Below are 72,089 nucleotides of genomic sequence, written 5' to 3'. Positions count from 1 at the left end.
GAGAGCCAGCCCTTTAGCTAGCTCTCCAATTTCACCAAGAGGTGCAGTGGTTAGCGTGTCCATCCAGCAAGCCGAAGGTCGGCAGTTCGAATCCACCCCTGGGCAAGCCCTGGGTTGCTGCAATTGCCACCAACACAACGCCGTTACATTGATGCCGTGCCCCGGATGCCCAGTGGGTGTGGAGTGAGTTTAGTGGGGTGAGTGTACCCGAAGTGAATCAGCTCCGATTCCTCGTGAGTCCGGTCAGGTAGCGAGTAGGTTGGTTAAACTCACTCCCCCAGTATAAAGGCACGTTAAGCGTCTGGCATACTCTTCGCGCACGCGCTGGAGGCGGGGCTCCGCGGAGGGCGCGCACACTCTGCGCGGGCCAAAACAGAATATAGTCAGTGCGCTCACTGCGATAATAATTTGGCATGAAGTTGATTCAATGTGGGGGAAAAAGTAGCTTACCTCCAAATCGAAGTTGCTGTCCGTCATGCGATGTTTGACAAAACTGGAAAGCCATTCCAGTTCCACTAGGATGAGTGGCACAGGTTTCAGCCCACCAGGATCCCCACTTTTTTTCTGTTGCGCTTTCTTTGCTATAACAAAGCGATCCCTGCAATTCTTCCATTTCTTCCTGCACACTGCTTCCTCAGCTCCGAGTGTGCTGGCGATTTCTCGCCAGGAATTGGTGGACTTCTGCTGGTCCTTGTGGTCTCTCCGTGTTGTGTCATAGAGATGCGGGTAGAGGCGGACTTGTTCTGACAGTCTTCCCTCAAAAGCGTCCATGTTGACAATGTGCCAAACCCCGACGCGCTGCTAGAAAAATCTCCATGTACACGCCGCGCCGCGCTCAGGCCTCGCCCCCTGACACGCCCCGTGCGATGACGTCAAAATCGCTGCGCGCCCTATGCGCTTGGCTGGGCGCGAAGACTATGCCAAAGGCTTTAATCAGCTCCGCCAAGGGAGCTAGCTCTCTTGGTGCAGTGGTTAGCGTGTCCGTCCAGCAAGCCGAAGATCGGCAGTTCAAATCCACCCCTGGGCAAGCCCTTAACATGGGTTGCTGCAAGCGCTTTAGAGGACTATTGAGAGGCAAAGTGAACGTCACTTCCTGCTTCAGCACTGTACCAGAGATTTTCTTCCTCAATTTATTTTGCCATAGACATTTCGTAAAATGCCTATAAAAATAGTTTTACTTCGTCAAACCAAATGGCTCAGCTATATTTAGAATCGGGAGAGACCATAGAACAACCTAAATAAACAACATTGAAAAAAAAAATCTTTAAAGTCGAACTGAACCCGTTCGTCACGTGTGTCGCAGTCCGTTTCAGACTTAAAACATAATTTGTCTGAGATGACAGGTTGAGAGGTGGGTCATAGTATCATGTCGATGATTTGATTTGACAATTCTGTTGACTGGCTTTGGCATTGGTCAATCATGGCGTGTTCCACCCCCAAATCGAGTGGGATTCAGCGTGTTGTCGTGCTACGTGAGTGGGATCTGCGGAGTACCAGACAGCCAGCTGCTTCGTGCGGAGCGAGCGGACAATCCGATGCATGGGTGCTGCCCGCCCGCCTGGAATCTCCGAGGGGAGACCCCTGACAGCCACGCTCTCAAGCGCGCGCCTTTTACGCTATTTCTGTAAATACCTTTATTTTTTTATTTTTTTGCCTTTATTTATACAGGGAAGCACTTGAGAGCGAGCTCTCATTTCCAAGAGCGCCCTGTTACAAAAGAACATATACAGGAGTTACAGACAGACAAGCTTACAAAATTCACAATCAAGCAGCTAGGGATGGGTAATTAAGTACAATAATATATAACACAAGCAAATACAATAAAAAGTCCCTGCTGAGAGAACGTTAGGTAAAACACGAGCATTCCTCCTGTAGGGTGCTCTGTGAGAGCGCTTTGAAGGCTTCAAAGGAGACAAAGTGGTCCAATTTCAATGTATTTTGAAGATTGTTCCATTTGTCTGGGGCATAATAAGAAAAGGCAGTCTTGCCTTGCTCCGACCTCACACGCGGAGTAAACAGTCTGATGTGAGAACGTGAGCGTGTTTGATGACTTATGTTGATATGGGTGAGGAGTGAGGACAGGTACAAGGGGAGCTTTCCGGTTAGAGCTTTATAGATGAACAATAAGCAGTGTTGCTCTCTTCAAACCGTCAGGGAGGGCCAACCCACCTTATTATATAAAGTGCAATGATGTGTACGATAGCCGTCACCTGTGATGAAACGCAGAGCACTGTGGTATACTGCGTCCAGCGGCTTCAAAATGGAGGGTGAGGTGTGCATATATAAAATGTCTCCATAATCGAAAACCGACATTATTAGTGAGTGAACTAAAGATTTTCTGGTAGAAAGTGAGAAACAGGATTTGTTCCTATACAGAAAACCTATTTTTATCCTCAGCTTTTTTGTAAGGTATTCTACATGAGTGTGAAAAAAGAGTTTGGAGTCCAGCCAGATGCCGAGGTATTTATAGGAATTAACTTGATCTATCTGTTCGCCCTGAATTGTACGGATATAAATATTGTTGCTGGGAGTAGGGGATCTTGAGAATAACATCCATTTTGTCTTCTTTGAATTTAAGACTAGTTTGAGATCAAGCAGAGACCGTTGGAAGGTGTCAAAAGCAGTCTGTAGACTTGCAGCGGCCTGTGCAGGAGTGGGCCCGAAGCAATATAGAATTGTATCGTCAGCGTAATAGTCGACAAAACTGTGACCGGAGGGGGAGTAAATATTATTTATGTATAGGGTGAACAGGATTGGGCCGGAAATAGATCCTTGCGGGACGCCATTGTCAATTAAGAGAGGACTGGATTTATTGTTACCGACAACAACAGCCTGCTTTCTCCCAGAGAGGTAGCTGGAGAACCACCTGATGGAAAGATCGTCCAGGCCGATGGAGGACAGTTTATTTAATAAAATTCCATGATTCACAGTATCAAAGGCTTTGGAGAGGTCGATGAATAGGGCAGCGCAATGCTGGCGGCTGTCGAGGCAATTCAGAATGTTGTTTATAACTAACAATGTGGCGGTAATGGTGCTATGACCGGGTCTAAACCCTGATTGATGGGGATGAAGGATGTTATATGTGTCTAAGAAGTCCCAAAGTTGTTGATTCGCCAAGGTTTCCAGAACCTTGGCTAAGCAGCACAGCCTAGAAATGGGACGATATATACAGGTCGCTGGGGTCACCTCCTTTAAGCAGGGGTGTGACCTGAGCAGTTTTCCAAATAGATGGAATTTCACCGGAAGTGAATGTCAAATTGAAGATGTGGGCAAGCGGAGCAGAGATCAACTGAGCACTAAGGCGTAGGAGAGATGGGGCTATGTCATCCTCGCCTTTAGATTTCTTGATGTTCAGATGTGAGAGGGTTTTGAGGACTTCATGGTTATCTAATTGTCTAAATGAGAAACTATCAATGAGGGTGGAGGGGGGTGGTGTGATCGCGTGCATTCGCGTTTGGTCATGGGTATGAGCCACGGGAGCAGAACTGGCAGATCACGATATTCCTGGAATGCGCGTTTAACGAGCCACTGCCAGTTACATTTCTTTGCATTCTTAGAGATTATAGTTTTTGTTTTTTGTTCATGTTTCTAACAATTGGCCAAGTTAGTAGTTAGTTTATGGGATAGGAATTCTGCCAGATGACAGGGCATTAGGTGCCATTTTCTACTTCATTTGGAAGAGAAAATTATCCTGAAATGAAGATTTGATTGACAGCTGCCATGTCGTGATATGATAGGTTGGAATGGGGTAGAAATTTGATAGTACTAGGTGACGTCAGCAAACTGGAGATTTCTGTTATCAATGAAATCTTGAAAAATGAACTTTTGATGTGAAAAAGTGTGAAAAACTAAAGAATTTAGATTTTTGTGATTTTTTTGCATACATTATTAAATAGGTGCACTGCATACCCAGGTATTTGAACTAAAAGAAAAGAAAAGTCATTTTTGGGTTCAGCTCGACTTTAAACCTGATTTTTCTTTAACATTTTGGTCTGAGTGAAATGTTATGCGGTCTCTCCTGTTTCTAAATATATCTGTACCGTTTGATTTGAACAAGTAAAACTATTTCTATAAGCATTTTACGAAATGTCCATGGGAAAAAAAATAGCGGATGAAAATCTCTGGTACAGTGCTGAAGCAGGAAGTAACGTTCCACTTTGGCTCTCTATTGATCTATTGATTTGGAATCAGACCTGCGAGCCCGTCTGGTCGTACACAGAGGTGTCGGAGCAACTCCTGTTTCACTCTCTGATTTCTCGGCCAAGGGTTATTATCTACATGACCCCGGCAGTCACACAGCACACACGGTTATGCCATACCCCTCCCTACACATGGGCGCTCTCACTCTCTTGCTCTCTCTCTCTCTCTCTCTCTCTCTCTCTCTCTCACACACACACACACACACACACACACACACACACACACACACACACACACACACACACACACACACACAGTAGGCTATACACATACGAAACACACACACACACACACACACAGACACGAATGGAAAGTGATATTCAGAGCAAAGCAGATGGAAGGCTGAGTTCGGTGTGCCAAATCGAGGGCTGAATGGGGAACATTTTCACCTGGACGCACCTGGAGGCACGCTGACTGTTGCCATGCCAGTTCATTTCATTGGGAAGCCTCTCACGTCCTCAAAGGCCAAAGCAAATACACTCACATCAGCTGTTATGTGCTCGAGCATATGCTATGCACGCATGTATACAAAAACACACACAAGACCCAGACCACATCCTGCCTATAGCCACTCAGCCCAAGCCCACCACCCCCAATTTAAGTTAATTTGGGGTAGGGGGGAACTCATGCTGGCCCAAAATGGAGATTGTTTTGCTCACTGATTCCCTTTGAAATGATAAACCAGAGCGGAGCTGGTTCAAAGATATCAAGTGCATGTGCCTTGGAGACACACTGCGCTTCACCAATAGATCAATTAACCAGTGAGTCAGTCACAGAATCCATGATGTCTTATCAGCCTAAAGCAGGCCTCATTTTATGAGTCATGTAGTCATTGTTTCATAAATCCACATGCTAACCCATCCGTAAAACACTGAGACTTGTTGCTTACACACACACACACACACACACACACACACACACACACACACACACACACACACACACACACACACACACACACACACACACACACACTCTCTCTCTCTCTCTCTCTTTCTCTCTCTCTCTCTCTCACTCACTCACTCTCTCTCTCACACACACACACACACACACACACACACACACACCTACACACACACACACACACACACACACACACACACACACTCTCTCTCTCTCTCTCTCTCTCTCACTCACTCACTCTCTCTCTCACACACACACACACACACCCATTTATGCATCACAAATTACCTGTCTTCTCGTCAAGCGTGATATGTGTGCGGCAGTATCTCTGGTGAGAGCAGACAGTGTGCTGTTAGAAGAGAAAAGGTCACCAGGTCACCAGCTGCCACCCAGCATCAGCCTCAGACATCGTGACAGCATCTCAAAGCAGACTGACACATCCAATAGGCAGGCAGGAGAGGGCCTATAGCAATTTGATATAGTTATTAGCTTATTAGTTATAATTAGTTATTATTATTAGTTATTGTGATGGTTCAAAAAGCTACACCAAACCTCGAAGGCTAGAGTGAATAACAGACATGTTATTCAGACTGAAAATTAGTAATTAGTTACAGTTACTTGTCTAAAAAAGTAATTTAATTACTTTACAAATTACTGCATAATAAAAGTAATTAGTTATAGGGTAGCGAAAGTAAATTGCATTACTTTTAAGTCTGCTTCTTATTTGTCTTATTATACAATTTTAGTGTTGCTGTGGCAGAGTGAGGGACAAGACATAGGTCAGATTTGATATATCATTGTACCTGCATGGGCTACTAGGCTCTGGCTGCAGCTTCGCTGTTTGGAGCATTTTTGCTCAGAAGTTATCAGATATTTTCACATCCTAAAGTAACTAGTAACTATAGCCCAGTACAATTTCAGTAGTTGTAATTGAATTACTAAATTTGAAAAAGTAATTAGTTAGATTACTAGTTACTGCAAAAAGTAATTTGTTACAGTATACTCCCGTAACATCATTTCAACATCCAATGATTTTGAGACGCCCAAGAGGAATGTCCCTGTTTGTGCAATAATATTGCCAACATTTTTTGTTTGTCTATTTGTAGACTTCAGTCCACTTGGATTTCCCAGCCAATCAAAGCGAGGCTTGTTATGCGTTCATTTTGTTTCACTCTTCCTTGTCTCCTGAAGCTGTTGATGAAAATTCCCTCCATCAATTCAGAGCTCCAGCCTACATGCTGTCTAGCCAGTGGTCTCACTGAACCTCCGGGGAGGCATTGTCAACAACAGTTCCTTCACGGCAATGAACACATCTCCAGAAACCCAGAGGAGGCGGAGGGGAGGGGATGCTTCTCACCATCAAAGATGAATAACCTTCTTCTATTCTCCCCACGAAAACCTGTGACTCACAAGGAAATTGTATAGACATTACATCCTTCGTCTGTTGCTCTTTTTTATATAATTTGTTTAATTAATTCAAGAAGCATCATTTTTCACTGACATTGGCATGGAACAGTAAATATGGGGTTGCCGTGGACCGGAAACGAGAAACATAATTTAATTTGGACAATTTTCACATTTTCACAGCTGCACATGTTTCCAATATAGTGGGAGAGACAATTCCTCTGTGGCCAACAGCTTGAGGCTTGAAGACATTAGACTTTATTCTCCTCTCTCTCTCTCTTTCTCTCTCTCTCCCTCTCTCTCTCCCTCTCTCCCTCTCTCTCTCTTTCTCTCTCTCTTGCACTCACTCTTTCCCTCTCTCCCTCTCTCTCTCTTTCTCTCTCTCATGCACTCACTCTTTCCATCCTGTAACACACCTTAAGACAGGGTGCCTATTCATCGCTATAACTTCCCCCATGAGGAGATACATTCAACATGCATGCTGTGTTTTACAGGCAACATAAACTCCTACATATATAGGCATAATTAACTGTATCTGGAGCCACTTACAATGCATGTCAAATCATTTAAACTGACCGAATTGAACCCAAAGAAGCACTCAAGGATCTTAAAAATTATTTATTTCTCACAAAACGATCACCAGCAGCTTTTTTTTTTTTTTACAAGTTCCCATTATACAGTATAATAACAAACAACCCCACTGTGTGCCTGTTAGAATAGTCCACATCTGAAAACATGTGAGTTTAAAGTTAAGCTACTGAAAATGTGAGTTTAAAGTGAAGCTACTGAAAATGTGAGTTTAAATGAAGCTATACTGCCACTGCTCATCCAATGTGCAGGCTGAAAAGTGACTTGACAGTGTTGCTAGCTGCTGTATGCTACTGAGGAGTGAACTGAGGAGTAATTACTGTTATTGTGAAAGGCTGAGTGACGTGTTTGGATCAGGAGGCGTAAACAGGCGCAGTGTGTTTAAGAAGCAGCTTCGTCACAGACAAATGAACTGCATCATGTGGCATTTCTTCAAGATATGGAAATGAAATCACAAATTTTTCATTTGTTGTCAACAGAGGTTTGACAAGTTTGCCTCACTGTTCTCATTCTCTCTCACACACACACACACACACACACACACACACACACACACACACACACACACACACAAACGCATGCACAGATGCACACACAAGCAGACACACGCACACAAACGCACGTACAAACGCATGCACACGCACACAAGCAGACACACACCCTCACACACACTCACACACACACACACTCACACACACACACACACACACACACACACACACACACACACACACACACACTCACACACACTTTGGCAGCAGTTACAGTGCAGGCATAAGTGGAAAATGGCCTTCATAATACTCCACTCTGGACGGGGGTGGGGGTGGGGGTGGTGGTTTCTGGGGGAGGCCCCTCAGATGTCTGACATGTTTCTGCAGGACCGCAGGCCGCTGGCTGGCGCACAGCGCAGGCTTGTGGTGGGCTGTTTGTCTGCGTGAAGCTGGCCCGTCTTCCCGTTCCCCCGCTGCATCTGTTCCCCATTAGCAGAGCCCAGAGTATAAAGCAGGGAGCTGACAGGGGCCGGGACCACTGCCGTTGCTGCCTGGATCATGGGGCTTACTGTCTGGCTGTGCGTGCTCTGCCTGCAGGCCAGCCTGCTGTCACACGCCCTCGACTGCTCGGGAGCGACCCAGGGGGAGCGCTGTGTCAGCGGACCGCTCGCAGACGGACAGGTAAGAGGCCTTGTGATTGGTTGTGGTGGTGGTTCTAGTGGTGGTAGTGAGGGACAGTGGTAGTAACCAAACGTGGTCATATTATGCCACCAATCCATCATCTGCCCTGTTTTGAGCAGAAGCCAATTCTTATTTTGAATGTAGCCTAATGTAGCCATATTGTTACATAACCTCTCTCAATCAAAACTAAAGGCTGCCACATTACTGCTCTTGGCAAAGGTGATTATTATGTTTGATGACGATGATGATGAAAAGTGGACACTTTTGGACACTGTGAACACTTTTTTATATTTATTCCATCTTATTCTATTTTAATACTTTATTACTTCTACATTATTACCTTTCTTATTTGCCTTAATTGCCCTTTCCATACACTGTTTACACTGTTTGCCCTATTTGTTGTTTGCTGTGATTTTGTATGTACCAACCTTATTTACCTACTGCACCTTGTCTGTAATGCCCACAGCATAAGAATTTCACACGTGCGTACTCCTACAACGGAGTGACAATAAAAACCTAGAATCTTGAGTGATGATTAGATGATTATTATTTGAATTGTCAACAAGCTTCAGAATACAACAAGCACATTCTGTAATGTAAGCTGGTGATATGACTGATATGACTTTGCTGTCTTCCATTTGGCACAGTAGTGCTGATCATTTTAATAATGATAATAATTGATAATGATAATAATGATGATGAAAAATGATAATAATTTTCATTTTAAGGAAATAGTATGTTTGATCTGTTTGATCATAAACCTTTTAACTGAATGTACAAAATATTAGGAACATCTTCCTGATATTCAGTTGGGTCTATTTTGCACAATCCACATCTCAGTCATCTCAAAGTTTAAAGTCCTTCTCTAACTTGCCTGCTTCTCTCTTTCTTCACCTCCTCCTTGTGATTGGTATAGATTTAATAAGATAAATCAATAAGGAATCATGGCCTTTACGTGGATTTAATGAACAGTTAACCCAAAAATGAAAATTCTGTCATCTACTCACCCTCATGGCAGTTGAAACACAGGTGACGTTTCACAGGGAGGTTGCCATCACAACTTGAGATCACCATTGTCTACAGTTGTGGTGACTGGTTCTAAGTAGATGATGACAGCTTTAGCTTGACATTTTTTCCATTTTTGGCATGAACTATTCCTTTAACTTCCCATCAGTTTTAGAACACTGATGGGACCACTGAGATGTCCCTCATATTTTGTGGGACACCTCAGTGAGTATTACAAGTAGCATACTCATAGTTCATCATAGTTCATATAGCTCAAACAATGTGGTTCATGTTTATACAGTAGCCCAAGCAGGGGAAGTCAGTAAGTCACATGGAATGTAAGAGTGTTGTGACTCCTTCCACAGAGGGCGCTGTGACGATAACAGTGGGCAGATGTGTCTTAGGACGTATGTAGTAAGTTTTCCTTGACCTTTAGACCTGGAGACGTGTCATTTGAGTCTGACAAACAAAGTCTCATTGTAATGGGTTTTGCAGCCATAACGCCACCACACCAAAAATATACCCTCTGTGGAACGAAATCCTTCAGCTGCCTTTTGGCTCTTCATGTGGCTACCGGCTGTTATACTTTAAACTTGTGGTCAACATTTTTCTGTGGACAGTCCTCATGTTCTGTCCAAAGTAATCATCTTCATCTGGACAACGGATTCAACAGCTGCAGGAGTCCAGAGGAGGATTTTCACTCACACATGAAAGAGTTTTTGGTTGAGAATTCTGTTCCATCTGAGGTAGTTTAAATTGGGAGGCTACATTCGTGCCACATTATGTGTTTTCCTGCTACAGTTATTTGTAACATAATTACAGCATGCGCAATTATAAACTTCAGATGTGGTCGGGGAGCTAACTTTGCAGTGTCCTCATTTGCTGCATTTGGGTTTAATTCAATTCTTATTTGTATGTGCGTTTTTCCACCAAGGTCGCTTGCTTTATAATGGTGCAGAATAATCCTACATTATGTGAGTAATTTATGGGACTCGTCAACACATAATGCCTGCAACAGCAGAAAAACTCAATGGACTGTGGCGGGTTTTGATGAGAGCTGTATTTAGCATAATAGCCTTATGAGGAAGAAAAAACATAACTCAATATAATGAGGAAATCAGGACTCCAAAAAAGCACAGCTAGTTTATGCCCACAATGTTGCCATGTTGGCGACCTCAGTGCAGCCTGAGGAAATATATTTTTCCAATAGAGAGCCAAAGTGGAACGTCACTTCCTGCTTCAGCACTGTACCAGAGATTTTCATCCGCCATTTATTTTCCCATAGACATTTCGTAAAATGCTTATAAGAATAGTTTTACTCTCGTCAAACCAAACTGTTCAGCTATATTTAGAATCGGGAGAGACCATAGAACATTTCACTCGGACCAAAACTTTAAAAAACAACATCGAAAAAATATTTTCTTTAAACCCACATTTTTTTTACGTTCTGGTCTGAGTGAAATGTTATGCAATCTCTCCTGTTTCTAAATATATCTGAACCGTTTGGTTTGACCAAGTGAAACTATTTTTATAAGCATTTTACGAAATGTCTGGGGGGGAATAAATGGCGGATGAAAATCTCTGGTACAGTGCTGATTGCTGAAGCAGGAAGTGACGTTCACTTTGGCCCTCTATAGTCACAACAGTAGGCCATACATCACTCATTGTGGCATTTTGTTAGAGGGGACAAATTATGGCCAGATTTGTCTCGGCCAATGGAATATGGATACAATGTAGCACTTTAAAGCAGTATTTTCACACTGCTCAATGAAAACCGAAGTAAAACTAAGTACACTCTACTGAGTGGACTGCAGTGGACCTGTGCAGTATCAAGCCAGCACAGTGCTGCAGCTGCAGCAAAGTACTGGGCAGTTTTTCCACTGTACTGTAGTCTAAATCCACTTGTACTGAGACATTTCCGGCATCATCCTTGACTCTTTGGCCCTCTCCTCCTCCTCTCTGCAGTACGATGATGTGAAGCAGCAGAGGGCGCTGCCCTTAGCCGACGCCGCCAGGAAACAAACACCGGTATGTAGCCCCACTCAACCCCTCGCTCTCCACAAGGACATGCTCCAGCCTGCACCAGGCTCATCTCTCAGAGACATCCTCCAGCCTGCACCAGGCTCGTCTCTCAGAGACATCCTCCAGCCTGCACCAGGCTCGTCTCTCAGAGACATCCTCCAGCCTGCACCAGGCTCATCTCTCAGAGACATCCTCCAGCCTGCACCAGGCTCATCTCTCAGAGACATCCTCCAGCCTGCACCAGGCTCGTCTCTCAGAGACATCCTCCAGCCTGCACCAGGCTCACCTCTCAGAGGGGGTTTGGTACCATTGATCACACATAAACGTGTGGTCAGAGCTCCACAGGATGCATGATGAGAAGAGTGAGCAGACAAGTCAAAAGAGGAGGCAGGGTGGGGACCAGGGAGAGGAGACAGGGGGGAAATGACATGGTGCAGAATGGCGGGTGGGTAGTTCAGAGAGATCGATCTTTCTTTCTGATATAACAAACAACATAATTATGTTAATCCATACTAACTGAATGACTAAATAATTAAATCAGTGTGACAAGACCATCTGTCAGCAGAACTAGCCACAGAAAGCATCTGGTAGGTTTTGAAGTGGCTATATGAGATGACATTGACACCAGTGTAGGACGATAAACACAATGATACAGTATACTCAATATACACACAATATACAATGTCCATTATATCGGACCAAAGCTGCATCTTTAAATTGAAACCTGCAAACCTATAGAGAGCCAAAGTGGAACGTCACTTCCTGCTTCAGCACTGTACCAGAGATTTTCATCCGCCATTTATTTTCCCATAGACATTTCGTAAAATGCTTATAAAAATAGTTTTACTTGTTCAAACCAAACGGTTCAGATATATTTAGAAACAGGAGAGATTGCATAACATTTCACTCAGACCAAAACGTTAAAAAAAATGCGGGTTTAAAGAAAATATTTTTCAGTGTTTTTGTTTTGTTTTGGTCCGAGTGAAATGTTCTATGGTCCCTCCCGAGTCTAAATATAGCTGAACCATTTGGTTTGACCAAGTAAAACTATTTTTATAAGCATTTTACGAAATGTCTATGGGAAACTAAATTGCGGAAGAAAATCTCTGGTACAGTGCTGAAGCAGGAAGTGACGTTCACTTTGGCTCTGTATTGCTGACTAAACGTTATATTCAGAAGTGAGAGACATGTGAGAAAAGTGTCGAACTTGTCCCTCAACCCCAAATGGTATGACTATTTTGCCACAGCCAATTCTAAAATACATATTAACAACAGACATCCTACAACAATGCTGTGGATTGAAAATGTTCTTCAAAATGTAGGACAATAGCAACCAAAGTACTTCAAATGGCATCACAAACAAGTCTAAAGGAGTTCTGTTGTAGTCAGTGTTGTTCTCTTTGCTTTTACACAGAACAAAGGTCTCTACATTATGAAAGTATATGAAAGTTTAGTTTCTCAGGTAGGCCTACATAACCTCGGGAAAAAAGCATTGATGGACTCAAGGCCCCTAGAGTAGCATTATAAATTGACCACAATATCCTAATTGGGAATCTGAAGCCCATTCTTACTCCAAGTGACAGTGCATTCATTAGGAGAAGATCAATAACAATCCTCCCTTTCTGTCGAGATCGATGATAAAATGCAGGAAATGGCTTGGCCACCAACAATAACAGCTTTGCGGTTTCCTCTTCCTATAATGCGTCTGTTGCCAAAAGGAACACAAAAACACTGCCAAAAGAACAAATGAGAGCCGAGGAGAAGAGGAGAGGGGAGGAGAGGAGAGGAGAGGAGAGGAGAGGGGAGGAGAGGAGAGGAGAGGAGAGGAGAGGGGAGAAGAGAAGAGAAGAGGAGATGAGAGGAGAGGAGAGGAGAGAAGAGGAGAGGAGAGGAGATGAGATGAGATGAGAGGAGAGAAGAGGAGAGGAGAGGAGAGGAGAGGAGAGGAGAGGAGAGAAGAGAAGAGGCGAGGAGAGGAGAGGAGAAGAGGAGAGGTGAGGAGGAGAGGAGATGAGAGGAGAGGAGAGGGGAGGGGAGAAGAGAAGAGGAGCGGAGAGGAGAGGAGAGAAGAGGCGAGGAGAGGAGAGGAGAGGAGGAGAGAAGAGGAGAGGAGAGGAGGAGAGGAGAGGAGGGGAGAGGAGGAGAGGAGAAGAGGAGAGGAGAGGAGAGAAGAGGAGAGGAGGAGAGGAGAGGAGAGGAGGAGAGAGGAGGAGAGGAGAAGAGAAGAGGAGAGGAGGAGAGGAGAGGAGAGGAGAGCAGGAGAGAAGAGGAGAGGAGAGGAGAGGAGGAGAGGAGAGGAGAGGAGAAGAGGAGAAGAGGAGAAGAGGAGAGGAGAGGAGGAGAGGAGAGGAGAGGAGAGGAGGAGAGGAGAAGAGGAGAGGAGAGGAGAGGAGAGAAGAGGAGGAGAGGAGAGGAGAGGAGGAGAGGAGGAGAGGAGAGGAGAGGAGAGGAGAGGAGAGGAGAGGAGAGGAGAGGAGAGGAGAGGAGAGGAGAGGAGAGGAGAGGAGAGGAGAGGAGAGGAGAGGAGAGGAGAGGAGAGAATGTGTCTCACCTCAGTATTCACTTTTGTTTGGGGGTGGGGAAAGTGGGACGAACACTTGGAAAACAAAACAAACTGTTGAAGAAGCAAAGTGTCCAGGGCGAAGAGGCTGGAATGATGCATAGATGACTTATTGATCATGGCATGCAGGAGTTAGTACAGTCATTCCGTTTGGTTGCACGTTGTCTCATTGTGTGGTTGTGACTGTGTCATCCTGCAGCTTATGGTCAGACGTAAGAGACAGTTAGAGCGGAGGGGACCCACCCACCTGAGTTACCCCGGCATGCCTGGGGCGGTGTCTGTCAAGGGCTTCCCTAACACTCTCATCCAGGTAAACAAAAATACACACACACACACGAGGGGAGGGGAGGGGAGGGGAGGGGAGGGGAGGGGAGGGGAGGGGAGGGGAGGGGAGGGGAGGGGAGGGGAGGGGAGGGGAGCACATCACCCATAGGTACTGGGCTGAAGGGAAATCCAGGAACAACCCATACTCTATACACTCACATGGTACCTTTTGTTAGATTTGACCAGTGTTGGGCAAGTTACTTTCAAAATATAATATACTACATATTACTAGTTACTTTCATTTGAAAGTAATAAGTTACTTTACAATATTACTGTCTGTGTAGAGTAACTTGTTACTTATTACACTACTTTTGCATTACTTTCACCAAAATAACAGCAGTAGCAAAATGACAACGCCGCGCTGGAACCATCCCGAAAAATAATTTCCTTTGTTATTGTATTGTATTTGTATAAAAACACACAATTTGATTAGGACATCATTGTATCTTTATTTAAATATGTGCTTTGATTTGAAAAATAATAATAACTCAATTTGTAACTTGTGTTACTTGACAAAGTAACTGGTATAATATTACTGGAATCCTATTGGTAATAAGTTATATTACTGAGTTACTGCTGAAAGTAATATATTACATGTAATATGTTACTTTTGTAATGAGTTACCCCCAACACTGGATTTGACAAAGACAAAGTATGGCTGAAACATGATCCTGTTAATTGAAATGAATGCGAGTGCTATGTATCATTACCACCTTGCATCGATCCCAGATTATTTAGAATACACGATTTTGCAAACAATTCCGCAGTGCAGCAAGCATGCACAAAATCTATGATGGTGATGTATAGAAACGTGAAAAGAGGGAGACAGACTAAAAAGTGGGCACGAGCAGTCGCAAACAGAAACCAATGGCGGGGAAACAGATATATAGTGGAAAAATCATAGCCTAATAAAAAAAAAAAAGCATATGGGAATAAGGTGTTAGCACATGATCGCAGCGAACCTTGATGCAGAAACTTTCATGACTGCTCGGGGTGTGTGTTTTGTAAATTCAGATTTAATTTAGTGGATTCAAAGCTGTTGTATGTATCCAACATGTGTCCACTCTCACGCACGTGTGTGTGTGTGTGTGTGTGTGTGTGTGTGTGTGTGTGTGTGTGTGTGTGTGTGTGTGTGTGTGGTCTTGCAGCAGGCGGACAGGGCCAGAAGGCACCTGGCTCAAGTTGGGAATAAGAGAAAGAACAAGCGTAAATCCCGCGTCGGCTCCTTCTCCCTCCTTAGCAACAACACCCCATCCGCCCCCCTAAAGGTGAGTCTCCATGGCAACCCCCAGAGCAGAGGAGCAGCTGGGGCACTAGCAGAGTTATAAGGCCACCTCACCTGGTTTTATTTGATCAGTTTGGTGCACTTACAGGCACAATCTGTTAGGAAGCAAGTGTTTGCTGTGCCCACTCAATGGTTTTCTTCTGACGGAAAATATTCGTCATAGTCTCTTTAAAGGGACAGTTCACCCAAAAATCAAAAATAGATATTTGTTTACTCTTACCTGTAGTGCTATTTCTCCATCGAGATCGTTTTGGTGTGAGTTGTTGAATCTGGGACATATCGGGCTTAGAGATGACTGCCTTCTCTCGTTTACAATTGAATTGGATGGCACTCGGCTTGTGGTGCTCAAGAAAAGACCATGACATGCTTACTCAAGATAATCCACAGACCTTTGTTGTGAGTCGTTTCATGTAGAACTGTTTTCCTTTTGACCGAACTACACCCCGCTAGCTGCTAGCTAGTTCCTACATGAGACTGCAAAAGAAAATAGTTCCTACATGAAACTGCTCACAACAAAGTCTGTGCATTATCTTGAGTAACCGGGTCATGATTTCTGGAAAGAGACAATGCGGTTGAGTTTTTCAAATGTATTTTTTTGGTGCTTCGAGCACTACAAGCTGAGTGCCATCCAGTTGACAGATGTCAAGTGGAATATTCTGCTAAATAACGCTACTGTATGTGCATTCACTTCCAGGTGACCAGAGCACGGAGACAGGTGAAGAACGAGCCAGCCAAAAGGGGGAAGGCCGGGGCATACTCTGTTCTGGTGAGGCACCATGAAGTTCCTCCAATGATTTGAAGTCAAATGTAGCCATTGTTTGTTACCCTGCATTCAAACTTCTTCATCAAAAGACAGTTTTTTGCCACATACAGTATGACAACAACAATTTGTTGAAACAAAAGACGCCGAGAGGTGTAATAGACCCTTTTCACGGGGGGCATTTTGTGTCGAAAAGGCAGAATAAACACAGGTGCAAGCAAAACACTAATGAGGGTTTCCAAATTCCAATCCTGTGAGAAGGGTCTATTCACAAATGGTGGGGGCCAGGCTCTTCTCCTTGGGAAGAGCCTGGTGACGCGAGGTTAGTTCCAGCCTATAAAGTCTTCGGACCCTCAGTGTCAGGCATTATTTTGTTTCATATTTAAGTGACATGTTGAATATATCCACAGAGTGATCCGGACCCACCGAGCGAGGGGCAGAACAGACCCAAGAGGAGCGCACAGAAGAAAAGAGCTGCGAGGAGAAATGTGTGTTCATAATAACATTCTGTTTGACTTTGGCAAAGCCTCATGAGGATTGATGTACAGAACAAGATTGTGTCCAGATTTGACCAAAATGAGACCAGATCGGTGTGAAAATGTCACATTTGGAACGGCAATTTTGGTGTTTATTTGAAGAAAGCTTGCTGTGTGGCCACCTTTTACTGTTTCAACTGTAAGCTAGCTGTTTTTTTTAAGTCAGTCTGGAAACGTATTGACATTTTTTTAATGTACTATTTCAATTTTCTAATATATATACCTGCATGTTATGAAAACACATTGCAAAAGATCCCACATCTTGGGGTCGGCCATTTTGTCGTAAGCTATTTAATCAGAGATTCTTTTTCCTCTTTTATGGTTTCATGATTGAAGATTGTGGCTATATTTTTTCAGAAATGTTTCTTTTATAAGGTGTTTTTATATCAGATTTCAATAAAGTGTGAGTTGAGACAAATGTTAGAAATGTCTTTGCTTCAGTCTTGAAACAGTAAAGCACTTTTACACTGTCTTTCCCGCACGTTCCATAATATTGGACGATGACGTTTTTACACTCTGAGCGCCATTAACACATTGAAGAACCGTTTTTGTAGCAGCTCAGTCTTTCCCCCCTCTCTCTTTCCCAGAATAACACGTTACATTTCCCATGCGAGGGGCTGTTAACCTGCCAACACTTGATTCAGAAAAGTATTAAGGGTGGAAACAGTGTTGAGTCCCCAATTACCGATGGCAATAAGTGTTGAAGGTACAGTACAGCCTAGTGAGTTCCCAGCACCTGGCTGGCAAACAGGGCCTGAGGAGAAGCCAGCAGGAACCTCTTTCAACAGTGAGGACCCACTAATCCATTTACCCCAAGGACACGTATAGCTGGTGGGAGAGAAAAAAACAATCATCAGAATGCCGTCCAGACCATCTGGTTCAGGAGTCAAACTTTGTCTATTTAAATATATCTTCTGTCACTTTGGATTAATTTAGCCAGAACTGGAAACTCGCAGTCTGGTCTGCGGGGCGGCAGGAGGCTTGTTTGAGTACTTCTGCAGGGCGCTGATGTCAACTCTTTTTACAAAATCAAGTCTTTGTGGGCAGAGAGAGAGAGGAGTTAGGAGACACTTTCTGCTGAGCGCACGCGGCGACCTCTACCTATAGCTTCTACTTAGAGTCGGCTAATTCCTAGTAAGGCTCTGGGTGAAGTCGTGCTGTGTGAATGCTGATGGATTTGGGGTAAAAAAAAAAACATGTGCTAGCTAGATTCTAAATCATATCTACAATATTCAAACTTCAAAGTCCAACCGCACTGAAGCCAACAGGAAAGCTGGTGGATGAGAGCATCCTCTGAGGGGAATGATGCCTGTGTAGAAAGTGCATGGCAATCTGAATAGGATGATATGACTCATCTACCCATTCAGTGCTCAAAGTCTTCCGCTCGTGACGTTTGCCATTTCTATGGCTTTACACACACACACATGTGGAAATAGCACAATGACATGTTATATATATACATACACACAAACACACACACACACACACACACACACACACACACACACACACACATACACACGTGTGTGTTTGTGGGTAATACACATACACACGTGTGTGTGTGTGTGTGTGTGTGTGTGTGTGTGTGTGTGCGTGTGTGTGTGTGGGTAAAAAAACAAAATAACATCGTTAAAATATTTTCTTTAAACCCGCATTTTTTTACGTTTTGGTCTGAGGGAAGTGTTATGCGATCCATCCTGTTTCTAAATATATTTGTAGCATTTGGTTTGAACAAGTAAAACAATTTTATGCACATTTTACGAAATGTCTATGGGAAAATAAATGGCGGGTGAAAATCTCTGGTACAGTGCTGAAGCAGGAAGTGACGTTCACTTTGGCTCTCTATGTGAAATGAAGCTGGGGAGTCTTGAAACAATCTGGACATCTGGCACTTGCACTGTATGGTCAAGATGAAGGGAACACTTATAGACTTCTTCCAGTGATTGCGGCTGGCTCAAGCACTATTTCTGGGACGCTTTCGGTTCACTCATCCCCTCGAGAGCAGAAGTTGACGCTAATCACTACTAACAAAATGATTTTGAAACCCTCCGTCTATGATTGTGGTAGGAAACGATGTGTGCGATGAATCTGAATTGGCTTTGGCCGCTTCTCTTCATCTCCTGCCGTGTCCTCTCCTCCCATGAGATACATCTAAGAGAAGACCGAGGAAGAGACAGGAAGAAAGAACACATGCAGTGGCGTAGGCGCACGCACGCACGCACGCACGCACACACACACACACACACACACACACACACACACACACACACACACACACACACACACACACACACACACACACACACACACACACACACAGACACACACACACACACACACACCATTAGGCATAGGCTATATAGGCCTATATATTTTATTGGATTTACAGTTGAATTAGTTTTTTAGGCTATTGTATGGGGGAAATAGAGAGGTCATATCAGAACTATGGACAGCGCTCTGACACCCGGTAAAATACAGTCAAGATATTTAAATGTGAAAACAAGCATCAGCACCTGAGAGCAGAGGACCTGTAGGTTATTCAATGTGGTTCTGAAATGACCACTGACTTTAACATGTTTATGAATGTTGATTTTATGTTGAATAAATCATTTTGTTATAGGTTGCGACTGACTCTTTTAGAAAAAAGAAAACCACGAGAGAGATGGCTTTGCCCTTTCGAGGGCATATATAGCAAATGGTGCCACTTTAGATCTAATGTGTCTTCTTATTTGAACACAGGCGTAGTTCCAGGGTGGCAATTTGAGTCATTTGCAACGGTCCATTCTCTGCCCAGTACGTTGTTGTTGGAGAGCCTGCTCTCTCCACGGGCCCCTCTACCCCAGGGGCCTCCAGTGCAACCTGCACTGTGTATATTTACGCCCCTGAGCACATGCCTGGATGCACAGGCGTGTGATGCGGGTACCTCCTCAGCGACGATGCTGCAGCACATGCCTGGATGCACACGCGTGTGATGCGGGCAGGCCCGTATCTAGGGTGAGGTTACTGGGTGGGCAATTGAAAATTTGGGGGGGGGGGCAATGAAAATAGTCATACCAAAAAACAACTCTGTTGCATTATATTCTAACACTAAACTGTTCCACTAGGTGTCCACATTGTGCTGTGGGTAACCTAAGTATGAACTTTCACTCAGGGGACAGGCCAATATTTACAAAACTCCTATTATTAAAACTATTTGCAAACTAACTATGTACATACAAACTAACTAACAAACTAACTATTTACACAACTGTTATTATATTCACAAGGCTTTTAGTCTTAAAAGTGAAAAGAAACCAACTTTGAAAGCAGATTGATACCATTGTTACCATAAAACTTAAAAACATCCTTCATCCATAATTTCAATAATCAACTCCATAACAGTTATTTTCATTGGATGACCTTATTTCTCCACTGCTCTGGCTCTGTGCTATTCCTCTGCAGAGTATGCATGCCCTGTCTGGGAGAGATCAACCCATGCCAAGAAACTTGACCCAGCATTGAACAACACCTGCCGTTTGATCACTGGTTGCTTGAAACCCACCAATACAAACCACCTGCACCTCCTCACTGGCATTGCCCCCGCTGACACCAGATGGGAAGTTACCAGCAGAGTTGAGATGACAAAAGCCACTAGTGATGAACGCCACCTCCTCTACGGACGTCAAGCCCCGGCCCAACGACTGAAGTCAAGAAGAAGCTTTCTCAGCCATGTCCAGCCACTAATAACATCCCGAGAAGAAACCAGACTCCGGCTCTGGACAGAAAAGCTAGAGAATAACCCCCCTCCAACTGACATGGGAATCCCCCCCACTGAAAACCTCCCTCCTGGCTCAGATGCACCTTGGTCTCAGTGGAAGACACTCAACCGCCTAAGAACAAGAACGGGACGATCTAAAGCTGCTCTGGCCAGATGGGGCTACATGACTGGCCCAACCACCTGTGAATGTGGAGAAGCAGACCACTATGGAGCACTGCCTTGTCTGCCCTCTGCTGCCCAACCCTTGCAGCTCAGAAGACCTTGGGGCAGCTCAGAAGACCAAACACGCAAAGAACTGTGTAAAGAAATGGGAAACTGTCATATAACACCATGCTTCAAAGAAACGAAAAGAAGAAGACCTTATTTCTCAAATCAAATTAAAGACTAGTGCAGTGAGACTTAACCATAGCTAAAAACTATTTGCCATTTAGCCTTCAAACCTATATTTACAAGACTTTTAGTCTTATTCAAACTCAAACTGAAATTAAAACTTTGAAAGCAGATTTGAAAGCAGACTTTTTTACCCTAACAAATAAATAACAATCCTTCATCCATAGTTTAAAATAATCATCTCCATAATATTCTTTGCATTGGATGAGCTTATTTCTCAAATCAAATTAAAGCTATAACTACTGTTAGGTGCCCTAAACTAACTAACCCAGTGGTCTCCAACCTTCGGGTCACGACCCTAAGTGCGGTCGCCTGGAATTCAAAAAGGGAGATAAAAATAAAAAATAAATGTTTTTTTTTTTTGTTTGTTTTTGGGTGGGCAAGATTAATTCATAGCCCACCCCTGCCCCCCCCTAGAATCGGCCCTGGATGCGGGTACTGGATGCACACACGTGTGATGCGGTGTGTACCTGAGCACATGCCTGGATGCACATGCGTGTGATGATGTGGGTACCTCCTCAGCGACGATGCTGCGATGTGAGTGCAATAGATCAGCCTGCTGACCTTTCAACGTCTCTGATGGAGAGAGGCTTATTTATAGGCTTCACAGAAGCCATTGGCTTTTCTTGCCACTGTCAGACTCTTATTATAAATAAAGGCTTGGCGTGCACACGTCCTGTGACAGTCTGCCACCTGCAACACCTCCATTTTGTCACTGGTGACAAAAGTCTAATAATGTCATAAATCTGTAGCCATATTTCAGCAATAGCCTCATCGAAAAAACCTGCTATAACAAAAATATAATCAGCATGAAACACACTCACACTCGCTCATGGTGTCTCGAGCTTATTGCGCACGTGTTGATGATATCGTCTATAGTGCCTCATACTTAAGATCGCATACATATTCACCTTATGTTCCAACACAGGGGTCAGCCAGTTACTTCCTATTGTGTTGACACTTCCTGTGACAGTACAGTACTAGTGACCAGGTAAAACAGACAGTGTTTTGAAGAGGAAGTTATAACACAACTGGGTCAAGTGGGCGGGGCTACATAAGGTGAATACTCTAGATCGGTGGTTCTCAACATGTGGTCCGGGGACCACCGGGGTCCTTGAGGGGGTTCCAGTGGGCCCCTCAGCAAACTGATGAATTGTTAAAGTTCTGCATTATTTAATTTACAAGAAGATAACACAATTAGAGAATGTATAGAAGAATGACTGTTTTGATCATTCACTGTTACCTACAATACAAGCATGGACTTCTGGGGCTGAGAGACCAAATCTGGTCTCAAATGGGGGGGTCAAATGTCTCTAATGTGAACTAAATTAGGGGTCCTTAATATGAAAAAGGTTGAGAATCACTGCTGTAGATTATTCACCTTCCAACACAGGGGTCAGCCAGTTACTTCCTATTGTGTTTACACTTCCTGTGACAGTACAGTGAGCAGGTAAAACAGATGGGGTTTTGAACAGGAAATCATAACACAACTGGGTCAAGTGGGCGGGGCTACATAAGGTGACTAGGCTGCTATGATGTTGCCAGTTGTTGGATGAAAGCCAACAATGATCTCCAAAATGTCAATTTGTCAGTTCAGCTAAACTACCGTGCATATAATTGTAGTGTATCCAATGGGGTTTGAAAGGGTTCCACAAGCCCACGGGTCCTCGAATTTTCTCAACCCCTAGTGGAAGCTAAAACAAGTAGCCTACTGTATATTAGCAAAATTGCAGGGTTTTCACCATGCCAACAGTAAAATATTAGGTGCCACTAGGAGTCTGCATAATAACCTTCAATATGAGTCTTGTAATTCCACAGCTATAAACGCTAAAGCTGCTTGAAGAAGTGAAATGCAGAATATTACCGCAAACATTTGGGAAGACTGACGTAAACGCCAAGACGAGCACGGCTAACCTGGCAGATACAGACGAGCATGGCTAACCTGGCAGATACAGCCTTCGATCAATTCCATCTCTGTAGAATTCATCTTCCTGGCTTCTCCTTGAAGATGACGGATGCCTGCTGAGTCACTCCTATGGGCCAATCTCTGCCCTGCTCAGTACATTAAAGCAGAAAATACTGCTGAGTTTGACCTGCTGCCCACTTATATGGGCCCACAGAAAACTGATTTATTAATAAGGGAATACTCCCAGACAGTGTGAATCAATTTCATAGCCGTATAAGATGGCTGAGAGAATTGATGGAGAATTGAGAGAGCAGGCGTTTCGTGAAAAATATATCTCAGAAAGAAAGAGCCACGCCATCACATAAGACGGCCGACGAATCGTAGGCACATACTGTATTGTGGTATTACAGTCAGAATTCAAAGGCAGAGGAAAATCACTATTTACTTTTGCATGGAAGCCTATCGGGTAAACAGGGAGAAAGATTGGGAAATAGAGAAACAGAGAGAGAGAGAGAGATGGATACAGACGTAGAGAGAGGGAAACCATCAGAGAGAGAGAGAGAGTAGGCTACTGCTCAGGCCCGAGCCAAGAGTGATGGCATGCAATGTTCCCCCCCGCTTTGTTCTTCAGTCTCTTTGCTGTGACGCCAAGGTCGCGGTGGGCTGTGAAGTGGACAGGGCCTGTCAGAGAGAGAGCAGAGAGAGAGAGAGAGAGCAGAGAGAGAGAGCAGAGAGAGAGAGCAGAGAGAGAGAGAGAGAGCAGAGAGAGAGAGCAGAGAGAGAGCAGAGAGAGAGAGAGAGAGAGCAGAGAGAGAGAGCAGAGAGAGAGAGAGCAGAGATAGAGAGAGAACAGAGAGACAGAGCAGAGAGAGAGAGAGCAGAGAGAGAGAGCAGAGAGAGAGAGAGCAGAGAGAGAGAGAGAGCAGAGAGGGCAGCGCAGGGAGCCGAGCAGCAGGGGAGGAATCCTAATCAGCCCAGGGCTTTAGAGAGCTGCACGGCTCCTCAGACCATGGGGAAGGTAATGTGGGCTTGGGTGGTATAAAAGTGTTGGCTGGAAATGCCCAAACTTCCTGCCTCCTCCACCCCCCCCTCCTCATTAGCTTTGTAGAGCTTGTGAAAATGGAACTGTAAAGGCGTTATACGGGGCGCAATTAGGTTGAAACAAGGGTGGGAAGAAACATAAAGTTCCTGAATTACAATCTTCTCAGGCAGCAAAGGTAATGGAATCTTCGAGAAGCAGCATGACTACAAAAACACAAACTTAAAGGCATTGTTGCAAAAAGAAACAACCAGCCTTTTAGCTTACATTGTGGGACCTGCGTGCACTTTCCTAGATGGACACAAAAGTAGAAGTCATTTTGGGAGATTAAGAACAAGCAAAGAATTACTTCTGATTTAAGGCGACGATTAGGTGTTTGAAGTCTGTTAACAGAAGTTCTCCGTCTCGTTTTCATTCTCTCTCTATCCCCCCCTTTACAGAAAAACCACATGAGCTTCACATCTGCAAAATTACATGTGATCACGTGCAAAATCACGTGTTCACATGTGATTTTGCACATGTGCAATTTCACATGTGATCACATGTGAAAACATGTGGAACACATGTGAAACATGTGTGCTTTGCCCATGGGAAGCGTGTGGTTTTGGAATGTGAAATGTGTGAAACCCATGTCAATTCCCATGTGATTACATGTGAAACCTATGTGATTAAATGTGAACCCCATGTAAATGTTGTCTTCCACATATGCTCCACATGTGGAAAACATGTTGCTATACAACATGTGGTAAAACATGTTATCACATGTATGTTTTCCACATGTGAAAATGTTCCAAAACCACACGCTTTCCATGGGTTTCACATGTGTTCCACATGTTTTCACATGTGAAATTTAACATGTGTCCACATGTGAACCTCATGTGTTTTTACTGTAAGAGCCTGTCTGTGCCTGCCTCCATATCTCCATCACTTCACAACCTAACCCTCCTGTCCTGTTATCTGCGCACACCACTGTCACAGGGTTTGCATAGTGAGTGCGTCACAATAAACGTCACTGAGCATCATTGATGTGAGATGAAGAACAAGATGTTCGGTGGATGGAAACAGATAGGGGGGGGGGCAGAGAGAGAAAGAACCAGGTTATAAGGAAGGAAAGTTTGAACAGAAGAAAACTACTTTTTATGGCTCAGTGCCCGTACACAGAGCCCTTTCTCAAGTTCAGCTACAAGGTCTAACAGGTGGCAGCCATGGTGGAAACACATTAATGTTTCAGTGAAGGCTAAATCTCTGACTGGACATTATGGAGAGACAAGGCGTAGGGGGGGGGCAGGGAGTGTGGGCTCACATTGAATTTTGAAGTCATAAATTAGCTTTTTCCAAACTGCAGAGCAGGTGGTGCTTTAGGCGTCCAGAGAGGACAATAAATCATCAGGTCACACAAACTGTAGCTGCACCTGATCTATGGCTGAAGATTGAAGAATGAAGTGAGTGAGAGAGAGGGAGAGAGAGAGAGAGAGAGAGAGAGACAGATAGAGAGAGAAGGTGCATGATCCATCATAACCTGGTTGACATGTCGACAGCTCCGTGTTCTTTTCTAAGCTAGAGACCTGGGACTTTACAAAACTTTGGTTTTTGTTGTGAGAAACTCTGTCAGAATTCTAAACCAAGTTAGGAAAGTTTTACCATATGTCTCTGTCCACACAACAATTTGTTTCAATCATTCTTTTTTGCCTCTTTGGTCAGACAGAAACTACCATGCCTGGAGTGAGAAAGCCTACATCAAAGACATATACATTGATGGTCACTTTGCATCCTTTGATCTACTGAAGAGGACGTTTAGAATTGCCTGGCACGCACGCACTGGTTCAGATACCTGCAAATCAGAGATTATGTTCAATCCAAGATTCATACCTTTGCAGCACTCCCAAATTAACACCCTTTTTTCGATGTTTTGCTGATCCCTCCTCACTCTAAGCATCTTATCTCCAGATTTGTATGCCTGTTTGACAACTGCACCATGGCCTCTACTGAGAGGACATGTCGACAGCTCTGTGAACAGGATTAATGAGTTTGGACTTACTGAACCAACTGGTTGTTAGCATCTAAATGACAAATAAACAGTCAAACTCCATTACTCCAGCTGAGTACAAAGTGAAACAAATTGTCTTACCAGAGCAGTTGAACAAGCTAGCCTTGTTAGGCCATGTTCACATTACAGGCAAATCCGATTTGCTGATAAAGTCATTAATCATCATTATCTTGATTGGTTTCCCAAATCTGATTTGGGAGTGTGTCCGCACTGCCACAAATCTGATTTTCAAGTCGGATCTGTGTGTCCAGACCTAAACAGCCCATCTGCATGGGTTTCTATGGTAACGACATGGGCATCAGTAAATATGTATGTTGGTGACGTGGTTTTCCTGCGCAGAAGCATTTGATGACGAGTTGCGAGTGACGTTCAAATCAGTTTTGGTGGATCTGTGCGTCCGCACTGAAGACACATCAGTCAAAAGCACATTTGAAGCAGATTGGAAACTACCTCCATGTGGTTTGGGACAAGTGACACAAATCAGACTTGGAGCGTCCAGACTCATAAAACCAATCTGGATAAAGTCATTACAGTAATAGGTCACTAAAGTTCACAAATCGGATTTGGCCTCCTAGTCTGAACATGGCCTTGTGAAGGAAAGCAATACTGCATCTACACTTTGCCAATATCAAGATTTCCTCTGTCTCTGTCTCTGTCCTCTCCCAGTGTTTTTGCTCTAACCACCCACAGGAAACTATTACCCCCAAAATGTCATGAATATAAAATTATTCATGACTTGAAACTCATTGCAGCTCGCCTTTAACAGTGGCACATCCCCACACCAAACTCTCCCTGGTGACATTGAACTACATTGCTGCCTAAAAGCAGTGTCTACTGATGGTTGAGGGAAATGTTAAGATTTGAGTGTGTATGTGCATGTTTATTTTTAGGTTACTTTTGGTCAAGAAATACATTTTGTTTTCATCTTTTTGTAAACAAACTCAGTTTTCAATATATTTTCCATTAGGTATTTCTCGCATCTGAATCCTCACTTTAAATTTGTAAAAAAAAAAAATACAGTATGCAGTGTCTATTTAATATTATAAAACATACCTGTACATAGACAATATATTTGCGTCCTTTCAACAACTTTCTGCAAAACACTCACTTCCTAATCACCATCATTTCAGATACTTACAAATCCGTTGCTTTGTCCGTGACATTAATCTCACATTTCCCAATCTTCCAGAGGTTACACCTGCAGACTCTTTTTTGACCCCACGGCCATTCATGAAGGGTATGATATCTTTTATGTATAATCTTATTCATTCTCTGCGTCCTACCTCCATTCAGAAGATTAAAAATCAATGGGAGGAGGATTTGGGGGAGGAGATCCCGGAGGAGCTGTGGAGCGACATCTTACATCTTGTTCATACTTCATCTATCTGTGCGAGGCATGGGCTAATTCAGTGTAAAATTCTTCACCGGGTGCATTTGACCAAAGTCCGACTGGCTAGGATCTATGATGACATCGACCCTACTTGTGACAGATGTCACTCGGCCCCTGCCACATACATTCATATGTTTTGGTTATGCCCCTCTTTGCACAAGTACTGGACAGAAATCTTTAATACTATCTCAGAAAGTGTTGGAGTGACACTTGAGCCTACCGCTCTAACAGCTCTTTTCGGAGTCCCTCCCCCCACAGTATCATTATCAAAATACCAAGCAGGCTTTGTGGCCTATACAACGCTTTTAGCAAGGCGCCTAATTCTATTAAAATGGAATCCGTTAGCTCACCTTCTCATTCCTTATGGATCAGAGATATTCTTTATTTTATTAAATTGGAAAGAATTCGGTGTACGATGAGAGGCTCGTCAACTAGATTTTTGAAAACATGGGGACTATTTTTTAGGGTGGTGAAGGGTTTGCAGTTTCCTGAGATCCCAAAGGACTGATTTCTGTTTCTCTGTGATGTGTTGGGCCTGATGATGTCTGTCTGTTGTGCTGTCTTCTCTTCTTTTCTCTTGTGTGGGTGGGCTGTGTAGATTATGGATATTTGATCATGTACTTGTGCACTGTGTTTCTGATGGGTGATCGGATCGGACTATGTCAATTATTGTTTTACTTTTGTTTTGTTTTTGTTTTTGTTAATAAGAAAAAGGAAGTATCTCAGGGTGAGAATATTACTTGTGTACTGTTGCTGTTAGGGAGGGTATGGTATAGGTATTTGTTTTTCCTCCTCTTTTCCAGTGAACCTGTTTTCCTACGACCGTATACACATATCTTTACTTTTTTTTTCTTGTCTTTCCAGTCCTATAACAGGCAGTGAAATTTAAATACTGATGTGCTGTATCATTTATGCCCTGAAAACTTCAATAAACAGAAATGTGAAAAAAAAAAAAAAATATTATAAAACATTATTGAACTATCTTATGAGCAGAAATGGGACTATACTTACAACAGCGGTTCTATTTAAAAGCGGGGTCTGACGGGCCCCCAGGGGTCCTTGAAGGGGTTCCAGGGGGTCCCCAGCAAAAAGGAGAATACTTTATTTTCACTAGAATTCCAACCATAAACAACATAACAGAATGTGACTATTTTGGTCATGGGTTTCATACACGTTCTGTAATAGAACATCTAAAAGTGTGACGACCCTTCCACTCTCCGCCCTATCTTGCAGGAGCCTGGTGTTGGGGTCATTAGGCTGATTGGGTGCACCTCGGCCCAGTGCAACCATTCAGTCTCTCTCACTCCTCACCGATGCACATTTTGTTCTATTCATTTGTTTTTGTGTTGTCTAGTTATTTTCCCTTATAAATTATTGTTTTAACTTTTACTTTGGTGTATGCCTCGCCTCATATGTGACAACCACAGATTGGATAAATATATGGACATAGCACATTACAACCTGGCTCAAGCAAGTAGTAAATAAGGGGAGTCATACACAAAAGTAAAAGTTAGAAGAAGAATTTGTTAACTAAAACTAAGGGAAAATAACTAGACAACACAAACACATTAAACAAAAGAATAGAACAAAAATGTGCATTGTGAGGACGGAGACAGACTGAATGGTCTGAAGGTCTTAAGCCCAATGAGTACACCAGGCCGAGGTGCACACAATCAGCCTAACGACCCCAACCACCAGGCTCCTGCAAGACAGGGCCATGAGAGTGGGAGGTTCATCACAAAAGCTCAAATCTGATCAGATGGGGGACTCTGGGACAAACTCTTATGAAATGGGGGTCTGTGGTCCAATTTGTGTCCGTTTAGGGGTCCTTATTCTCGCTTGCCAGACTATTTCCGTTTTGCACTGTACCAGTGCAGGAGAGAGTCTGGCTCCTCTTACTCTCACTCTGGTAGGCTATAGCATGGGGGGATGGGGGGGGGGGGTTCCGTTATCTTTACAACCATCCACTGAAAAAATGCTTGACATGAAAACGTTTGAGAACCACTGCTTTACAAATAATACATGGCTTTGTCTTTGACATGGCTCCTGATGTTACAGATTCCTGTTCTGTAGAGCCCTTTGATATTCATTCAGCAGTAAAACCTGACTGACATCACCCTCTTGTGGTTATAATGTATCTCACATCTCAGATCTGCCGCTATTCCCAACACAGTGAAAGCTTCACCATCAAAGCATCGAACCTTTTCATTTTTATTGGAAGCTTTAAAAAAAATGCAGTAATGCTACTTTAGAGATAAGACAAGCTAGCTCTGAGGGAGGTCTGAATGAGTGATGAGTATCCAACCATCTGTACAGGAATCTTCTTCAAAACAACTGTCCATCCCACATCCAACCGGTCTTTGGTCTTAATTGGAGGAAGACAGGAAATCCACTCTGTAGACTGGATATCCGCTGTGTCCATGCAGGGTAGAGAGGCACTACTCTGGATAGGTCCCACAGCTAAATACAGTATACACAGACAAAGAGGAACCATCAGCCTGCTATAACCTATACAGTACATGTTGATATCTGTGCCAAATGTATCAAAATGCCTCGCCTCATATGTGACAACCACAGATTGGATAAATATATGGACATAGCACATTACAACCTGGCTCAAGCAAGTAGTAAATAAGGGGAGTCATACACAAAAGTAAAAGTTAGAAGAAGAATTTGTTAACTAAAACTAAGGGAAAATAACTAGACAACACAAACACATTAAACAAAAGAATAGAACAAAAATGTGCATTGTGAGGACGGAGACAGACTGAATGGTCTGAAGGTCTTAAGCCCAATGAGTACACCAGGCCGAGGTGCACACAATCAGCCTAACGACCCCAACCACCAGGCTCCTGCAAGACAGGGCCATGAGAGTGGGAGGTTCATCACAAAAGCTCAAATCTGATCAGATGGGGGACTCTGGGACAAACTCTTATGAAATGGGGGTCTGTGGTCCAATTTGTGTCCGTTTAGGGGTCCTTATTCTCGCTTGCCAGACTATTTCCGTTTTGCACTGTACCAGTGCAGGAGAGAGTCTGGCTCCTCTTACTCTCACTCTGGTAGGCTATAGCATGGGGGGATGGGGGGGGGGGGTTCCGTTATCTTTACAACCATCCACTGAAAAAATGCTTGACATGAAAACGTTTGAGAACCACTGCTTTACAAATAATACATGGCTTTGTCTTTGACATGGCTCCTGATGTTACAGATTCCTGTTCTGTAGAGCCCTTTGATATTCATTCAGCAGTAAAACCTGACTGACATCACCCTCTTGTGGTTATAATGTATCTCACATCTCAGATCTGCCGCTATTCCCAACACAGTGAAAGCTTCACCATCAAAGCATCGAACCTTTTCATTTTTATTGGAAGCTTTAAAAAAAATGCAGTAATGCTACTTTAGAGATAAGACAAGCTAGCTCTGAGGGAGGTCTGAATGAGTGATGAGTATCCAACCATCTGTACAGGAATCTTCTTCAAAACAACTGTCCATCCCACATCCAACCGGTCTTTGGTCTTAATTGGAGGAAGACAGGAAATCCACTCTGTAGACTGGATATCCGCTGTGTCCATGCAGGGTAGAGAGGCACTACTCTGGATAGGTCCCACAGCTAAATACAGTATACACAGACAAAGAGGAACCATCAGCCTGCTATAACCTATACAGTACATGTTGATATCTGTGCCAAATGTATCAAAATGCAGAGGAAAGTTAAAAGAGCACACATCACAGTGGCTTTAGACAGAGAATAAAAACAAAACCCCACTGACTGGTGCTGGCTCAGGCAGACCTCCCTGATAGGACGCTCCTGCCCCCCCCCCCCCCCCCCCCCCCCCGCGCTCCCCGTAATGCCCTGTTTGGTGGGGTGGAAGCTGATCCCAGACGGCCAGTCGGTGGGACCGTCCCATGCAGCAATCAATCAGATCTCCCTCCGCATTTTCCAAAAGCTTCTACAGGTGGTTAAGACTCGAGGAAGCTCGGAGACAGGCAATTCTATCTGGCAGAATATGGCAGTAGCCTATAATAGCGGAAGAAAATTGAAATTATTTTGAATGTGTTGCTGTGGGGGAAGCTATCTTGGCCTTGGTGGGAAAATTAGCATCTGAATCCTTGGAGCGTTTGGAGATCTTGGCTGGCTCTTTGGATGTGATGTGGTCTCTCTCGCACCTGGCTCCCCTGTCTTGTTTGAGTTTGTGACCTTCTTCTTCACCTGCTCCCATACAGGAGGGCATGTGTGAGGGAGCTGGGACAGTTGCCTGCAGGCGGGTCACTTGGCCTAAAGCCTTGTCACGCTCCAAACTCAACAGCATTGTCTGCCTCAACACAGTCTGGTATTTCTCATTCATCTGCTTCACTGCTGGTTCAGAGCTGGCACATTGCACCTTCAGCTTCCTCATCTCCTCAATGAGCCTGTTCTTCTCCTGGACCACTCGCTTATGCTGCAGGCGATGGAAGTCCCTGGCTTTCTGGACCTTCAGCAGGGTCTCTGCTGCGGCCGAGACTGCCTGCTGGTACTCCCTCCTCTCCCGCTGCGCGTTTCTCAACTCGCTGTCCAGACGCTGGTTCTGGGTGTACACAGCTGGCACCAAGCCGACCCGCTCTCTCTCTAATAGCCCTTTCTGCACCATTTCGTTCCACTCGGTTTGGAAACAATCCAGCGTGTTTGCCATTTCCATTTCGTGGAGAAAGTTACGTAAGAAGTCGTCCACCGCTTCAGGCTGGTCTGAGACAGCGGGCTTTGAGTCCAGTCTGGCGGCAGCAGGGGCACTGGCCTGCTCTGCCCTGTCCTGGATGGCTCTCACCGTTGCCTCCAGGTCTTCCTCTCCCTCTGTCAAGCTCCAGTCGTCTTCTATGGCCACCTCCTCATACTGAAAGTCATCATCTGCGTCCACAGGCTCATGATACAATGCATCTGCTTCTCGTTTTTTGGATGTTGTGGCCATTATTGGGATTAGCGCTCAGCAACAGTGTGTAGCGAGAAAAAGATTGATGTTGCTATGGATACCAGACTGCTTCCTTCCGCTACTACTATCAACGCGAGATTTGGCTAGTTCACGTTCGTCTGCTCGTCATCAAACAATCATGGCGGACTACCGAGAGGCGCCCTTGGCCACTCGGCCAAAAACACTGGATCCAAATGAATATTTCAACCTTTCGCCCGACCAGAGACGTGCCGAAGAGGACAGGGCGGCACTGCGAGCCAATTTGAAGAGGCAGTACCAGATGCAGCTCAATAACCCACACAGAAAAGAGCTCATTGTAAGTGGCAATGTCAGAGCCCCCTTCAACGATGGCCGAGGCTAGTTGCTGGAATGCTAATGACAGCGAGTCACATTAACGTTATAATTGACTACAGACCCAACATAATTATGTCAGCTAACGCTAACTAGCAGAATTGGGATCATGTCTATGTTCCCCGGGTTCTATGTTCCCCGGGTTCTATATTCCCCGTTTTTCACTAACCTCTCCCAGCCCCCACGCCAAACCTAACCTCCCCCCATGCCTAAACCTAACCTCCCCCAGACCCTAACCCAAAACCTAACCTCTCCCACCCCCACGCCTAAACCTAAGTTCATAGAAAGGGTTCTATGTTCCCCGGTCCCACAAAAACGGGGAACATAGGACCCGGGGAACATAGGGATGACCCCGCAGAATTCAGTGCCCATACTGTATCTTACAGGTATTCGTGTGTTAACGTGCGCACACTGACACAAATGCATGGATGGCAACGTTAGCAAAGTTACAAATCTTACTCTTGTATAGAAGTTAGCCCAGTGAGTAGCAATCAGCAAAATATCAACAGTTAAGTTGGTACATTTAACTACTATTAACATGTAGTTTGCTATACTGTAGTCAACTTAGTGACTATAGTGATCCTAGGAATTCTGTATCAGCCTGATATTTATTAAATTACCCTCAATCTGTTCTTTTTTTGTAGTATTGTGTTGTATTATCATGAAATTTGTATTTGTTCTGTTCATATTTGATCTTATTCATTGCTGCTACAATGACTCAGTTTCAAAGTTTCACCTGTTTGTTTTGTCATTACAGGAAGACCCTGCGCTGACACGCTGGGTATACGCGCGCACCAACCCCTACCCCCACTTCAGGCCCACAAACAAGACATCTCTGTTTGGTATTGTGTTTGGAGTTGTACCTCTCTTTGTCCTCTACTACGCCTTCAAGACAGACAGGGTATGAGACAAGACGTACTGCACTGCACTCTCCTTTCTGGACATATGGGGTCCTACATTTCTTACCATTTGAAATCTATGACAGAAAGCTAGACTTTGACCAAGCCATACATATCGTTTTTGCTATAGGACAAATCACCCCCCATATGTGACTTACTTGTGCGCGATCCCGCTCCGCTCGACTCGATAAATGGTCTCATTCCACCACTAAAAACTATCCCAGCCCGGGTTGTATTGGGGTCAAGTCGTGCTACTTTTAGTACCTGCCTCGTCGTGGTTCTATTCTGTGAACCCGGGTTCATACGGTGACGTGAAAACATTGTTGACGACTGATTGGTCAGGCAGAATCGTGTTTACTCTGTCTACTGACTGTCAATGCAATGCTGGCGGCTGCATACCAGTTTAGTGGGCTTACCTTCTCTTCTGTTATGTATATTTCCATCAGTCTTTTGTGTTGCTGCCTTCGCCTCCGGTAAAATAAAATCGTGGCGGGTGTTCAATTGTCTGAGAGAGAAAAAAGTCCGCTGCTCAGGGAGCTCTGTAGCTGAGTGGAGGCTGCAGCGCTCCGCTAGGCCGCAGCGGGTGTTTGGTGAAGCCGCGGTCTTGCCTGGTGAGAGGCCGCGGGGTACAGGCTTCACTCTGTTGCGCCTCTCCCGTCCCCGCACAGCGCAGCGCATGCCTGTGAGTTTGACTAACTACAAAGTGATATCCATTCTCCTGGCCGATTGTCACATTTGCCCATGTACACTGTAGGTCATTTAGAGGCACCAGTATTTCATAAACAGTTTAAAAGTTCTGTGGATGGATTTAATTGTAACGTTATGTTATGGCCTACTTCGGCTATAAGCGAAGGACAGATATGCGGTCGCTATGACGACCAGCTGTGGGCGGGGGTGGGTGGGGGCAGATGATCCGCGGTGGAAGCAAAACGTCCATCGGGCCGAAACGATTAGAGCCGAGTGGTGACGAGCTGTGCAGGGCAGTAAAATGTGGTGGAAATGAGCCATTGGATAGTAGGAAAGCTTAGATCGCATCAGATTAGGTTAGACACAGGTTCTAATGAGTTTTTATTCTCAGTCAGTGAAGGTAACTGTGGCTCCAGAAGCAGCAGGTTTAACAACTACACCATCTCTTGGCAAAAAGCATTATATTAGTCAATAGCAAATCCTGTGTTTATAACCAGAACAAAGAAAGACAAAAGACCATGATGAAGTTAAACTTAGTAGCCTAAGCACTGGATGCAACCTACCAGAACTTTCTCTCGTGTCCTAAGTACTGTCATCTACCTGGCAACTGTTCAGTGTACATATGTGTAGTAGTAGTATGTACATGTATATCACATGTACTGTATTAGGGATGTTCATCAGTTATCGAAAATCGATAATTGATCGTTAAGGAATGGAATCGATCATGTGGAATTCTTATCGATTATTGTTATTATTATTATTTTTATTTTTTTTGCGGACTAGGTTTGGGTGGAATTCGTTCCTCCTCGCCCCACTCAATTGCACAGCCGACTAACGTGAGGTGGAGCTTCATATAGTCTCTAGTTTTCTGGCTGGGCACGGGCCTTTGTGCCAACAAAACTGTTATAAACATGGGGAATTCACACCGGCATGCGCCGGGGACAGCAGAGTGTTGGATAGGAGACACATTGAAATAAAGAGTTCATTGAGGAGAACACGTTGTCTTTCGTATTTTCTGCCATAGGCATTCATTTTGTAAAAATAAATAAATATATATATTATTATTAATATGATCGATAATCGATAATTGATCGTTAATTTTCCCAGATTTTCGATTTTGGACATTTTTCGAAATGAACATCCCTATACTGTATACTGTATGATGCTGTGTGAAGCCCTTTGAGACATGCTTATGATAAAGGGCTATATAAAGCAGAGACCATCTTGCGATGGGTTCACACCAGCTGCGACAAATGAAGGGGCGTGAAGTTGGGTGGAGGCAATGTGGGTGTGTGTGTGTGTGTGGGAGTGAGGGGGGGGCAATGTGGGTGGGTGTGTGTGTGGGAGTGGGGAGGCAGCCCAGCTCCCTTGCTCGGATCACGCCCATTTTCAAACGTTGGATGTCAACTGCACACCTGTAAAGTTTCGTGACTGCATCTTGCACGGTTTTGACGCTATCGCGCTCGCAACATCTGCCCTCCAACAGACAGACATACAGGTATAAACACCTACTCAAAACAGCTTTTGTGGTTGTTTCCTCTACAATAGGTGTCTCCAGGACCACATTTTGCCATGATGACACACGCACGCACACACGTACACACACACTAGAGATGCGCGGATGAGCTTTTATGCCATCCTAATCCGCGTGTATGCATGAACCGTCCGCCCGCCATAAATCTGCGCAAATTATTTCATACTATTTATAGATCCGCGCCCGCCATGCCCCCGACGCTATAAACGTTATAAAACGCTATAAAAGGAGCGAACTTACGGTTTCTGCTGCTGTTGGTGCGATCGCTGCAGTCCAAGACTCCAAATAAACTTCCATGCTTTATTATGTCCAATCCACCACTTGCCCTCATGTAGTTTACTAACGCTATAGCTTTAAGTTTAGTTTACTTGATTGCCTCATTGTATGGGAAAATACGAACGCGTCTTCTCTTCAAACACGTCTTCAGCCGAGACTCCTTTTTGAAGGTGACATCATTGACCATATATGGACGAAAAGTGGACCCTAGCGACCTAGCAGATGGCTATTGTTGTGTTTACGGCCGTGGGTCCTTTGGGGGATCTACAATAGGCGACTAAGAATGTGCCTGACGAAAAATGTAGCTTAAAATACGTTCATAGACTAGAGAACGTAATTCATATTATTTTTCCTCATTAATGATACATCGTTTCAACCGCCCGCAACCCATCCGCTATTAATCAAAATGTTTATTTTTATGATCCAGCCCGCCCGCGGGGCGGGATATCCGCGGTCAGCGTGGTTATAACTGCGGCCCGCGCATCACTAACACACACACGCGCACACACGCACGCACACGCACGCACACACACACACACACACACACACACACACACACACACACACACACACACACACACACACACACACACACACACACACACACACACACACACACACACACACACACACAGAGACTCACAAGCTGAAAACAATACCAGCCCCGCTGTCACGGCTGGTAATAAACAAGACTAGAGTAGACTTGGAGCATAAAATGAGTTGTCAAAGCATCACACAGTGATTTCTCTTGTCTTAACTCTTAATAATTTAAACTTATTAAGCCGTTACACACATTTCACTATATAATGCTAATGCTTTACAAACCACAAGTGACAGTGTGACGACCATCACATTTCTTTTCACTGTGACAACCATGATTGCTAACTTTACAAACCGTGACATGAAGATAGTGGAGCACTGTGCTGCTGCTATCATGAAGTATTTTATTTTTAAAGATTTTTAAATTAATTAAAAAAAAATTATGGGCACTTTAAGATTTATTAAAAAAAAGTAACAACAAAATTGTTTGCAGTGAGAACCGGTGAGGAGGCTTTCCTATGTGTCGACTCTAATAGTAATAGGAGTTACTTTTCACAGCTAATGTTGATACCTTGATAATGCCATTTACAGGGATATTTTTGCAAGGCGATCTTACCATGAGAATTTGATACAGTACTGGGTTATGCATGTTCTCTTAGGCCATGCTTAGACGACAACGGTCTCTATAGAAAACGGCAAACTGTGGTTGCGTTCTCGCCTTTGATTTTGCGTTTATACACAGTGTTTGTGATAACGATTTGCATGCAGACTGAAGCCGCAAGAAACTCAGAGCAGCGTCAAGTCAGCCAGAATAACATGCTAACGTCTGCTTAAAACCTTCACAATATTGGCAATTAAATAAACTAATAGCCTTATTGATGCATGTTGCAACTTGCAACCTTTTTTGTGCATGTGATCTGAAACACAGAACACGGACAATTTACAAGTTTTACAAGTTTATTTATTTGCACTCATTTAAAACATAATATAACAAACATAAACATTTGCCTGCATATTGTGCAGCTGAACATCTAAAAAACCAGAGATGGCTTGTAAACATGATGTCACCTCTTATCAATACACAATCAATAAATTAAAAACAGAAATAAAACTGAATAAAAGAAAAACATAAAAAGGTGTGGGTGTGCTGTGTGTGAAAGGGTGTATGTGGGCGGTAGAATTAAGTTAGGTTCATCAGATAGATCTTAAATTTGTGTTTGAAATGATTGAGAGATTTGGACTGGGATACAAGATGATAAATATTGTTCCATAACTGGACACCCCTATATCTAATAGAGAACTGACAGAGTCCAGTGCGGTAAAATGGGAGGTGTAACAACTTGGCTTGTCTAGTGTTGATATTGTGAACTTTGCAATTTACCTGAAAAAAAGCTTTACAGGGCAAGGGAGTGGAAACATCCTGGGACAATACATTGAAAATAAAAATACATGTTAAGTACTAATTTAAATTGAAAATTGTTAAGATATTTAACTGTTTAAAGAGCGGATCTGAATGAGCAATCCAGTCACTGAAAGTTGAAATTCTACAAAACCTTTTCTGCAATAAATGAAGCTTGTGAAAGTGAGTAGGATAAGTTGCTCCCCAGATTATATTGCAATATGTAAGATATGGATAGATTAAACTATAGTAAAGGGTTAATAGGCATTTCTAATTAAAAGTGTTCTTCTGAGTTGTCTTCCAATTATTTAATGGTTTTTAGCTAATCGTTATTATGTTTGTTGAATGCCAATGCATTTCATTGTGCCTGTGCCATAAGGCTGTATTGGGCTAGTTCAATGCTCCTATATTGTCTAATGTCTATCAGTGTCTTCCATGGCGAAGGTCACTTTACACGGCGACAGTAAGGGCGGCGTTATCAAAGAATTCCACTCTGGAACCTGTTTTCACTTTTTTGCGTTTTCAGGCCCCAAGAACGCCGTTCCCGTGTAAAAGGAAGGGACTAACGCTAAAAAAGTTTGTCGTTTTCTGCAGGGAGCGTTGCCGTGTAAACAGGGCCTTAGACCTCTGAAACGCTATATAGTTGAAGACTGTAGTCGCTCAGTTGATCTGGTCTTGTTCTTGTCCACAGCTCCATTCACATTAGAAGGGAATGTTTCATCTGAAATGCTGCTTGTCTTCATTTTCTTCCCTATTGTCACGGAGAGTGACTCTGTCCTTAACAATAGAAATGTCAGCGAGACTTTGGTGCAGTTGTCAGACTGCTGGGTTATCATGTTCGGCTCTCTCTCTAGTCTAGGAGGAAATAATAAAACACTCATCTATAAAACATTCAGAATCGAAAGTGTCTGGGAGGGTGTGGATGATATAGCTTTGTTACTATGGCAACTGTACTAAATCATCTCTTTGTCATCTGTCTCCAGGATAGGAAGGAGGAGAAGATCAAGGCTGGGACCCTCGAGCGCAAGTTCAGTTTGTCAGGATGAGCTCTAATCTATATGGACCACCTATATGTTCTATTATGTGATAATGTCACTGTGTATAATAATTATTATTGACAGAATAAAATAATATTGTAAAAAAACACAATGAAGTGGCTTTGATTGCTACTGTATGATAAAATAATGAATGGTGGGAAGCACATGAAATTGAGAAATACATTCACAATTGACTAATCCAGACATCCACGACCAATATCTCGGGCAATTATGCAGCAGTGTCTAAATGATAATGATAACAAATTAATTATCATAATGAAATGCTGTGCATTGAACTTGCTTGGGTTTGGTGTTAATTGTACTACCTAACTACAATCTTCTGCCAATTATTTGTAAACATAATAGCACACACAGGCAGAATCTAACATACATGTTGAAGGTATATCTATCACTTTGTAGGGGCCAATGCAATATAATGAAAGGGGGTAGGGGGCAGCACTTGTTGATAACACTTTTTTTTATGAATTAGAGGGTAGGATAATCAAACATAAAGAGCCTACAACTGATGATGAATAATCTCCCACTCTTCCTCATTTACTGTACCCATGTCTTTTACCCAATATTTTGTCAAAACCTCCAAACTGGTGTGGCCATAGGTGCCATTTACAATGGGGACATGTCCCCACCACTTTTCAACACAAAGTGACGGCCTTATGTGTCCTCAGCAGTGTTGGGCAAGTTACTTTAAAAATGTAATATACTACATAGTATATTATCGTCGCCATTGTAAATATGGTCGCCATTCAGGTCGCCATTGTAAATAAGAATTTGTTCTTAATGACTTACCTGGTTAAATAAAGATTAAATAAAAAAATAAAACATATCAGGGGCGGACTGGGACCATAATTCAGGCCAGGCATTACATATGGCTCATTTCCACCGCAGGTAGTAGCGCGATCCCGCTCCGCTCGACTCGATAAATTGTCTCATCCCACCGGTTTAAACTGTCCCAGCCCGGGTTGTATTGGAGTCGAGTCGTGCTACTTTTCGTACCTGCCTCGTCGGGGTTCTATTCTGTCAACCCGGGTTCATACGGTGACGTGAAAACATTGTAGACGACTGATTGGCCAGGCAGAATCGTGTTTACTCTATCTACTGACTGTCAATGCGCTGCATACCAGTTTAGTGGGCTTACATTCTCTTCTGTTATGTTATTTCCATCAGTCTTTGTGTTGCTGCCTTCGCCTTTGTGAAATAAAGTCGTGGCGGTGGTTTCAATTGTTTTCAGAGTGAAAAAAGTCCGCTGCTCAGCAAGCTCCTGTAGTTAGTTGAGCTGCAGCGCTCCGCTAGGCCGCAGCGGGTGTTTGGTGAAGCCGCGGTCTTGCCTGAGAGGCCGCGGGGTACAGGGCAGGCTTCACTCTGTTGCGCCTCTTCCGTCCGCGCGCAGCGCATGAGTTTGACTAACTACAAAGTGATATCCATTTTCCTGGCCGATTGTCACATTCGCCCATGTCCACTGTAGGTCATTTAGAGGCACCAGTATTTCATAAACAGTTTAAAAGTTCTGTGGATGGATTTAATTGTAACGTTATGTTATAGCCTACTTCGGCTATAAGCGAAGGACAGATATGCGGTCGCTATGACGACCAGCTGTGGGCGGGGGTGGGTGGGGGCAGATGATCCGCGGTGGAAGCAAAACGTCCATCGGGCCGAAACGATTAGAGCCGAGTGGTGACGAGCTGTGCAGGGCAGTAAAATGTGGTGGAAATGAGCCATTGGATAGTAGGAAAGCTTAGATCGCATCAGATTAGGTTAGACACAGGTTCTAATGAGTTTTTATTCTCAGTCAGTGAAGGTAACTGTGGCTCCAGAAGCAGCAGGTTTAACGTTATGTCTACTTCGGCTATAAGCGAAGGACAGATATGCGGGGGCGGGGGTGGGTGGGGGCAGATGATCCGCGGTGGAAGCAAAACGTCCATCGAGCCGAAACGATTAGAGCCGAGTGGGGACGAGCTGTGCAGGGCTGTTAAATGTGGTGGAATTGAGCCATATACAGTACCATGCAGGCCAGGCCAACACATGCGGACACACATGCAAAATTTGGGGCCGTTTGAAGCAAGATTTGGTGAATATAATGCTAACGTGATGTTACATGTTATGTTACCTATTTGTTCACTAATAGAATTCAACATTGTCTAGATATAATATATATAGCAAGTATAATATGAAGACGTAAAAACAAAAACATGCCTCTGTACAAAAGCTTCACAGCAAACTTCATTTAAGGAAGAGTGCAGTGTCCTGTCTTGGCTTGTCTGAGGTTAAATGCAAATACAAAAAAATCAAACTGCTTCATCTCCACTTTAAACTTTGCTATTGTGCAGTCCTACTGATAATCCCATAAAGCACATTAATGTGAAAGCAATAAGCATATAGCCTACATGTTTCACCTTATCCTCTGAAATTGTAGCCTACCTGAAAGCTTCCTGATTCTGATAAGTTCAACACCACCTCCAGCTCTGCAGGAGCACCTGCTGCAGTGCTAGTGCTGCTTCTGCCTCCTTCTCCACTTTTGTGAAGAAAACCCCAAAAGCAATCCAACCCCATACTTTCAGTTTAACCACTACTGTTTACATTTGACCAATTTGATTTTTTATATAGCCTAATATAAATAAATAAATAAATACATTAGTGTTAATTTAATTTCTCTTGAATATTCTAGAGGCAATAGACACTTGTCTACCACTGATATTGTAGTTTAGGCCAAGACACAACATAGGCTCCTTGCTTTCCACCTCTCTGCACCTCTTTTCTTCTCCATTTTGGCACCATTGAACAGCAAGCCACCCGCGCTGGGGTCTCAGCAGCTTCTGACTGAAAATGTAACTAATTCCTTCCTGCCTGGCTGCCTACAGCCTGCCTGCCTGCAATCTGCGCAACTAGGAACACTTATACTGTATATACTGGCCTGCTGTTCAGTGAGTGGCCTGGCCTGCACACAATTTTTTTTTTTTTTTTTGCAGGCCATGCCAGGCCAGGCCACCGGGCATCTGCCCGAAGCGCCCGATTATGCAGTCTACGCCTGCTAGTAACTAGTATGCTCACTGTTGACTGGTGTACCACTCAGTATTACAATTTTTCACGATTGTTAACACACGTTTCTCAAAACAATAACGGCTTTCTCAAAACTGCACACACAAAACTGAAAACCTCACACACAAAATGTTAAACCTGACACTCCCTTTGCAAGATGACTCTTTGCCATCAAATCTCTTCACTGTTCACAAAATGGAACTCGTGTTTTCATTTGGTACACACAGCCATATTTTCAAATGACGCACACATACCATTCATTGAGTACACACAACTAATCATTTGCTGCACACTACCAAGCATTTACAGCACACTGAAGTGCAAAATTGAAAACACAATCATCTAAATGGAACACACCTGAATGACAATGACTCTGGAGAATGAGCCATTTCTCCTTTTGTAAAATGTCTCAGTGTAGGCCTACTTTTTTCATAGTCAAACATAAAACAGCACACAAGTTTTATTTCGGTACACACAGAGAACAGTAGCCCTACAGTACTGTAAACCGGCCTGCTCAACCCCCCTTCCCCTTCACAAAAATGAATTAGGCATCACGCCTCCGGTTCCTGTCTGGCCAGAGGGCCTCATCCACATCACATCCCTCCTCCTTCTTGTCCTCCTCTTCCTCCTCCTTGTCTTCTTCCTCCTTGTCCTCCTCTTCCTTCTCTGTCCTCCTACTCCTCTACCTCCTACTCCTCCTCCCCCTTGTCCCCCTCCTTCTTGTCCTCCTCCTCTACCTCCTCCTTCTTGTCTTCCTCTTCCTCCTCCTTGTCTTCCTCCTCCTCCTTGTCTTCCTCTTCCTCCTCCTTGTCTTCCTCTTCCTCCTCCTTGTCCTTCTCTCACTCTTACCCCTCTCCTTCTCTGGTTGTATCTCTCTTCAAAGTTCTCCATTGTTTACCAAACAAAACAGAGGCTCAAGACACTTTTATGCTGCAGTCCTGATTGCAAATTGCTCAACAGACCTGAATGTTTAGAGATTTGAATAGTTGTGTCTTGTAGGTTGATGCTTTGAGATTTTACTTGAGAAGTGTGTGCAACAACTGAACATTGTGTGTAGTGTTTTGACAACAAGGTGATGTGTAATTGACATCAGAGTGTAAAGAAGGAAAGTCAGAGTCTAATGCAGATAAGGGAGTGTGAAGTAGTGCCAAATTGGGTCGAGCGATTGGTACATGAAGTGAAGGTTGTGCAAATTGTGCAGAATTTCCGCTTTTTGAGTGTTAACAATCGTGAAAAACTAATATATCTATTTTTCTTTCGACCGAACTACACAGTTCCCACATGAAACTAGCAGCAGCTAGCTATCGAGTGTAGGTCGGTCAAAAACAGTTCCTACATAAAACTGCTCACAACAAGTCTGTGGATTATCTTGAGTAACTGGGGACTGATTTCTGAAAAGAGACATTGCTGTTGAGTTTTCCCATTGTATTTTTGGCGCTTTGAGCATCACAAGCCGAGTGCCATCCAGTTCCATTGTATTGGAGAGAAGGCAGACATCTCTAGCTGATATCTCCAAAACCCAGACTACTAACACAAAACATCTAGATTGATAAATAGCACTACAGGTGAGAGGAAAAATATGTATTTTGGATTTTAGGGTGAGATGTCCCTTTAAGCCTTTGAAATGTGTGGATGGAATGGGGACCTAGTAAGTAACATCTTGGTCTGTTTGGGTTCACACACACAAACTTGCAGCAATGACACAAATATGGCACATTTGTAGCACAACTTATGTTTTTGCCTTTCTAGGGATGGCAGCAGTCTTTGCAGGTGCCTGGAGTAGATCAACATTTTCATCAGCATTCAAAGTTTCAGTTTTCACTCATGCTGAAGTGTGTTTTCACCGAGTTATGCCAGCATCATTGAGTTATGCCAGCATCATTGAGTTATGCCAGCATCATTGAGTTATGCCAGCTATGCCAGCATCATTGAGTTATGCCAGCATCATTGTTTGACCGTCTGAAGCATTTTAATAAAGAGTATCAGTTTTTAAAAGTGGCTTTTTGACCTTTATTCTGTGCCATCAAAGGCCCATGTGTATGCAGATTTTCATTCACAAGAATCATGACACCAGCTGATTTCACAAGTTCTCCATTTCAGAATATCCTGGACATCTTTAAGACAGAAGCTGTTTCAATATGAGGTCAAATAGCCTGTTTGTTACTGTCTTGCATGGCCTGTGATGCCTCTACCATTCTCCAAGCTTTCCCATTGTGGGATTCATAATACTGCTGCTGCTGGGTTCCTATGCAAGTATGGAATTTGATTTGAGTATTTTCCAGGTCTGGAAAGTTTGGAAAAAAGGGAAAGAATATGGACAAATACAGTATTTGTGTTTCCAGACTAATGTTTATTGGGACTATCTTGAGTGTTTGTTTTTCTAAATAATAAATTTCAGACGTTAGTAATACAAGCAAGTGTTTTTTTTTATCATGGCATCAGAATGTAACATGTTGAACAGTTGGATTTAAAAACAATTTAGTTACATAATAAGCAGCTAGCTGTATTCCCAACCCAACCCGGTCTCACTCCCGGGGAGTCAAAATACACCAATTTGTCACGCCCCCTCGGCATCATGCTGACGTCACGTGACGTGAAAGACTGTTGCACAGTTGATTTCACTACTGTTGATTGTAAGTCACTTTTGAGAAAAGCGCCTGCAATTTTCTCTTCTTTCAACTGACATAGCCTCCACTTTGCTCCTATCCTCTCTCTCCACTGCCCTCGACTCCCTCTGCCCCCTCATCACCAAACCCGCCCGATCCTCACCCCCCGCCCCCTGGCTAACTGAACCCCTCCGAATTCACCTCAAACTCAACATTGCAAAAACCGAGCTTCTCCTTTTCCCTGCCAAAGACTGTCCTGTAACTGACCTCTCCATCTCCTTCAACAACACTACTGTCTTCCCCTCACAAACAGCTAGAAACCTCGGAGTCACTCTTGATAACCAACTGTCCTTCACTTCCCACATCGCAGCAATAGCCCGGTCCTGCAGATTCGCACTTTATAACATTCGTAAAATTCGCCCGTTCCTCTCCAGACAAGCAGCTCAACTCCTCATTCAGTCACTCATTCTGTCACGTCTGGACTACTGCAACGTTTTACTGGCCGGTCTCCCTATTTCTGCCACTCAACCACTCCAACTTATACAAAATGCTGCAGCCCGTCTAGTCTTCAACCTACCAAAATTCTCCCACATCACCCCGCTTTTCCATGAACTTCACTGGCTTCCCATCACTGCACGGATCAAATTCAAAACACTTGTTCTGGCCTACTCATCAGTTCACCTCACAGCCCCACCATACCTACAACCTATGGTCAAGTTCCAGAGCCCTCATCGCGCACTCCGACCCTCCACCAGCTTAGGACGCCTTGCCCCTCCCCCCCCACGTGGTTTTAACAGCTCCCGATCACGACTTTTTCCCCATCTTGCACCAAAATGGTGGAACGAGCTCCCCTCCGCAATAAGAACGGCCAAATCACTACTCATTTTCAAAAAACAGTTAAAAACACATCTTTTCAGTCTTCATGTTGCCCCCCTGTAAACCCTCTCTAGCTCCACCCTCTATTGTCCTATGCTCTTTTGTTTGTAAATATATTTTAATTTAAATTGCTGTTTTTACATTTTTGCTGTACTGTGTTGTAATCCTGTTGTATGTCGCTTTGGATAAAGGCGTCTGCTAAATATCAATAAAGTAAAGTAAAGTAAATGACATAACGTAATCGTAATATAACACCTTGTTTAAGATGGCATGTAGATTCAAGAATTTTCAAAGTTAAACAATTCTACACAGACATAAACACAACATTAATTTGGGACCCATCCAAAAAAAAAATCACAATCATAATATTTGTTTTTAGGAAAAGCGATACTTTTATTCTGCACCTTTCTAAGAGCTCAGTGGATGTATTATTATTTTCATCTACGTAAAAATGTTATCAGTAAGACCTTTAATGCTGACACACTAAACATTTTTGGTGTTACTTTGTTGATGTTATGGAAACACTTTATAATAACTGCACACTATTAAGCATTAGTTAAGTATTACTAGGCTACTTAATTAATCGTGTAGTATAAAGCATTGTTCATACATTACTAAGCGTTCGTAAGTCATTCATAAACACAGTTATGTTTGATTCCTGATTAAAAAGCTAATCTATAATGTAGTTTAATGATTGTGTTTCATCAAATTTTCAAATGCTTTGTGAGGCATAGATAGCCCTCACTTTAGATGAGGTCACACAAAACTACCTTAACTAACAACTACTAACTACCTACCTTACATGGGGCATGCCTAGGGGGTGGCCATTGGTGACCCTGGCCACACCCTGAAATCTGAAACTTGTCAAAGTGGCTAGTAACTCTACCATTTAAGATCCTATGCTTTTGATGCAACCTATCCTCTACTGGGAACCATTGAGGGAACTGGGCGTTTTAAGGCATGAACTAACAGGGTATAGTTCAAGTGACACTGGACTAGGCAGGGTGTCAAGACAAGAGTAGGGATTCCCTATCCAGTAAACTTGTCCTCCTGGCAGTATCTAGTTCTGGAACTAACCTTACCCACAATTTTCAAGGCCATCATGGAAGCTCCCCCTATGTTCCCATCATCGGTAGTCTCCCTTGCCAGACTACATCATCACCAGTGACATCACTCTGTCCCCAGATACAAACAAACACAAACTAGTTAGTTAGTTAGTTAGTTGTACTTTATTGTCCACAAGGGAAATTAATTTTGTTCACAGTACAAGCAAACAAGACAATGTATAAAACAGTTGATAACAAAAATATAACATTCAAAGGCCACAGTAAAATACATATAAAAGTTCTAAAAGTGCTCTGTGATTTAAGTCAGTGCAAAGCTTTGATTGATGCACAGGAAGACGATAGTGGGGCTCAAACACAACAATAACGGGCCTTTAATGTCTGGAGTTCCTGCATCAGGGCGTCGTTATTTTTCTCCAGATCGGCCTCGCGTTGTTCCAGAAGCTGAACATAGTTCTTTCTATTCCGGCGACATAGACGGGCGGCCTCTTTGTTTTGTGCTAGCCGGTATTCCTTCATGCCAGCTGGAGACAGTCCCACAGGAGTGGCGGTCCTCACTGGGCGGGTCCATGACAGGGAGCTGGAGGTGGCTGCTGTGCTGGTGATCTGGTCCCCGTCTCCTGCACCTTGTACCCTCAATGCTTGTACCACCTGGTCACTGAGCGCCATCTGCTGACCGTGAGGGGTCTGGGTGTACTGGAGCGTGCTGGGTCTTTGCTGGGCTGCAGAGTTGGCCGTGGTGACCGGTGGTAGGAGGCCCTGGATGTCGCCTTGCTGTGGCCAGTTCATGCACTCAGCGATGATGGTGCTCCAGTCAACTGTGGAGGCAGGGCTGTCATCTTCGCCATATCCCTCGCTGAGTAAGTCTAGTAAGCCTACAGCAGTTAACGGCTGTAACGTTGCTACCTCCATCTTCACTTGCTAATATGCTCTTGTTCACAGGTGGAGCTAAAAACACGTGCAGTTAATAGACCAAGTTAGATAACAAATAACTTGGGGCCAGGCAGGTGCTCTTATATAGCCGACGGCCGCAAACTAGTCTGACGTCATATATGACGTAGTGGCGTCTGGCCAATAGGGTTCTGTAATTCAAATCAGACGACAGTAGCCTACACTCTCACAGCCGTTTCCTGTGTTGTTGTTGTTGTAGATATTGAGAAAAATCATGATCATGATCATCTTAATTTATACAACAGTCCATTTGATTGGACAAGAGGGATCCTAGCAGTGCTGATATTTCACATAACAGCACTGGCACTTCACAGCCTGTTAGCTACTGATTAACTATTACTACTAGCCTACTTAATTATTAAAGTAAAACAGTTTTCAAAATATGCGTTATTTTGATAAACTGACCTTACAGCAGGGCTCTATAGAGTTACTTGTGTCTAGTAAAATTATTAAAACATCATAAAGATAAACGCTGTTTCTGATAGTTTGCTAAAATACTAGTGCTAATCTGTTAGCGAGCTATTGGGCGAGCTTCTTCTTCTGCTGCTTCTAATAGCTTTGCGGCAGACTAGATGCCTTGCTTGCTTGGTGCACATATTACTAGTTACTTTCATTTGAAAGTAATAAGTTACTTTACAATATTACTTTCTGTGTAGAGTAACTCGTTACTTATTACACTACTTTTGTATTACTTTTACCAAAACAACAGCAGCAGCAGAATGACATCGCCACCCCGGAACAATCCCGAAAAATGATTTAAACCGCCTTGAAGTCAGTTTAAACTGTCCAAAATTCTAAATGTTATCCTTTGTTATTGTCATCTATAGTGGTTATTTGCATAAAAACACACAGTTTGATTAGGAAATGATTGTATCTTTTTAAATATGTGCTTTGATTTAATAAAATGTAACTCAATTTGTAACTTGAGTTACTTGACAAAGTAACTGGTATAATATTACTGAAATCCTATAAGTAATAAGTGATATTACTGAGTTACTGCTAAAAGTAATATATTACATGTAATATGTTACTTTTGTAATGAGTTACCCCCAACACTGGTCCTCAGATGTCAAATATGGTCTGAAAAGTCGACAGTGAAGTCTGGAAATGTGAGTCTGGAAAAATATGGAATTTTGAAATGGAAAATGTGTAGGAACCCTGGTAATGGATAGACTTGCATATTGGCGGGCAGGCTTTGTGGCAGTGAGGTTCAACTCTGAAACAGACTGAGTGGATTGACACAGGAACAGTCGGCCGGGCCCTTTGACCTTTTGGGGGCCATGGTAGCCTAATTGTGAATGAACAGGTTTACATAGAAGTAATCACTTTTATCTTGGTGTAATTTAATAAAAAAGACTAACTGAAATGACAAAGAAAGCCCAGTTCAAAGGACACAAGATATGATATAATTTAATTTAATTACATACATTTTAAGATTTTTTATTTTATTCCAATGTAACAACTATGTGGTTGCTTGATCCAAAAGTCATCTGTGTCACTTTACTGTTTGCATATAGGAATGATCTCCTCTCCGGTTTGTCTGGTGGTGGCTGTCTACTGTTTGCTGGGCCTCCAGTTGGGGTTAAAGTGACTGCGGAGAGGCTCCCAGCACTGGTAGTAGCTCTTGTCCAGCCTCTGGCATGTTTCTAGACCCCACTTGGTCACTGCCATACTGAAGGATGACTCAAACATAAAAGCCTGAAGGAAAGAAAGTTGCAGTTACCTTTGGGTTTGGAATATGTATCGATTTGAATCTCAAGATTCAAGATTTTTATTGTCACTCCGTAGTACAAGTATCACGTGTGAAATTCTTGTGCTCTAGACTCCGTTACAACATAGTGCAAAATAACAGGGCATATAGGTGCAGGAAAACAAGAGAAGCAACAAGCAATAAGGCAGTAAAGCAATAAGACAAGTCAAAGACAGTGACATATTCACTGCACATGCAAATGGCATGGACATACTTTAAACATAATTAAACATAATTAACATATGATGATCAGCTCTGTGGAAATCAAATCAAAATGCTTATGCTGTATGAGTTTTGTCACTTCTATCGACCCTGGGACTTAAGTTATTTTACCATGGTTCCCTCAGCCACCCTCTCTGGTTGGAGACTGGCAGCGGTGTTCTTCTCGAAACATTCGACGTCGGGGCCGTGTGGGGTCATTATGCTGTGGAGACTGCCCCCTCCTGGCTGGAAGCCCTCCTCTTTGGCCTCGTAGTGGCCCTTGATCAGGCCCATGAATTCACTCATGCAGTTCCCTAGAGTCACAGACAGGAGGAGCTGTGATGCAGCGCTGTACAATCTGCTAAAGTTAAACACAAGCTGAGAGGGAGCATGTGCAACAACACCAACATCCACCACTAGATGGCCATAAAGATCTATGGTGAAAACCGACACAAATGTGTTGAGGCAGTGCAGTAGTGCCTCAGTTGAAAAGTATAGCAGGTTGATTGATATGAGCTACTGTCTTTGACGCTTGATGGGTGACATTGCAGTGCACCCAGTGGTCAGAAACCTGCAAAAATTTACATTTTTAGTGTAACCTTGCTCATGGTTGGTTGATTTCATTCTGGAGTTGACCAAAATTGCCCTCACTAGACATAATCTGATCTGGGTCTGATGGAGGAAATGGCAGCCAAATAACTGCACCGATCTTGTTCTTACAATGTCTGTTTCCACCTGTATGACAGTCTACCACTCACCTCCTGCAACAAGTAAACAAAGAACACTTTCAAGTTCAAGCAAAGTGTGTGTTATAGAGGGCCAAAGTGAACGTCACTTCCTGCTTCAGCACTGTACCAGAGATTTTCTTCCGCAATTTATTTACCCATAGACATTTCGTACTTGGTCAAACCAAACGGTTCAGCAATATTTAGAATCGGGAGAGACCATAGAACATTTCACTCGGTCCAAAACAAAAAAAAACATTTAAAAAATATTTTCTTTAACCCACACTTTTTTTTACATTTTGCTCCGAGTGAAATGTTATGCGATCTCTCCTGTTTCTAAATATATCTGAACCGTTTGGTTTGAACAAGTAAAACTATGTTTCTAAGCATTTTACGAAATGTCTATGGGAAAATAAATGGCGGGTGAAAATCTCTGGTACAGTGCTGAAGCAGGAAGTGACGTTTCACTTTGGCTCTCTATTGCGGTCTTACTGTGATAGTATGGCGGACGGAAGGTGTGGTCGGCCACGCCCCAGCGCGGGGGGAAGATGACGAAGTCGGCAATGGCCACACCTGGCCGCGTGGATTTGGCCGTCAGCACAGTGAAGATGGAAGGATCCTGTAGGTCCATTGTAAGTAGGACAATATGATTTGTGAGGGTGTGTTCTGGGTTTTTCCAGTTTTGTCATTTTGAAAACACTTTCCAATTAGCCACCACCTGAGGCGACTGAATCGTAAGTCTGTCGAACCCAAGTTTACAATTTTGTGAATGTGTGTTTGTATGTGTGAGTGACTCTCACCGCGTGGTCGAATGCCACACAGTTGATGACCATGAAGCTGTCCAGGTTGTATTTGTACGGCGTGTAGTTCCCGTGCCAGGCTACAACGTTGAAGGGAGAGAAATCCTACACACACACACACACACACACACACACACACACACACACACACACACACACACACACACACAGAACAACACAAATAAGACTCGTAACATAAGTAAGTCATTACCAAGCGACAAACACAAAAGACTTGTCAGGCGGGGGGGAAAGAACAGTGAATAATGTCTTTGTCATCTTAAATCCCTAGACAGAGTAGTTCATGACATAAAAAGAGAAAAATGTTGTAATGAAAACGGTTGATTGTGAAAAGAGGGTGTGCTTTGCTTCTTTCATTCTTTTTCTCTTTCATTCCCCCTGTTCTTTGTGACACAAGGCTCCAGGCATTATGGGTTAATTGGCTTTACAATCAACTTTCCCAAACTTTGAGCCTTCTGACGCACACACAGCAGCACGATGGCGATGGGCACGGAGCAGCAGCATGTAGAGATATTTCGTTATCTTGATTGTTAAAACCACAGCAATTTGATATAGCTTCTCTGTTCTGATAATGTCTGTGAAAGAGACGTTCACCAGCACCTCTCAAATCAATACAGTTCATTACTACTCAAGCAGCCTCCAGAGTGACCTATATGCACCTGACACACACACACACACACACACACACACACACACACACACACACACACACACACACACACACACACACACACACACACACACACAACACACTACACACACTACATGCTGAATACACTCACACATACACACACATAAGCAGGGATGCACACGTGTATAAGTACAATCACACACATTATATAATCAATATACACACACAAACACTTACACACACACACACACACACACACACACACACACACACACACACTACATGCTGAATACACTCACACATACACACACACAACACAAACAACACACTACATGCCGAATACACTCAACCATACACACACATAAGCAGGGATGCACACGTGCATAAGTACAATCACACACATTATATAATCAATATACACATACAAATGCTTACACACACACACACACACACACACACACACACACACACACACACACACACACACACACACACACACACACACACACACACACAAAGTAGTGTTTTGGGGAACCCAAGGCAGGTAATCTCTTGGACATTCAGTTGTGATAACTCCGCTACACTCGATTAAAATGAAGGGAGAGATTGAGGGGGTGTTGGAGGAAGCACACACACACACACACACGCACACACGCGCGCACACACACACACACACACACACACACACACACACACACACACACACACACACATATTGGCCCAGTCAAGCAAATAATAAGTTAATTTGAGCAATTTCAGCGCTCTGCGGGGGAACCGAACAGCAGGACAAGACGGCAGCAACATCTTCCCTGAGATGAGGCCCGCGTCCCCCTTATTTTCTTCCATGTTAGATGTTACCCCCAGTCACCCCACCCTCCAGGCTCGGGGAGGGGTGGGGACAGACACCAGTCGCCCCACCCTCCAGGCTCGGGGAGGGGTGGGGACAGACACCAGTCGCCCCACCTTCCAGGCTCGGGCGGGGGGGAAGGTGGGTGGGGACACACACTAGTCACCCCACCCTCCAGGCTCAGGGAGGGGTGGGGACAGACACCAGTCACCCCACCCTCCAGGCTCAGGGAGGGGTGGACAGCAGTGTTTGGTAAGTTACTTTCAAAATGTAATATACTACATATTACTAGTTACTTTCATTTGAAAATAATGTTACTTTACAATATTACCGTAGAGTAACTTGTTACATATTACACTACTTTTGCATTACTTTCACCAAAATAACAGCAGTAGCCTAATGACATCGCCGCCCCGGATCCATCCTGAAAAATTATTTCAACCGTCTTGAAGTCAATGCACCGTCCAAGATTCGAAATGATCCTTTTCCTTTGTTATTGTCATGTATAGTAGTTATTTGCATAAGAACACACAATTAGATTAAGAAATGATTGTATCTTTATTTAAATATGCGCTTTGATGAAAGAAAAATTTAAGTTAATGTGTTACTTGACAAAGTAACTGGTATAATATTACTGAAATCCTATTTGTAATAAGTTATATTCCTGAGTTACTGCTAAAAGTAATATATTACATGTAATATGTTACTTTTGTAATGAGTTACCCCCAACACTGGTGGACAGACACCAGTTGCTCCACCCTCCAGTCTCGGGGAGGGCTGGACAGACACCAGGAAGAGTCAGGTGCAGCCACCAGCCTTCCAACTCTGACCCCCCCAACAGATAAAAGGAGGGATGGGGGGAGAAGATATGTAGGCAGAGGGGAAGAGAACGAGCAAAACGTGTTTGTTTTGCTACAAAAAGACGGTATCCTGCCCGTTGTGTATTTCCGACAATGAATAATGACGGTGCAGTCTGACATGGTTTCCACGGTTACCTCCAACTGCCCGCCTCCCCCCACCCCGACAACCTCTCCTCCCCCCTACTCCCTGTCTCTGTACAAAATTAAAACAAAAATCCTGTCAGCCATTACGAGTCGATCCAATTACGCGCCCGACAGGACGTTTCAGTGGGGGGAAATCATTCCCTGCGTGAAATATGCTGAAATTAATGCTTAACTCGGGAAAGGTTTTTTTCCTAGCATGCAAAGCCACAAAGGTACACGCTGTCTGTAACTCCACAACGCGTTAACTAATTAAAGCTATGCTGTCTGAAACTCCAGAGTGCCTTAACTAATTATGAGTGATTAAGACTCATAAGGGAGTCGAGGCGGAAGGAAGCCTGCTGAATGGAGAGCAGCTAACGATTCCATATGAAACCATCAGCTAACGATTCAATATGAAACCATCAGCTAACGATTCAATATGAAATCATCAGCTAACGATTCAATATGAAATCATCAGCTAACGATTCAATATGAAATCATCAGCTAACGATTCCATATGAAACCATCAGCTAACGATTCCATATGAAACCATCAGCTAACGATTCCATATGAAACCATCAGCTAACGATTCCATATGAAATCATCAGCTAATGATTCCATATGAAATCATCAGCTAACGATTCCATATGAAATCATCAGCTAATGATTCCATATGAAACCATCAGCTAACGATTCCATATGAAACCATCAGCTAACGATTCCATATGAAACCATCAGCTAACGATTCCATATGAAACCATCAGCTAACGATTCCATATGAAATCATCAGCTAATGATCCCATATGAAATCATCAGCTAACGATTCCATATGAAATCATCAGCTAACGATTCCATATGAAACCATCAGCTAACGATCCCATATGAAATCATCAGCTAACGATTCCATATGAAATCATCAGCTAACGATCCCATATGAAATCATGAGCTAACAATTCCATATGAAATCATCAGCTAACGATTCCATATGAAATCATCAGCTAACGATTCCATATGAAATCATCAGCTAACGATTCCATATGAAATCATCAGCTAACGATTCCATATGAAATCATCAGCTAACGATTCCATATGAAATCACCAGCTAACGATTCCATATGAAATCATCAGCTAACGATTCCATATGAAATCATCAGCTAACGATTCCATATGAAATCATCAGCTAACGATTCCATATGAAATCATCAGCTAACGATTCCATGAAATCATCAGGGATGCCAGTTCAGTCGGCAGGAGCACCTCACGGCTCAGAAGCTTCGCATGGACACTTTCTTGTTAGTCATTGTTGCAGTTAGAGTATGCCATTATGTCATACATCCTGCGGTGTGGTAGGTTCAAAATGCACAAAGGAGTAACACACCTGTACGTAAGTGTAGCCCTGCGAGGGTATTTTCAGAAATTGCAAAGCGTTCTAGCCAATCAGCGACCCGCCTCGTAGTTGACATCGTAACCGGCCAATCAGGAACGCCGCTAGCAAAACAATAATGGCTGCCTCCTTGCCTGTCCGCCGCCAGGAGTGACGTCAACGTTCGTTGAGTTTAAACAGCCATAAAGTGCAGTTATTGCAGAAATAGACTCAATAACAACAATTAAAGTACAGGAGGATGCAACAGCGGGGTTTCTCAACGGAAAATGTGTTTTTGCCGTTCTCCCAAGTGGATTTGGGTTTGACTGGATCCAACGCTGATTGGCTGAAGGAGTTGTCTGTCAAGGCAAGTACACCCGCCCACTGCAAAGACTGTTGTGAAGGCTTCAGGCCAGACGGGAACGAAGAACGAAATTAAATGTGAGTTCACGTGACCGGCTGGTTTACCAGGCTATTATTATTAGTTGATATTGGCCCCATTAATTTGGCAGAAGATATTGATAGCTATATTGTGACATGATTACATTTTGTGCACGGGCAGGAACGTGTGTTCCACCTACATACGGACTCAAGCTCATGTTCAGTCTCTCCGGAATCTGACTCAAGTAGTGGGGACTCGACTCAGACTCTTTGGTGACTCAGACTTGGACTCGAACACTAGGGACTCGAGGCTTGACTCGGGATATAGTGACTTGACTGCAACACTGACGCGCACGCACACACACACACACACACACACAGACGCATGCATGCACGCGCACACACACACACACACACACACACACAGACGCATGCACACACACACAAACTGAAAGGTGAGGGAACCACCTGTTGGCAGGCGAAGAGCTTCCCTTGGTACTTGTTGATGACGGTGTAACCTGTGGCCACTGTGCGGTCCTCATACCATGCAACTGGAGTCAGGAAGTCCCGAGGGTTAGCTAGGCCATTGGCTCCTTCAACACACACACACACACACACACACACACACACACACACACACACACACACACACACACACACACACACACACACACACACAACAAATATCATCGGCTGTCCAACTGAAATCCTAAATCATGATCAAATCCATTAGATTGGTGGAGCAAGGTGTGAAGAAAACAGGAGGCTGTTACATCACAGGAAACTGTCAAGTAAAAAGGTTGGTGTGCAGATTTTGAGGAAGGAAGGACATACGACACCACACCTTTACGCACCTATGGGTCCCAGGTCAGGGAGTTCAAAATGGGCTCCATACACCTCCAGTATGTAGCCTCTGGTTGCTCCAAACACATCCACACTGAAGCGCATCCCTTGCTGGAGCGCACACAAGACAGGTGGTGTTAACCCATTGATACCTGATGCAGCATTTGTGTGTGTATCCCTTTAAGACCGCGAACCGCGTGACGCGGTTCGCGGTCTGAAAGGGATATACACGCAAATGCTGCATCAGATATCAATGGGTTAAAAGAAACATAGTGCAGTCATGTATAGTGCGGTCATGTATCAAAATACGGGACATCCCAAGTCAATAGGAAGCTGCTTAGAAGGGAGGGGCGAGTCATAGACATGATGGTGTAGGTCTGTGAGAACAGGAGAGGTAGGCTTCACCTGGAGGACACAGATCTCGTTGGGCTCAACCATCATCTTTCCAAACTCTGTGGTGACCAGGATCTCACCCTGCTGAGGAACTGGAGAGGGAGAGAGAGAGAGTGAAAGAGAGGAGGGAGAAAGATTATTTGAGAGAAAGAGGAGTGAGGGTTGAGCCATCATCGCTTAAGATCATCTCATTCAGTTGTTCTCACCAATCAGAAAGTCTCCATCTGAGTTGTTGAAACACCTGAAACAAAAAATAAAAAATAAATAATTGTATATATTAATATATATAAATATTAACGTATATTTTGTTAGCCTACTGTACATGATGATGGAACACATTTTCAACTGGATGTGAATGCACACACACACACACACACACACACACACACACACACACCTGTCTACCATGGAGGTGTTGCAGGCGTACACGTGAATGCCGATCCCATTGCGAGACTTGGCATCCCCAGCCCCGCAGAGAGTGTGGAGACCCTGCGACGTTCAGACACACAATCCCAATCAGTGAACAAGGAACCTGAAAACAAGGCAGGTCTGTACGAAAGAAGGAACCCGCTGGGCCACACTTACAGACACAAAGTCCACTTTGTTCTCTGACGACTTAGGAACGGTGAAGGGAAGCCATCGCATCTGTGAGAGAAACCCCAAGAGTCAAAATCACTTTATTCACCATCCTATCTATCCTATCTATCTATCCATCTATCTATCTATCTATCTATCTATCTATCTATCTATCTATCTATCTATCTATCTATCTATCTATCTATCTATCTATCTATCTATCTATCTATTTATTTGATCTATAATCTATCTATGTCTGTACCTGGTTAGGATCAGGCTCCACTTCGTCCCAGTTCTCTGTTAGGTGTCCACAGGGCTCTGGGGTGAAGGGCTTGTGTTTGACAGATGGCAGGATGCGGTACAGCCAGCTGGAGATGGGAAAAAGACCAAGCACACACCATTACTTTTACAAATATTGACCAACTATTGTCCACTATGGGGTTTGGGGCCAATTAAAACTGTTAACAGCACTGGATCCAAAACCTTTGAGATCTTTTTCTGCAAAAGTGCACATTCTAGGGGACACTGAATGGGTCAGCTGCTCTGTTTGGTGTTGTCGTGGAGACCAGGCTGTTATGAAAGTGCCAGAGAGGGCTGGATTATACCTCCTCTTATTGGCTGGCCGCGGGCAGGTGAAGGCGGAGCCGGACAGCTGCTCAGCATAGAGGCCGTACGGACACACCTGAGGATTGTTCTGTAGAGACACACAGCACAGTGTGGGGGTACAGGCAGGATGCGGATGCTGTGTGTGTGTGTGTTCCAAAGTGGAACGTCAGTTCCTGCTTCAGCACTGTACCAGAGATTTTCATCCGCAATTTATTTTCCCATAGACATTTCGTAAAATGCTTATAAAAATAGTTTTACTTGGTCAAACCAAACAGTTCCGATATATTTAGAAACAGGAGAGATCGCATAACATTTCACTCGGACCAAAACGTAAAAAAATATTTTTTGGCGGAAGCAACCGTCCTCAGCTTTCGCCTCAGACGGTTCATGCCTCTGCGTCGTCCATTCATTTCTGATAATGGACACCTCGTCGTGCATTAACCCTTATATAGACCAGACCTTTCTACTGCCTTTCACTATAGCAACGTGTCAGTGTGGGAGAGGTCTGTCTAAAGGCCAAAACGTAGTTTTGTATTTCTATATCTAATCACAACACAGGGCAGGATCCAAATCAGGATGCCTATCAGCTTCTATTTGAGTGTGTGTGTGTGTGTGTGTGTGTGTGTGTGTGTGTGTGTGTGTGTGTGTGTGTGTGTGTGTGTGTGTGCGTGCGTGCGTGTGTGTGTGTGTTTTTCTTTGCAGCCACATGGAGCAGTGAGTAAAGATGTGAGGCGAGTGTGCGTGGCTGTAGGAGGGAATGAATGTGCCAGCTCAAGAGTGCAGGTCAGATCAGTTATTCCTCTGTGACACATGTGGAAGAGTCTTCAATGTAAGCAACTTTATATTTCACCGGCCACCGTCAGCATGAGTGTGTGTTGTGGCCGCATGCATGTGTTGTAGTGTGTTCATGCATGTGTTGTAGTGTGTTCATGCATGTGTTGTAGTGTGTTCATGCATGTGTTGCCAGCTCAGTGGCCTTGTGGTCTGAGTGTCCGCCCTGAGACTGGGAGGTCGTGAGTTCGATCCCCGGCCGAGTCATACCAAAGACTATAAAAATGGGACCCATTGCCTCCCTGCTTGGCACTCAGCATCAAAAGGGTTGGAATTGGCGGGTTTGTGGAAAACAATAAATCACCATGTGATTCCCGAGCGCGGCGCACGCTGCTGCTCACCGCTCCCCCAGCGGATGGGTCAAATGCGGAGAACAAATTTCACACATTGTGTGACAATCAGTGGGACTTTACCTTTACCTTTGTAGTGTGTTCATGCATGTGTTGTAGTGTGTTCATGCATGTGTTGTAGTGTGTTCATGCATGTGTTGTAGTGTGTTCATGCATGTGTTGTAGTGTGTTCATGCATGTGTTGTAGTGTGTTCATGCATGTGTTGTAGTGTGTTCGTGCATGTGTTGTAGTGTGTTCGTGCATGTGTTGTAGTGTGTTCATGCATGTGTTGTAGTGTGTTCATGCATGTGTTGTAGTGTGTTCGTGTGACAATAAAGACGGGCTTCCATCTCAAATCGTGTTTAGGACAAAATTAAAGAAACGGAATCAATCAAGCAACCCCATGATGTGTTGTGTGTGTGTGTGTGTGTGTGTAAACATGAAGAGAGAGAGAGAGAGAGAGAGAGAGAGAGAGAGAGATTGTGTGTGTGTTACCTGTCCCTCAGGTAAAGATCCCGGACAGCGAGGGTCTTCAGAAGAGAACTCATTGCCAAAACCACTCATGTACTGGAGAAGACAGAGAGACAGACAGACAGACAGACAGACACTTTTAACGATCAACTTTAAATTGAGATGAGGGGGAGGGGGGGAATCATCATGCAGCTTCATTCTAATACAAGATAAATGTGTTCATGCTGGTTATAATTAAATTTGAAGGCTTGTCATTAAGGCTTGTCTTTCTCTTAATTGTTGTCATATTGATTCAAATATCTATGATGAAACCAACTGTAGTTATGCACAATTTCTCCCTCTCAGCCGGCCGTTTTGTGTGTGGCAGAGAAACAGACTTAATTACCTTTGGGCAAATTGTAAACACTCTCCACCTCCACAGGCTATGTTTACTTGATTTATGATGGGACATTTACGCAGGATAAGGCAGCGGGGAAAAAAAAAAAAAAAAGTACAATCCTGACTTCTCCCCCGCCATTATACATGAACTTGGCACACGTATAAGGCAAAAATCATGCTGAGTCATTGCTGCTCTGCAAAACACAGGGTATGACTCTGTATGTGTGCGTTCATGTGTCTGCATGCACTGTTTGGGAGACTCCACTGCGTCCCTCGTGAAACGTTTCATTTAACATTCATATAACTTGCGTATTGATTTTGTGTTAGAGTGGCAGAAAAATGACATGATATTGATGATGATGATGATATTTGGCGCAACCTTACACTACGAGAACTGTCCAAACCAATCACTTTGTCTCATCCATTCTTAAAATCTCACGTTTCATAAATTCATAAATTCTGCCATTGACGATAATTCCATTTGTGTTTCAGTGATTTTCTAGTGTCAGTATTTTGAAAATGAAACAGGATTCTGCCTAATTATTCAGGCCGCCTAATGTCAAGAAAATGACGCTTGATTCAAGGATATTCTTGACAAAAGATGATTTGTGTTGGAAACAAGTGAAATAATCTACACGCAGCCATAGTAGATGAAAATAATGTAACAGATGTTTTCATGCTTTGCCGTTTCAGCCTTCTTTAAACCATGCCTGCAGCAGCACTAGAGCACATCTGGGCAGCTGCTGAATGCAGCGCTCTGATTGGACTGAGGGGAACGCCTCCCTTCAAAGCTGTTGCAAATATGATGGTCCACTATTAGGTTTTAGCCACCTATCATCAGTGCAGAAAAGCTGTACGACTACAACTACAGATTGATTACTCTTTTCCTCTACTCTCTAATTATTACAGCATTACAGCAAGTGTGCACTTTCATTCAGCATGCCTTCTTCATGTGAAACTTTATAGGGAGGCAAAGCAGGGCTCAGTAAATGTTTTGACAGAGGAAATTCCTGCCTTACCTTAAGTCCAGCCATTGTGCTATCTGTAGTCCTCGCAGCTGTAGGCTAAAAGTGCTTCAGTTCTGTAAAGTGTTGGTTAAAAATTAGCTTATTTCCTCGTCCGACTCCTGCTCTTCAAGCCGCATCCACTGCACGCCGCTTGCGTTCCGTTATGCAGGGAGTGGGAAAGGAGGTAGGATTTATACTCTTGCTCAATATGGCTTTAATTAAGCGTAGACACGGTCCGTGACGCAACCCTGGGGTCTCTCTGTTGCCCTCTTGCAGAGGGAGGACGCAGGATGGGTCGGATGGCCAATGTGTGTAAACAAAGGGCCAGTGTAGCTGCCAAGGCAAACAAGACACATGACAAGACAGTTTAAAACTCTGGCTGCACTGATCCAGCTAACAGATAGGACAACTATATAGTAGGCCCTAGGGCTTTTAGTTGATTCAAGATTCAAGATTCAAGATTTTTATTGTCACTCCGTAGTACAAGTATCACGTGTGAAATTCTTGTGCTGTAGACTCAGTTACAACATAGTGCAAAAAATAAAATAAAAAATAATTAAAAACAAGAGGCAACAAGCAATAAAGCAGTAAGACACGCCACAGACAGTGACATATGTGACATATGTGCAAATGGCATGAACATACTTTAAACATAGTTAAACATAATTAAACATAATAACATTCTGTTAGGTGCAAATAGCATATGCCTAATTAACATACTATTGAACATTAGTCATACGTGATGGTAGCAGCTGCAGTGCGGTACAGTACGGCTACTACACTATTTGTATATGTTAAGGAGTCTCGTGGCCTGCGAGAAGAAACTGTCCCTCAAGCGATTTGTGCGTGCTCTTGGGACCCTGTATCTCCTCCCTGAGGGTAGCAGGGAGACCAGACTGTTGTGGGGGTGGTTTGTGTCTTTGATGATCTTCATGGACCTCCTGAGGCACCGCTGGTTGTACAGATCTTGCAGTTCTGGCAGCTCACATCCTGTTACGTGCTGGGCCGCGCGCCTCACCCTTCTTAGCGCCCTGCGGTCCATGGTGGTACAGTTCCCGTACCAGGTGGTGAAGCAGCCAGTCAGCAGGCTTTCAATGGTGACTCTGTAGAAGTCCCTGAGGATTTTTGGCCTTAGCCCGAATTTCTTCTGAGTCCGTGTAGTCGCTGTTGGGCCTTTTTGACAACAGTGGCGGTGTGGCCGGCCCATGTCAGGTCCTGGTGGATATTGACTCCCAGGTACTTGAAGCTGTCCACCCTTTCCACCACTGTGCTGTTGATGGTGATTGGGGGGGGGTGATTGGGGGGGGGGGGGTGCCCCCCCCCCCTTCTGTAGTCTACAATCCTTTGTCTTGGAGATGTTCAGAGAGAGGTGGTTGTCCTGGCACCATTGTTCCAGGGCCTCCACCTCCTTTCTGTAGGCTGTCTCGTCGCTCCTGGAGATCCGCCCCACTGAGGGGTGGGTGAGGGAGGAGGGCACTGGGTTAGATAGGAGTGGAGGGTAGGTTGTGGGGCAGTGGGGGGTGAGGGGAGGAGGGGTGGGGGGGAGAGAGGGAGAGAGGGTGGGAGAGGGAGGGGAGAGGAGGAGGGGTTGTGGGGTGATGGGGGGTGAGGGGGAGCGGAGGGGGAGGGGTGATGGGGTGGTGGTGGGGGGGGGGGGGGGGGGTTGGAGGGGTGGGCGCTCTGGCAGAGGGGTCGAACTCAACGCGCGTTGAGTTCGTCCGGCAGGGTGGGTGATGTGCTGGGGTTCTGCCGTTTCACCCCTTTGAGCACACATCAGTGCACACTATATCTATACACACATAGATCACACATCAGTGCCTATAATCAGTGTTGGGGGTAACTCATTACAAAAGTAACATATTACATGTAATATATTACTTTTAGCAGTAACTCAGTAATATAACTTATTACTTATAGGATTTCAGTAATATTATACCAGTTACTTTGTCAAGTAACTCAATTTACAAATTGAATTGTTATTATTTTTTCAATCAAAGCACATATTTAAATAAAGATACAATCATTTACTAATCAAGCTGTCTGTTTCTATGCAAATAACCACTACAGATGACAATAACAAAGGAAAATAATAACATTTCGAATTTTGTATGGTTTACAATGACTTCAAGGCGGTTGACATTATTTTTCTGGATGGTTCCGCGGCAGCGATGTCATTCTGCTGCTGCTGTTGTTTTGGTGAAAGTAATGCAAAAGTAATGTAATAAGTACTCTACACAGACAGTAATATTGTAAAGTAACTTATTACTTTCAAATGAAAGTAACTAGTAATATGTAGTATATTACATTTTGAAAGTAACTTGCCCAACACTGCCTATAATATGGGAATATTATAGTGATAGTAGGCTACAATAAGGTCACCATAAACTCACTTTTTTATAGATTATTTTTTGCTGCATTTGGCCTTTATTAGATGCGACAGTGGGCAGATGGGGCAGGTGGGGAGAGAGAGGGGGGATGACATGCGGCAAGGGACCACGGGTTGGATTCGAACCCCGGTCGGCCGCATGAAGGACTAAGCTTCTGTGGTACCTGTGCTACCAGGTGAGCCCCCGGGACGCCCCACCATAAACTCCCTATTGATTAGGCCTACACAACAGACACACTTTAGGTCCCTATTGGAATAGCATTATGTGTTGATCTACCATAAACCTAAGAATAGATAAACAGTCGAACATCAGTAAATTCACTCTTGCCATCATACACACTTTGAATCCCTATAGGAATGATGTATGAATATGACAGTGATTTTTCAATAAGATCAAGTTGTGTCTACCCCTTTCATACCAAGGGGCCAACCAGGGTTATTCCCAGGTTGATTTTGGGAAAGGGTTAACCCGGGTAGCCTGAGCCGGGTTGGCGACCCACCTCAGGGTTCATTTCAGTGTGAACGGCACCCTCAGGGTTGTTATTTGTTGTGCTGTGAGATTTACCCTGTTGACTGACTTGGTGTGAATGGAAAAAAGAAGGGTTGAACCTGGGTCAAGTAACCCTGGTCGTTGGTATGAAAGTGTTAAGTGTTGACAGCGTATGTGGGTCAGAGACTGCTAGTGCAAACAGAAATACCTTCGTGCACATCCTCACGTCCCCATCCCGACTTACAGCAAAACAAACAAACCCATGACATCATAGGCTATTTTCTAAGACTAATGGATACATGTGCACAATGTAATACATAGCCTATCCTTTTTAGATTACGCTACATGGTTTTTATTCTGAAGACATCGTCTGCTGGACAACGTCTGGTGCCATTTATCCTTTTCATGAAAGCAGCCTCCATGAGTCCAGGCTACATTTCATTTGGATTTGATCTAACCTATGTTAAGGGCTTGTCCAGGGTTGGAGGCATGCTAACCGCAACACCAGCTCTCTTGGTGCTGCGGTTAGTGCTGCGTGCGCTTTCCAAGCGGGAGAGTGTGGGTTCGAATCCCGCCCCCCAGTCAAGCCCTTAACATGGGTTACATTGGTGGCATGACCTGGATGCCCAGTGGGTGCGGAGTGAGTTTAGGGGGGTGAGTGTAACCGAGTGAGAGTCCTTGTGAGTCCTGAATAGTAGTGAGTTGTTGGCTAAACTCTCTCCCCAGTATAAAGGACCGTTAACCAGCTCTGCCAACCAATCGTGTGGGCTTAGGAAGCCGGAGTGCGTGGGTTTGAATCCCGCCTCCACCCCTGGGCAAGCCCTTGACACAGGTTACATTTACGCATTGAGGTCATCAAGCTGTCCTTAATTTTGTCATGCTTAACACATGGCAAGTTATCATTTTATTTGGAGGGAGTTATCATCATTCGTGTAGCTGCACAATTAACTGATTGATCTTAAAACCAATATTATTCATGCTGCACTGTAAGGGCCAGCAAGCAATTGATTTTTGATATGAACAACAGCACGGCCTCCAAAAGGCCCGCATTATCATACGCCAAATGTATTCAGTTCATTTTCCGAAATAGACGGTACGTAATGTCCCCCATGCGGCATGTAGCCTATCAGAAAGAATCAATCTCCCCTTTCTCATTCTCGCCTCGATTGCCCTCTTCTCTCTTTCTCGTCTTTTTGGGGAGGTGTTGTCGGGGGAAGGCTAAATGATGGCAATTTCTCATAGCGAGGCACAAATAAACTCGGCGCGGCAGAAGTAACTGTTCTCCGGTGAGGCGTGCAGTCAGGCCCGGGGCCCCCTGCTGGCAGGCAGTCAGGGCTGCTGTGCCAAAGATGAGAAAGCCCAACGGCAGGAAAATATCACGTCCCCATTCTCCGAAAATGGATCTGCTCCTTGTATGGAGAGAGAAAACGAGAGAATTTAATTTGGTCCTCCGAGTTTGATGACAGAATTCTAGAGTATTTGGTTGCTATCCGGATGGGGCCTGTGTGCTTTAAGATGGAGAGAAATAGCTGTGGATGGAAGAGAGGAGACTATTGCCTGCCAAGAGTTACAGTATATCTATGCATGCGTGAGTGGCCCACAGATGCTTTGTTATTAGATGCCTGCTGGACTCAATGGCCTGATGGTAAACACAATCTATCCCCATACAGTGTACTGTATGCAGGAACAAGCAATCACACACGCACGAGCGCGCGCACGTGTGTGTGTGTGTGTGTGTGTGTGTGTGTGCGCGCGCACACACACACACACACACACACACACATATCCATCTGTGTTGTGGTGACATCATTTAGCCGGTGACACATTCTTTGAAGGGATGTGCATAAGACTGACATGACACTGTCATAACCATGGTACGACACCTGTGATGAACATGGAGGCTTTACGAATGTGTATGACTGTTGTCATTAAGTGCCGTCCTGGCAGAACGACATAATTTGCAGAACGGTTCTGCAAATTATGTCGTTGTTAATGCAAAGTTGACATTGTTTGACATGTCTGCGTTATGACAACTTGACATGAACCAAAACAACATAACCTGTCAATGTCTTCGTTATGACAACTTGACATTAACCTAGACAACATAAACGTGACATAGCAGGCATTAAGATGTCATTAAGTGCAATTACACTGTCAAATGAGTTTATAACGGTGTCATTAATATTTTCCTTGACCTCAACAGTAGTACAGTGTGAATTTTTCATTAATTACACTGTCTTGGTTCATGTCAAGTTAAGTAAGACATTGGCACGTTATGTTGTTTTGGTTCATGTCAAGTTGACAGACAGGTTGACAAGAAGACATCTTAAACAATGTCAACTTTGCATTAACAATGACATAATTGACCGAATGTCAACAGTCATAAACATTCATAAAGCCTCCTTCATGTTCACGACAGGTGTCATGTCATGGTTATGATAGTGTCATGTCAGTCTTATGCCACGCGCGCGCGTGCACAGACACAGACACACGCGCACACACACACACACACACACACACGCTGGCACATACCACACACGTAGGCGCACACTGAAGATTTTCCTTTTTCACCGCTTTTCTATGTTTTTTTACCCTGACCTTAGCCTGACCTGACCTAGCCTAAACGACATGATGGTACCAAGGCTGAGCAGTCTCTGTGTTGTTAATGTTCACACAGAGACACAGAATAATGGGTAACACTTTATTTGGAGAGTCTGCAGTCTACAGAGTAGGCCTATTTGTAACATTTCAACAGCTCATTAGTTGACATTCAACAATTCAACTATTGAGTCTGTAGATGTTTAACAGATTCTGTTTGCTTCCCATTCCACACGTGATGCTCATCACCTGGAGCGAGTAGTAGTAGTCCAGTCCAAGTCCTGGACTCATTTTCAGGACTTGTGACTCGACTTGGATTTGAGCACTGATGACTTGGACCTGGACTTGGACTCGAGCATTCATGCATTCGGACTTGGAAGTTGGAGATGAGGACTTGGACTTGTTAATTGACAAAGACTAATGCAGATTCACCTTCAATAACTCCGGACTTGGACTCAGCTATATGGGGACTCGACTCAGACTCTTCTTTGGAGATGAGGACTTGGACTCTTTGGACTTGACTACAACACTGCCTGGGCCTACTAAATGATTCTGTTCATGAATATCACACTCTATAGATCATCTGTTAAACATCTACAGACAAAGCAAATACATTTTGAATAGTTGAATCAGAATCATTTTTATTGCCACTAATCAGATTACAGAACAACACAGACTATTTGAATAGTGCAGCAACTATTATAATTAGCAGGAATTGACAGACTTTCCTGCCATCTATTTTCCCTCCACAGTAATGAGTAATTCTGTTGTCTGTGGAGCCTACATTTTATTTTGATACAGACGCTGGACGGAGCATTTAGCAAGGAAAAAGCAGTTATCAGGTATACTCTTTAGACCCAGAGCAAAGCTAAATTAGTTTATAGGTTGATGTAAGCATATAGCCTAGATGTCACTGGAAAGCCTAACAGCTATTTAAAAAACAAGCGCAAATTCGCAATAGCTGCAAACACTCACCTTCACATACACACACACACACACACACACACACACACACACACACACACACACACACACACACGCACACACAGATTTGACAGCTCCATTTAACGCTGATTAGATTTGCAAGGACATGTTGGATACCCTCTCTGTCTCCTGTGACTACTCTCTCTCTCTCTCTCTCTTTCCCTCCTGAGTAAGTTGAGTATCTCCTGAATGCTATCTACAGTGATAATGTTATGCAAATGGTTTAATACGAAGATAAAAGACTGTTGCAGCGTGTGGTGCTCTCCTGGTTCACAGCCTCGCATTTCCACCACGATAGCTCTAACGAGGCGATAGCTCTAACGAGGAGGGCACTATTTGGGAGTCGTTAAATGATGGCCTTTTCTGACATGCACCCGCTCACCGCCACCGCCGCCCGCCCCCCGGTGGCCATTAAGAGCGGTTCACACCCACACATAAGACACACACTGCAGACACCTTTTAGCGCCGGCTCCCGGTTTCTTCGACATCACAGTGTCACAGAATAGAAAATTACACTCTCCTCCCACAGAGAAAATTGCTTTGGAATTGCTTGGTTATAAAGATGTGCTTTAAAGAGAGGGGGGGGGGGGGGGGGGTGCATGCAATAAAAAAGGACACACAAACACAATTACTTAAGCACTCTAAGGACAATTCTCCCAAGTTAATCAGAGGACTTACCAATTATTGATGTCAAAAGGGATTTTATTGTGTGTCTGTTTTACTATTTCTTATCATTTTATTATTGTCATTTTACTATTGCATTTTACTATTGCCTGTAATGTAATGTGTAATGTGTTTGGACCCCAGGAAGACTAGCGGTAATGGGGATCCTTTTAATAAACAAACAAATAAACTGTTTGTGGCCTAAGTGTATATAAATGATGTGTGTTATGTATTTGCATGCAAGATAATAAGTATAGTAAGCCTATGTATTTCTCTGTTGTCTCTGTGTTAAATAATGGTAGAGCATATAGGCCTACCCATGAATATCAACAGGTGTATTCTCTAAAATGAGAGTAATTTAAGTGCAGCCACAGAGATAAGCAAAAAGAAAAGAGACATGAAAACAGCTATCAACCATGTAGATGGTGTAAGGAGAACATAAGAGATATATAGGCTCCTGCAGCACAGATGGAGGAGCAGGACTGAAGACAACAAGGTGAAGGGTGTATCAGCCTCAAGAGACAGGAGAGGCGTGACAAAGATGAACAGGAAAAAAGGCAAAAGTGGAAAATAGTAGAGAAGAGCGGGGATGTGAGTGAGATGGTGAGTGAAGTCTCAGCGGACGAGGAGGGAGCAGGAAGTATAGAGGGGGCCATGAGTGCATGAGAAGAGCTATAGATGTACAACAACAACACCTGTAGCAGCTCGAGGACACAGGTGTGAACAGAAAGGATGTTTGGAGGGGCGCTGTAGATCACTCAATCTCCTCGCTAATATTGGAAATAATAGAATCTGCTTCCTGGAGGGAGAAAATTGCTGTAGAATGGTTTTCAAAAGTAGGTTATGTAACTCTATTTCTCATACATAGGAGGGGGTATAGTGGATGGTAGCGTTGCAAAGCTATAACAGTTGTATCACTAGCACTGTTCAAATAATATACCACTAAGCATTTCAAGCTGTCAGTTTGAGTAGCTTGTGAATATGTACACATGGCTCTCTAGTAGGGATGTCACAATATATCGTCCCACAATATATCGCAATATCAAAACGTGACAATATGTATCGTTGAGATGAAATCTCATATCGTGAGAAAAAGAAGCTGAACATGGTGGCACTGATCTGCATCTGATTGCATGCTCGCTCTCCTTTTCATTGCTTTGTTTGGACAGACGAGGGACGTTACAGACACGGAGGATGAAAATGGTGAAATTACTCAAATTAGCGTGGAGGATGCCCCAACTTACAAATCGATCGCACATTTTTTTTGTTAAAATATCGTATCGTTATCGTGAACCCAATATCGTGTATCGTATTGTATCGTGAACTGAGTGTATCGTGACACCCCTACTCTCTAGTATATCTTCGTATTCACCTCTGCAACCTGTTACTCTCTGCAGATGAGCTGCAATGGCCCTGTGTGCTGGTATGAGTCAAGTCAAGTCAAAATGTCCGCCTATAGACCTTATTCGCTAACCCCGGACAGTGCCATAATTGTTGACATACCGTCCTGCAGCTGACAACTATAGTAACGCCCTTATTGTCGTTTCTGTTCCATTACAAAATAGCGATAGTGATGACAGCAATAAAAACCCCAGAGTTGTTGTTTGTATGCTGCCGTTAATGCCTGTAATAATAAACAAAAGAAAAAACGAGGTGAACAGACTTTGCTGTGAGGAGCTGTCAGAAATTTCACCTGTCTCTCTCAACTATCCACACACCTCTCCTGTGCTGACGTATCCTCCGTCTCGCTCCCTTCACGTCTGTGGACGGTAGAGATTGAAACAAACCACAGGGACTTTATTGCTGTCATTACTACAGCCATGCCTAACGCAGGTCACCATCCGAACACAATTGGAACGATACAGGTAACGCTAACGACGGCTAGCTTCCTATAAACGCTGCTCTCACATAGGCTGTCACTTAAGAGCTGCTGCGTTATGTCGAGAACATGGCGGCGGTGGGCGTGCCCGTACGTGAGTGACGTCAATCGAATAAGGTCTATAGGATATACTGTCCCCATGGCTGTGGATCCTACCCAACCCATCAACAGAGACACGTCACCACAAACAGAATGAGCTCCCCGGCCGGGCAGGACCAGAATGGCGGTGGCTGGGCGTTTTGGAGGGACAAGTAATGGTTAGTAGTGTACAGTAGTTAGTAGTGTTTTCCTCGGGAACCCAGAGGCAGCAGGGTTGTGTATCAGTCCAGAAACTTAGGGTGGTGCCAGTTATTATACCCTCTCCCCCCACTAGAGCGATGGAGACTGATGGAGAGGATGATGGTAAATGTGTAGTTTAGGTAGCTAGTTCGGAGGGGTAGTATAGTGCGAGATGTGAAGAGGGAAACTTGACGTGAGATCTTTGGATAAGGAATGAGCAGGGACGTGCACAGATAGACACCAGGTGGCGCTCAAGGACCTGCCCTTTTGGCCTTTGACTGATAAGTGCCCTTTATGTAAGACAGTGGTTCTCAACCTTTTTGAGCCGGGAACCCCCAAAAAATATGTTTGGGGTCGGCGACCCCCACCGTCCACCTGGTTTGGAGCCTGCTAGGCATAGTAGTTAATTAGCTGCACCTGTGCCAGGGTCAGTCTGCCACACAAGATGACTTCCGGCTCCAGGATGCATTCACACACTCATTTCACTATCCCACTCAAATTGATTATATGACTACACTATATCATTTGCACGGGAGATATAATGGGGGGGGGGGGGGATATATATATATATATATTATTATTATTATTATTATTTTTAATTGCATTTTTGGGCAGCCACCCAAAATAATCTGCTCGCGACCCCCAGGTTGACAACCGCTGATTTAAGACACTTCTACCACTGATATTATTGTCTTTCAGGGGATAAATAATGCTCCACATTTAGGCTAAATTTTGGCAAAGGAAAAACTGGCCTGGCCATTTTCAAAGGGTCCCTTGACCTCTCACCTCAAGATGTCTGAATGAGAATGGTTCTATGGGTACCCACAAGTCTCCCTCTACACACATGCAGACTAATCCCATGCAGTTTTTGGCATGTATTTTTATTCCCTAAACAGGCTTGGAATGATATGAATTGACTGGGAAGCTGAGACTCCTGTGGATTTAATTAGCCTAATCATATTCATGTGTGATGTTATTCCCTGTAATAGCCATTTCACAGTGACACCATTGTTTGAAACTTGACCTCACTGTATAAAATGACTTTTGTTGTAGTTAGTAGGCTACATTGTGTCTTTGTCTTACATGTTTCTGTAGCATGTGTGCTGAGGAGATAATGGCAGACTGTGTGAACAATGCTCTGAGAAAGTGAGCAGAAATTGGCTCAAAGCGTTACAGTTATGCACTGCAAACACTGAAATATTGATTTAACATTATTGTTGTCTTGGGTTTGTAATAAGCTAAAAATATCTACACTGTAGGACATTTTTCTCACAGAAATGACACATGATGATGACGACAATGCCACAGGATATATGCCCAAGCAAACATCCTCTATAAGTTTAACAATGTGTACAGATGGAGTGAAGACGTGTCTGTTCAGATCAGTACTCCACTCTATACGAGTCCTGCATAATCGGTGTTATGATTATGAGGGGGTCTTTGGGCAATTTTCATTGTTCATTCAAAGCTGTGGTCTTTAGTAAATTCCATGTTTTTAACGTGTCTATTTCTTTTTATAAATAATTATGAGAGGAGTGCCATTTTCTCCTCACATGACCACCTGCCCCCCAAAATGTCTGTCCACGCCAGTGGGAAGGAGTGTGTTCAGCACCAGAGAGCGAAGAGGTTTGTGTGGTGTGTCTGTCTACTCTGTCCACACTACCATCATTAGGTCGTAGGCAGTCCCAGTGTGTAGCTCGCCTCGGCTGCTCCCGCGGCCTCTCAGGCCAATCTAAGGGGAGAAAAGCGCTTCGATCCTGGCCTGCAAGTCTGAGGGTCCCCAGCGGGGGGCAACGCAGCCCTGCAATCTATATTGGATTTATTCCTTTCCCATCTACAGGTCCCACACACCCTGCAGAGAGGAAGTATCTCTCTCTCTCTGCCCCCCTAAGACAATATGTTATGACATGTACAAACACAAGCACACATAATCATATAAAATCACACAGGTACACACATGCAGCCACGCACGCACGCACGCACGCATGCACACACACACACACAGACACAGACACACACACACACACACACACACACACACCTGGTCTATCTTCAAGGCACACTCCCCCACAGCAAGGAAGTTCTAACTGCACACTTTCTGTCCCTGTGGGAGTTGCACCAGGGTCAGGATATACTGGGATTTAGACTGAGAAAGTGAGAGAGAGAGACAG

At 43.9% G+C, this 72,089-nt stretch overlaps 4 protein-coding genes across 4 annotated transcripts; 2 read left to right on the top strand and 2 right to left on the bottom strand.

Annotated features, from left to right (window-relative positions):
• The first annotated feature begins 8,116 nt into the window (after window positions 1-8,116).
• Window positions 8,117-17,179, top strand: LOC310772355 (uncharacterized protein). The gene is made up of 6 exons (XM_083632134.1): window positions 8,117-8,267; window positions 11,238-11,300; window positions 14,054-14,164; window positions 15,327-15,446; window positions 16,158-16,229; window positions 16,634-17,179. Exons 1-6 carry the CDS (start codon window positions 8,145-8,147, stop codon window positions 16,721-16,723), a joined length of 579 nt encoding a protein of 192 aa, XP_083488260.1. The 5' UTR covers window positions 8,117-8,144; the 3' UTR covers window positions 16,724-17,179.
• Window positions 17,180-31,331: 14,152 nt separating this feature from the next.
• Window positions 31,332-32,231, bottom strand: spag16 (sperm associated antigen 16; the record flags this gene model as incomplete). Its single annotated transcript, XM_083663008.1, has 1 exon — window positions 31,332-32,231. One exon carries the CDS (start codon window positions 32,229-32,231, stop codon window positions 31,332-31,334), a length of 900 nt encoding a protein of 299 aa, XP_083519134.1.
• A 137-nt stretch (window positions 32,232-32,368) lies between these two features.
• Window positions 32,369-39,040, top strand: ndufb4 (NADH:ubiquinone oxidoreductase subunit B4). Its single transcript, XM_083631962.1, has 3 exons — window positions 32,369-32,547; window positions 33,340-33,483; window positions 38,901-39,040. The coding sequence occupies exons 1-3, from the start codon at window positions 32,371-32,373 to the stop codon at window positions 38,961-38,963; spliced, it is 384 nt and encodes a 127-aa protein (XP_083488088.1). The 5' UTR covers window positions 32,369-32,370; the 3' UTR covers window positions 38,964-39,040.
• A 9,939-nt stretch (window positions 39,041-48,979) lies between these two features.
• hgd (homogentisate 1,2-dioxygenase) lies at window positions 48,980-60,780 on the bottom strand. The gene is made up of 14 exons (XM_083659007.1): window positions 60,652-60,780; window positions 59,279-59,350; window positions 57,622-57,710; window positions 57,279-57,384; window positions 57,026-57,085; window positions 56,838-56,929; window positions 56,647-56,681; window positions 56,453-56,532; window positions 56,059-56,158; window positions 55,673-55,797; window positions 50,982-51,086; window positions 50,674-50,800; window positions 49,589-49,770; window positions 48,980-49,203 (listed from the first exon to the last, which is right to left on the bottom strand). The coding sequence occupies exons 1-14, from the start codon at window positions 60,664-60,666 to the stop codon at window positions 49,060-49,062; spliced, it is 1,332 nt and encodes a 443-aa protein (XP_083515133.1). The 5' UTR covers window positions 60,667-60,780; the 3' UTR covers window positions 48,980-49,059.
• Window positions 60,781-72,089: the final 11,309 nt, after the last annotated feature.

Source organism: Poromitra crassiceps, assembly GCF_964638095.1.
Source record: "Poromitra crassiceps genome assembly, chromosome: 2".
Lineage (NCBI taxonomy): Eukaryota > Metazoa > Chordata > Actinopteri > Beryciformes > Melamphaidae > Poromitra > Poromitra crassiceps.
This window is presented reverse-complemented; position numbering and strand designations above follow the sequence as displayed.

What these genes read in the sequence shown, in the direction of transcription:
- LOC310772355 (XM_083632134.1), top strand. Translation starts at nt 8,145, where the DNA reads ATGGGGCTTACTGTCTGGCTGTGCGTGCTCTGCCTGCAGGCCAGCCTG. An exon ending in TCCCTAACACTCTCATCCAG is followed by an intron (nt 14,165 to 15,326) that starts GTAAACAAAAAT and finishes GTGGTCTTGCAG; the next exon opens with CAGGCGGACAGGGCCAGAAG. An exon ending in CCCCATCCGCCCCCCTAAAG is followed by an intron (nt 15,447 to 16,157) that starts GTGAGTCTCCAT and finishes ATTCACTTCCAG; the next exon opens with GTGACCAGAGCACGGAGACA.
- ndufb4 (XM_083631962.1), top strand. Translation starts at nt 32,371, where the DNA reads ATGGCGGACTACCGAGAGGCGCCCTTGGCCACTCGGCCAAAAACACTG. An exon ending in CACACAGAAAAGAGCTCATT is followed by an intron (nt 32,548 to 33,339) that starts GTAAGTGGCAAT and finishes TTGTCATTACAG; the next exon opens with GAAGACCCTGCGCTGACACG. An exon ending in ACGCCTTCAAGACAGACAGG is followed by an intron (nt 33,484 to 38,900) that starts GTATGAGACAAG and finishes ATCTGTCTCCAG; the next exon opens with GATAGGAAGGAGGAGAAGAT.
- hgd (XM_083659007.1), bottom strand. An exon ending in TGGAGCCTGATCCTAACCAG is followed by an intron (nt 57,086 to 57,278) that starts GTACAGACATAG and finishes TTTCTCTCACAG; the next exon opens with ATGCGATGGCTTCCCTTCAC. An exon ending in GTGTGGCATTCGACCACGCG is followed by an intron (nt 50,801 to 50,981) that starts GTGAGAGTCACT and finishes ATGGACCTACAG; the next exon opens with GATCCTTCCATCTTCACTGT.